The following is a 71,723-nucleotide window of genomic DNA, read 5'->3' as shown; positions in this document are numbered from 1 at the left end:
GAGGCACCCGGCAATGTAAGGCCGCAGGACCCTGAACCATGGTACAGGCTTTTTCCCTGGGAAACAAAACTCACAAGCCACTGTTCTGGGTGTCAGTTTGCAGGACCCACTTGGCACTCTTAAACCAGACCAAGTTGGCACTGGTGTTGCTTAGCGTCTGGGAAACACCTGGCGAGATGCGGAATTCCAGGAGGCACCCGGCAATTTAAGGCCGCAGGACCCTGAACCATTGTACAGGCTTTTTCCCTGGGAAACAAAACTCACAAGCCACTGTTCTGGGTGTCAGTTTTCAGGACCCACTTGACACTCTCAAAGCAGACCAAGTTGGCACTGGTGCCACCTTGCGTCTGGGAGGCATCCTGCGAGAGGCGGAATTCCAGGAGGCACCCGGCAATTTAAGGCCGCAGGACCCTGTACCATTGTACAGGCTTTTTCCCTGGGAAACAAAACTCACAAGCCACTGTTCTGGGTGTCAGTTTGCAGGACCCACTTGGAACTCTTAAATCAGACCAAGTTGGCACTGGTGTTGCTTAGCGTCTGGGAAACACCTGGCGAGATGCGGATCTCCAGGAGGCACCCGGCAATTTAAGGCCGCAGGACCCTGAACCATTGTACAGGCTTTTTCCCTGGGAAACAAAACTCACAAGCCACTGTTCTGGGTGTCTGCTTGCAGAACACACTTGGCACTCTCAAAGCAGACCAAGTTGGCACTGGTGCCACCTTGCGTCTGGGAGGCATCCGGCGAGAGGCGGATCTCCAGGTGGCACCCGGCTATTAAAGGCGGCATTAACATAAACCATTGTACAGGCTTTTTCCCTGGGAAACAAAACTCACAAGCCACTGTTCTGGGTGTCAGTTTGCAGGAGCCACCTGGCACTCGCAAACCAGATGAAGTTGGCACTGGTGCCACCTTGCGTCTGGGAGGCATCCTGCGAGAGGCGCAATTCAAGGAGGCGCCCGGCAATTTAAGGCCGCAGGACCCTGAACCTTTGTACAGGCTTTTTCCCTGGGAAACAAAACTCGCAAGCCACTGTTCTGGGTGTCAGTTTGCAGAACACACTTGGCACTCTCAAACCAGACCAAGTTGGCACTGGTGCCACCTTGCGTCTGGGAGGCATCCTGCGAGAGGCGGAATTCCAGGAGGCACCCGGCAATTTAAGGCCGCAGGACCGAAAACCATTCTACAGGCTTTTTCCCTGGAAAACAAAATTCAAAAGCCACTGTTCTGGGTGTCAGTTTGCAGGACCCACTTGGCACTCTCAAAGCAGACCAAGTTGGCACTGGTGCCACCTTGCGTCTGGGAGGCATCCTGCGAGAGGCAGATCTCCAGGTGGCACCTGGCTGTTAAAGGCGGCATTAACATAAACCATTGTACAGGCTTTTTCCCTGGGAAACAAAACTCACAAGCCACTGTTCTGGGTGTCAGTTTGCAGGATCCACCTGGCACTCTCAAACCAGATCAAGTTGGCACTGGTGCCACCTTGCGTCTTGGAGGCATCCTGCGAGAGGCGCAATTCCAGGAGACACCCGGCAATTTAAGGCCGCAGGACCCTGAACCATTGTACAGGCTTTTTCCCTGGGAAACAAAACTCACAAGCCACTGTTCTGGGTGTCAGTTTTCAGGACCCACTTGGCACTCTTAAACCAGACCAAGTTGGAACTGGTGCCACCTTGTGTCTGGGAGGCATCGTGCGAGTGGCCGAAATCCAGGAGGCACCCGGCAATTTAAGTCCGCAGGACCCTGAACCATTGTACAGGCTTTTTCCCTGGGAAACAAAATTCACAAGCCACTGTTCTGGGTGTCAGTTTGCAGGAGCCACCTGGCACTCTCAAACCAGACCAAGTTGGCACTGGTGCCATTTTGCGTCTTGGAGGCATCCTGCGAGAGGCGCAATTCCAGGAGGCACCCGGCAATTTAAGGCCGCAGGACCCTGAACCATTGTACAGGCTTTTTCCCTGGGAAACAAAACTCACAAGCCACTGTTCTGGGTATCAGTTTGCAGGACCCACTTGGCACTCTTAAACCAGACCAAGTTGGCACTGGTGTTGCTTAGCGTCTGGGAAACACCTGGCGAGATGCGCAATTCCAGGAGGCACCCGGCAATTTAAGGCCGCAGGACACTGAACCATTGTACAGGCTTTTTCCCTGGGAAACAAAACTCACAAGCCACTGTTCTGGGTGTCAGTTTGCAGGAGCCACCTGGCACTCTCAAACCAGACCAAGTTGGCACTGGTGCCATTTTGCGTCTTGGAGGCATCCTGCGAGAGGCGCAATTCCAGGAGGCACCCGGCAATTTAAGGCCGCAGGACCCTGAACCATTGTACAGGCTTTTTCCCTGGGAAACAAAACTCACAAGCCACTGTTCTGGGTGTCTGCTTGCAGAACACACTTGGCACTCTCAAAGCAGACCAAGTTGGCACTGGTGCCACCTTGCATCTGGGAGGCATCCGGCGAGAGGCGGATCTCCAGGTGGCACCCGGCTATTAAAGGCGGCATTAACATAAACCATTGTACAGGCTTTTTCCCTGGGAAACAAAACTCACAAGCCACTGTTCTGGGTGTCAGTTTGCAGGAGCCACCTGGCACTCGCAAACCAGATGAAGTTGGCACTGGTGCCACCTTGCGTCTGGGAGGCATCCTGCGAGAGGCGCAATTCAAGGAGGCACCCGGCAATTTAAGGCCGCAGGACCCTGAACCTTTGTACAGGCTTTTTCCCTGGGAAACAAAACTCGCAAGCCACTGTTCTGGGTGTCAGTTTGCAGAACACACTTGGCACTCTCAAACCAGACCAAGTTGGCACTGGTGCCACCTTGCGTCTGGGAGGCATCCTGCGAGAGGCGGAATTCCAGGAGGCACCCGGCAATTTAAGGCCGCAGGACCGAAAACCATTCTACAGGCTTTTTCCCTGGAAAACAAAATTCAAAAGCCACTGTTCTGGGTGTCAGTTTGCAGGACCCACTTGGCACTCTCAAAGCAGACCAAGTTGGCACTGGTGCCACCTTGCGTCTGGGAGGCATCCTGCGAGAGGCAGATCTCCAGGTGGCACCTGGCTGTTAAAGGCGGCATTAACATAAACCATTGTACAGGCTTTTTCCCTGGGAAACAAAACTCACAAGCCACTGTTCTGGGTGTCAGTTTGCAGGATCCACCTGGCACTCTCAAACCAGATCAAGTTGGCACTGGTGCCACCTTGCGTCTTGGAGGCATCCTGCGAGAGGCGCAATTCCAGGAGACACCCGGCAATTTAAGGCCGCAGGACCCTGAACCATTGTACAGGCTTTTTCCCTGGGAAACAAAACTCACAAGCCACTGTTCTGGGTGTCAGTTTTCAGGACCCACTTGGCACTCTTAAACCAGACCAAGTTGGAACTGGTGCCACCTTGTGTCTGGGAGGCATCGTGCGAGTGGCCGAAATCCAGGAGGCACCCGGCAATTTAAGTCCGCAGGACCCTGAACCATTGTACAGGCTTTTTCCCTGGGAAACAAAATTCACAAGCCACTGTTCTGGGTGTCAGTTTGCAGGAGCCACCTGGCACTCTCAAACCAGACCAAGTTGGCACTGGTGTTGCTTAGCGTCTGGGAAACACCTGGCGAGATGCGCAATTCCAGGAGGCACCCGGCAATTTAAGGCCGCAGGACACTGAACCATTGTACAGGCTTTTTCCCTGGGAAACAAAACTCACAAGCCACTGTTCTGGGTGTCAGTTTGCAGGAGCCACCTGGCACTCTCAAACCAGACCAAGTTGGCACTGGTGCCATTTTGCGTCTTGGAGGCATCCTGCGAGAGGCGCAATTCCAGGAGGCACCCGGCAATTTAAGGCCGCAGGACCCTGAACCATTGTACAGGCTTTTTCCCTGGGAAACAAAACTCACAAGCCACTGTTCTGGGTGTCAGTTTTCAGGACCCACTTGGCACTCTCAAACCAGACCAAGTTGGCACTGGTGCCACCTTGTGTCTGGGAGGCATCCTGCGAGAGGCGCAATTCCAGGAGGCACCCGGCAATTTAAGGCCTCAGGCCCCTGAACCATTGTACAGGCTTTTTCCCTGGGAAACAAAACTCACAAGCCACTGTTCTGGGTGTCAGTTTTCAGGACCCACTTGGCACTCTTAAACCAGACCAAGTTGGAACTGGTGCCACCTTGCGTCTGGGAGGCATCCTGCGAGAGGCGGATCTCCAGGTGGCACCCGGCTATTAAAGGCGGCATTAACATAAACCATTGTACAGGCTTTTTCCCAGGGAAACAAAACTCACAAGCCACTGTTCTGGATGTCAGTTTGCAGGAGCCACCTGGCACTCTCAAACCAGACCAAGTTGGCACTGGTGTCATGTTGCGCCTGGGAGGCATCCTGTGAGAGGCCAAATTCCAGGAGGCACCCGGCAATTTAAGGCCGCAGGACCCTGAACCATTGTACAGGCTTTTTCCCTGGGAAACAAAACTCACAAGCCACTGTTCTGGGTGTCAGTTTTCAGGACCCACTTGGCACTCTCAAACCAGATCAAGTTGGCACTGGTGCCACCTTGCGTCTGGGAGGCATCCTGCGAGAGGCGCAATTCCAGGAGGCACCCGGCAATTTAAGGCCGCAGGACCCTGAACCATTGTACAGGCCTTTTCCCTGGGAAACAAAACTCACAAGCCACTGTTCTGGTTGTCAGTTTTCAGGACCCACTTGCCACTCTCAAACAAGACCAAGTTGGCACTGGTGCCAACTTGCGTCTGGGAGGCATCCTGCGAGAGGCGCAATTCCAGGAGGCACCCGGCAATTTAAGGCCGCAGGACCCTGAACCATTGTACAGGCTTTTTCCCTGGGAAACAAAACTCACAAGCCACTGTTCTGGGTGTCAGTTTTCAGGACCCACTTGGCACTCTTAAACCAGACCAAGTTGGAACTGGTGCCACCTTGCGTCTGGGAGGCATCCTGCGAGTGGCCGAATTCCAGGAGGCACCCGGCAATTTAAGTCTGCAGGCCCCTGAACCATTGTACAGGCTTTTTCCCTGGGAAACAAAATTCACAAGCCACTGTTCTGGGTGTCAGTTTGCAGGAGCCACCCTGCACTCTCAAACCAGACCAAGTTGGCACTGGTGCCATTTTGCGTCTTGGAGGCATCCTGCGAGAGGCGGAATTCCAGGAGGCACCCGGCAATTTAAGGCCGCAGGACCCTGAACCATTGTACAGGCTTTTTCCCTGGGAAACAAAACTCACAAGCCACTGTTCTGGGTGTCAGTTTGCAGGACCCACTTGACACTCTCAAAGCAGACCAAGTTGGCACTGGTGCCACCTTGCGTCTGAGAGGCATCCTGCGAGAGGCGGATCTCCAGGTGGCACCCGGCTATTAAAGGCGGCATTAACATAAACCATTGTACAGGCTTTTTCCCTGGGAAACAAAACTCACAAGCCACTGTTCTGGGTGTCAGTTTGCAGGAGCCACCTGGCACTCTCAAACCAGACCAAGTTGGCACTGGTGCCATTTTGCGTCTTGGAGGCATCCTGCGAGAGGCGCAATTCCAGGAGGCACCCGGCAATTTAAGGCCGCAGGACCCTGAACCATTGTACAGGCTTTTACCCTGGGAAACAAAACTCACAAGCCACTGTTCTTTCTGGGTGTCAGTTTTCAGGACCCACTTGACAATCTCAAAGCAGACCAATTTTGCACTAGTGCCACCTTGCGTCTGGGAGGCATCCTGCGAGAGGCGCAATTCCAGGAGGCACCCGGCAATGTAAGGCCGCAGGACCCTGAACCATGGTACAGGCTTTTTCCCTGGGAAACAAAACTCACAAGCCACTGTTCTGGGTGTCAGTTTGCAGGACCCACTTGGCACTCTTAAACCAGACCAAGTTGGCACTGGTGTTGCTTAGCGTCTGGGAAACACCTGGCGAGATGCGGAATTCCAGGAGGCACCCGGCAATTTAAGGCCGCAGGACCCTGAACCATTGTACAGGCTTTTTCCCTGGGAAACAAAACTCACAAGCCACTGTTCTGGGTGTCAGTTTTCAGGACCCACTTGACACTCTCAAAGCAGACCAAGTTGGCACTGGTGCCACCTTGCGTCTGGGAGGCATCCTGCGAGAGGCGGAATTCCAGGAGGCACCCGGCAATTTAAGGCCGCAGGACCCTGTACCATTGTACAGGCTTTTTCCCTGGGAAACAAAACTCACAAGCCACTGTTCTGGGTGTCAGTTTGCAGGACCCACTTGGAACTCTTAAATCAGACCAAGTTGGCACTGGTGTTGCTTAGCGTCTGGGAAACACCTGGCGAGATGCGGATCTCCAGGAGGCACCCGGCAATTTAAGGCCGCAGGACCCTGAACCATTGTACAGGCTTTTTCCCTGGGAAACAAAACTCACAAGCCACTGTTCTGGGTGTCTGCTTGCAGAACACACTTGGCACTCTCAAAGCAGACCAAGTTGGCACTGGTGCCACCTTGCATCTGGGAGGCATCCGGCGAGAGGCGGATCTCCAGGTGGCACCCGGCTATTAAAGGCGGCATTAACATAAACCATTGTACAGGCTTTTTCCCTGGGAAACAAAACTCACAAGCCACTGTTCTGGGTGTCAGTTTGCAGGAGCCACCTGGCACTCGCAAACCAGATGAAGTTGGCACTGGTGCCACCTTGCGTCTGGGAGGCATCCTGCGAGAGGCGCAATTCAAGGAGGCGCCCGGAAATTTAAGGCCGCAGGACCCTGAACCTTTGTACAGGCTTTTTCCCTGGGAAACAAAACTCGCAAGCCACTGTTCTGGGTGTCAGTTTGCAGAACACACTTGGCACTCTCAAACCAGACCAAGTTGGCACTGGTGCCACCTTGCGTCTGGGAGGCATCCTGCGAGAGGCGGAATTCCAGGAGGCACCCGGCAATTTAAGGCCGCAGGACCGAAAACCATTCTACAGGCTTTTTCCCTGGAAAACAAAATTCAAAAGCCACTGTTCTGGGTGTCAGTTTGCAGGACCCACTTGGCACTCTCAAAGCAGACCAAGTTGGCACTGGTGCCACCTTGCGTCTGGGAGGCATCCTGCGAGAGGCAGATCTCCAGGTGGCACCCGGCTGTTAAAGGCGGCATTAACATAAACCATTGTACAGGCTTTTTCCCTGGGAAACAAAACTCACAAGCCACTGTTCTGGGTGTCAGTTTGCAGGATCCACCTGGCACTCTCAAACCAGATCAAGTTGGCACTGGTGCCACCTTGCGTCTTGGAGGCATCCTGCGAGAGGCGCAATTCCAGGAGACACCCGGCAATTTAAGGCCGCAGGACCCTGAACCATTGTACAGGCTTTTTCCCTGGGAAACAAAACTCACAAGCCACTGTTCTGGGTGTCAGTTTTCAGGACCCACTTGGCACTCTTAAACCAGACCAAGTTGGAACTGGTGCCACCTTGCGTCTGGGAGGTATCGTGCGAGTGGCCGAATTCCAGGAGGCACCCGGCAATTTAAGTCCGCAGGACCCTGAACCATTGTACAGGCTTTTTCCCTGGGAAACAAAATTCACAAGCCACTGTTCTGGGTGTCAGTTTGCAGGAGCCACCTGGCACTCTCAAACCAGACCAAGTTGGCACTGGTGCCATTTTGCGTCTTGGAGGCATCCTGCGAGAGGCGCAATTCCAGGAGGCACCCGGCAATTTAAGGCCGCAGGACCCTGAACCATTGTACAGGCTTTTTCCCTGGGAAACAAAACTCACAAGCCACTGTTCTGGGTGTCAGTTTGCAGGACCCACTTGGCACTCTTAAACCAGACCAAGTTGGCACTGGTGTTGCTTAGCGTCTGGGAAACACCTGGCGAGATGCGCAATTCCAGGAGGCACCCGGCAATTTAAGGCCGCAGGACACTGAACCATTGTACAGGCTTTTTCCCTGGGAAACAAAACTCACAAGCCACTGTTCTGGGTGTCAGTTTGCAGGAGCCACCTGGCACTCTCAAACCAGACCAAGTTGGCACTGGTGCCATTTTGCGTCTTGGAGGCATCCTGCGAGAGGCGCAATTCCAGGAGGCACCCGGCAATTTAAGGCCGCAGGACCCTGAACCATTGTACAGGCTTTTTCCCTGGGAAACAAAACTCACAAGCCACTGTTCTGGGTGTCAGTTTTCAGGACCCACTTGACACTCTCAAAGCAGACCAATTTTGCACTAGTGCCACCTTGCGTCTGGAGGCATCCTGCGAGAGGCGCAATTCCAGGAGGCACCTGGCAATTTAAGGCCGCAGGACCCTGAACCTTTGTACAGGCTTTTTCCCTGGGAAACAAAACTCACAAGCCACTGTTCTGGGTGTCAGTTTGCAGGAGCCACCTGGCACTCGCAAACCAGATGAAGTTGGCACTGGTGCCACCTTGCGTCTGGGAGGCATCCTGCGAGAGGCGCAATTCAAGGAGGCACCCGGCAATTTAAGGTCGCAGGACCCTGAACCTTTGTACAGGCTTATTCCCTGGGAAACAAAACTCGCAAGCCACTGTTCTGGGTGTCAGTTTTCAGGACCCACTCTGTACTCTCAAACCAGACCAAGTTGGCACTGGTGCCACCTTGTGTCTGGGAGGCATCCTGCGAGAGGCGGAATTCCAGGAGGCACCCGGCAATTTAAGGCCTCAGGCCCTGAACCATTGTACAGGCTTTTTCCCTGGGAAACAAAACTCACAAGCCACTGTTCTGGGTGTCAGTTTGCAGGACCCACTTGGCACTCTTAAACCAGACCAAGTTGGAACTGGTGCCACCTTGCGTCTGGGAGGCATCCTGCGAGAGGCCGAATTCCAGGAGGCACCCAGCAATTTAAGGCCGCAGGCCCCTGAACCATTGTACAGGCTTTTTCCCTGGGAAACAAAACTCACGAGCCACTGTTCTGGGTGTCAGTTTGCAGGACCCACCTGGCACTCTCAAACCAGACCAAGTTGGCACTGGTGTCATGTTGCGCCTGGGAGGCATCCTGTGAGAGGCGGATCTCCAGGAGGCACCTGGCAATTTCAGGCCGCAAGACCCTGAACCATTTTACAGTCTTTTTCCCTGGGAAAGAAAACTCACAAGCCACTGTTCTGGGTGTCAGTTTTCAGGACCCACTTGACACTCTCAAAGCAGACCAAGTTGGCACTGGTGCCAACTTGCGTCTGGGAGGCATCCTGCGAGAGGTTCAATTCCAGGAGGCACCCGGCAATTTAAGGCAGCAGGACCCTGAACCATTGTACAGGCTTTTTCCCTGGGAAACAAAACTCACAAGCCACTGTTCTGGGTGTCAGTTTTCAGGACCCACTTGGCACTCTTAAACCAGACCAAGTTGGAACTGGTGCCACCTTGTGTCTGGGAGGCATCCTGCGAGAGGCCAAATTCCAGGAGGCACCCGGCAATTTAAGGCCTCAGGCCCCTGAACCATTGTACAGGCTTTTTCCCTGGGAAACAAAACTCACAAGCCACTGTTCTGGGTGTCAGTTTGCAGGAGCCACCTGGCACTCTCAAACCAGACCAAGTTGGCACTGGTGCCATTTTGCATCTTGGAGGCATCCTGCGAGAGGCGCAATTCCAGGAGGCACCTGGCAATTTAAGGCCGCAGGACCCTGAACCATTGTACAGGCTTTTTCCCTGGGAAACAAACTCACAAGCCACTGTTCTGGGTGTCAGTTTGCAGAACACACTTGGCACTCTCAAACCAGACCAAGTTGGCACTGGTGCCACCTTGCGTCTGGGAGGCATCCTGCGAGAGGCCGAATTCCAGGAGGCACCCGGCAATTTAAGGCCGCAGGACCGAAAACCATTCTACAGGCTTTTTCCCTGGAAAACAAAATTCAAAAGCCACTGTTCTGGGTGTCAGTTTGCAGGACCCACTTGGCACTCTCAAAGCAGACCAAGTTGGCACTGGTGCCACCTTGCGTCTGGGAGGCATCCTGCGAGAGGCAGATCTCCAGGTGGCACCCGGCTATTAAAGGCGGCATTAACATAAACCATTGTACAGGCTTTTTCCCTGGGAAACAAAACTCACAAGCCACTGTTCTGGGTGTCAGTTTGCAGGAGCCACCTGGCACTCTCAAACCAGATCAAGTTGGCACTGGTGCCACCTTGTGTCTGGGAGGCATCCTGCGAGAGGCGCAATTCCAGGAGGCACCCGGCAATTTAAGGCCGCAGGACCCTGAACCATTGTACAGGCTTTTTCCCTGGGAAACAAAACTCACAAGCCACTGTTCTGGGTGTCAGTTTTCAGGACCCACTTGGCACTCTCAAAGCAGACCAAGTTGGAACTGGTGCCACCTTGCGTCTGGGAGGCATCCTGCGAGTGGCCGAATTCCAGGAGGCACCCGGCAATTTAAGTCCGCAGGACCCTGAACCATTGTACAGGCTTTTTCCCTGGGAAACAAAATTCACAAGCCACTGTTCTGGGTGTCAGTTTGCAGGAGCCACCTGGCACTCTCAAACCAGACCAAGTTGGCACTGGTGCCATTTTGCGTCTTGGAGGCATCCTGCAAGAGGCGCAATTCCAGGAGGCACCTGGCAATTTAAGGCCGCAGGACCCTGAACCATTGTACAGGCTTTTTCCCTGGGAAACAAAACTCACAAGCCACTGTTCTGGGTGTCAGTTTTCAGGACCCACTTGGCACTCTTAAACCAGACCAAGTTGGCACTGGTTTTGCTTAGCGTCTGGGAAACATCTGGCGTGATGCGGAATTCCAGGAGGCACCTGGCAATTTAAGGCCGCAGGACCCTGAACCATTGTACAGGCTTTTTCCCTGGGAAACAAAACTCACAAGCCACTGTTCTTTCTGGGTGTCAGTTTGCAGGAGCCACCTGGCACTCTCAAACCAGATCAAGTTGGTACTGGTGCCACCTTGCGTCTTGGAGGCATCCTGCGAGAGGCGCAATTCCAGGAGGCACGCGGCAATTTAAGGCCGCAGGACCCTGAACCATTGTACAGGCTTTTACCCTGGGAAACAAAACTCACAAGCCACTGTTCTGGGTGTCAGTTTTCAGGACCCACTTGACACTCTCAAAGCAGACCAATTTTGCACTAGTTCCACCTTCCGTCTGGGAGGCATCCTGCGAGAGGCGCAATTCCAGGAGGCACCTGGCAATTTAAGGCCGCAGGACCCTGAACCATGGTACAGGCTTTTTCCCTGGGAAACAAAACTCACAAGCCACTGTTCTGGGTGTCAGTTTTCAGGGCCCACTTGGCACACTCAAACCAGACCAAGTTGGCACTGGTGCCACCTTGTGTCTGGGAGGCATCCTGCGAGAGGCGGAATTCCAGGAGGCACCCGGCAATTTAAGGCCTCAGGCCCCTGAACCATTGTACAGGCTTTTTCCCTGGGAAACAAAACTCACAAGCCACTGTTCTGGGTGTCAGTTTTCAGGACCCACTTGGCACTCTTAAACCAGACCAAGTTGGAACTGGTGCCACCTTGAGTCTGGGAGGCATCCTGAGAGTGGCCGAATTCCAGGAGGCACCCGGCAATTTAAGGCCGCAGGACCCTGAACCATTGTACAGGCTTTTTCCCTGGGAAACAAAACTCACAAGCCACTGTTCTGGGTGTCAGTTTTCAGGACCCACTTGGCACTCTTAAACCAGACCAAGTTGGAACTGGTGCCACCTTGCGTCTGGGAGGCATCCTGCGAGAGGCCGAATTCCAGGAGGCACCCGGCAATTTAAGGCCGCAGGACCCTGAACAATTGTACAGGCTTTTTCCCTGGGAAACAAAACTCACAAGCCACTGTTCTGGGTGTCAGTTTGCAGGAGCCAAACGGCACTCTCCAACCAGACCAAGTTGGCACTGGTGTTGATTTGCGTCTGGGAGGCATCCTGTGAGAGGCGGATCTCCAGGAGGCACCCGGCAATTTAAGGCCGCAGGCCCCTGAACCACAGTACAGGCTTTTTCCCTGGGAAACAAAACTCACAAGCCACTGTTCTGGGTGTCAGTTTTCAGGACCCACTTGGCACTCTCAAACCAGACTAAGTTGGCACTGGTTTTGCTTAGCGTCTGGGAAACATCTGGGGTGATGCGGAATTCCAGGAGGCACCCGGCAATTTAAGGCCGCAGGACCCTGAACCATTGTACAGGCTTTTTCCCTGGGAAACAAAACTCACAAGCCACTGTTCTTGGTGTCAGTTTGCAGGAGCCACCTGGCACTCTCAAACCAGATCAAGTTGGCACTGGTGCCACCTTGCGTCTTGGAGGCATCCTGCGAGAGGCGCAATTCAAGGAGGCACCCGGCAATTTAAGGCCGCAGGACCCTGAACCATTGTACAGGCTTTTTCCCTGGGAAACAAAACTCACAAGCCACTGTTCTGGGTGTCAGTTTTCAGGACCCACTTGACACTCGCAAAGCAGAACAATTTTTCACTAGTTCCACCTTGCGTCTGGGAGGCATCCTGCGAGAGGCGCAATTCCAGGAGGCACCTGGCAATTTAAGGCCGCAGGACCCTGAACCATGGTACAGGCTTTTTCCCTGGGAAACAAAACTCACAAGCCACTGTTCTGGGTGTCAGTTTTCAGGACCCACTTGGCACTCTCAAACCAGACCAAGTTGGCACTGGTGCCACCTTGTGTCTGGGAGGCATCCTGCGAGAGGCGCAATTCCAGGAGGCACCCGGCAATTTAAGGCCTCAGGCCCCTGAACCATTGTACAGGCTTTTTCCCTGGGAAACAAAACTCACAAGCCACTGTTCTGGGTGTCAGTTTTCAGGACCCACTTGGCACTCTTAAACCAGACCAAGTTGGAACTGGTGCCACCTTGCGTCTGGGAGGCATCCTGCGAGAGGCGGATCTCCAGGTGGCACCCGGCTATTAAAGGCGGCATTAACATAAACCATTGTACAGGCTTTTTCCCAGGGAAACAAAACTCACAAGCCACTGTTCTGGGTGTCAGTTTGCAGGAGCCACCTGGCACTCTCAAACCAGACCAAGTTGGCACTGGTGTCATGTTGCGCCTGGGAGGCATCCTGTGAGAGGCCAAATTCCAGGAGGCACCCGGCAATTTAAGGCCGCAGGACCCTGAACCATTGTACAGGCTTTTTCCCTGGGAAACAAAACTCACAAGCCACTGTTCTGGGTGTCAGTTTTCAGGACCCACTTGGCACTCTCAAACCAGATCAAGTTGGCACTGGTGCCACCTTGCGTCTGGGAGGCATCCTGCGAGAGGCGCAATTCCAGGAGGCACCCGGCAATTTAAGTCTGCAGGCCCCTGAACCATTGTACAGGCTTTTTCCCTGGGAAACAAAATTCACAAGCCACTGTTCTGGGTGTCAGTTTGCAGGAGCCACCTGGCACTCTCAAACCAGACCAAGTTGGCACTGGTGCCATTTTGCGTCTTGGAGGCATCCTGCGAGAGGCGCAATTCCAGGAGGCACCCGGCAATTTAAGGCCGCAGGACCCTGAACCATTGTACAGGCTTTTTCCCTGGGAAACAAAACTCACAAGCCACTGTTCTGGGTGTCAGTTTGCAGGACCCACTTGACACTCTCAAAGCAGACCAAGTTGGCACTGGTGCCACCTTGCGTCTGAGAGGCATCCTGCGAGAGGCGGATCTCCAGGTGGCACCCGGCTATTAAAGGCGGCATTAACATAAACCATTGTACAGGCTTTTTCCCTGGGAAACAAAACTCACAAGCCACTGTTCTGGGTGTCAGTTTGCAGGAGCCACCTGGCACTCTCAAACCAGACCAAGTTGGCACTGGTGCCATTTTGCGTCTTGGAGGCATCCTGCGAGAGGCGCAATTCCAGGAGGCACCCGGCAATTTAAGGCCGCAGGACCCTGAACCATTGTACAGGCTTTTACCCTGGGAAACAAAACTCACAAGCCACTGTTCTTTCTGGGTGTCAGTTTTCAGGACCCACTTGACAATCTCAAAGCAGACCAATTTTGCACTAGTGCCACCTTGCGTCTGGGAGGCATCCTGCGAGAGGCGCAATTCCAGGAGGCACCCGGCAATGTAAGGCCGCAGGACCCTGAACCATGGTACAGGCTTTTTCCCTGGGAAACAAAACTCACAAGCCACTGTTCTGGGTGTCAGTTTTCAGGACCCACTTGGCACTCTCAAACCAGACCAAGTTGGCACTGGTGTTGCTTAGCGTCTGGGAAACACCTGGCGAGATGCGGAATTCCAGGAGGCACCCGGCAATTTAAGGCCGCAGGACCCTGAACCATTGTACAGGCTTTTTCCCTGGGAAACAAAACTCACAAGCCACTGTTCTGGGTGTCAGTTTTCAGGACCCACTTGACACTCTCAAAGGCGACCAAGTTGGCACTGGTGCCACCTTGCGTCTGGGAGGCATCCTGCGAGAGGCGGAATTCCAGGAGGCACCCGGCAATTTAAGGCCGCAGGACCCTGTACCATTGTACAGGCTTTTTCCCTGGGAAACAAAACTCACAAGCCACTGTTCTGGGTGTCAGTTTGCAGGACCCACTTGGAACTCTTAAATCAGACCAAGTTGGCACTGGTGTTGCTTAGCGTCTGGGAAACACCTGGCGAGATGCGGAATTCCAGGAGGCACCCGGTAATTTAAGGCCGCAGGACCCTGAACCATTGTACAGGCTTTTTCCCTGGGAAACAAAACTCACAAGCCACTGTTCTGGGTGTCTGCTTGCAGAACACACTTGGCACTCTCAAAGCAGACCAAGTTGGCACTGGTGCCACCTTGCATCTGGGAGGCATCCGGCGAGAGGCGGATCTCCAGGTGGCACCCGGCTATTAAAGGCGGCATTAACATAAACCATTGTACAGGCTTTTTCCCTGGGAAACAAAACTCACAAGCCACTGTTCTGGGTGTCAGTTTGCAGGAGCCACCTGGCACTCGCAAACCAGATGAAGTTGGCACTGGTGCCACCTTGCGTCTGGGAGGCATCCTGCGAGAGGCGCAATTCAAGGAGGCACCCGGCAATTTAAGGCCGCAGGACCCTGAACCTTTGTACAGGCTTTTTCCCTGGGAAACAAAACTCGCAAGCCACTGTTCTGGGTGTCAGTTTGCAGAACACACTTGGCACTCTCAAACCAGACCAAGTTGGTACTGGTGCCACCTTGCGTCTGGGAGGCATCCTGCGAGAGGCGGAATTCCAGGAGGCACCCGGCAATTTAAGGCCGCAGGACCGAAAACCATTCTACAGGCTTTTTCCCTGGAAAACAAAATTCAAAAGCCACTGTTCTGGGTGTCAGTTTGCAGGACCCACTTGGCACTCTCAAAGCAGACCAAGTTGGCACTGGTGCCACCTTGCGTCTGGGAGGCATCCTGCGAGAGGCAGATCTCCAGGTGGCACCCGGCTATTAAAGGCGGCATTAACATAAACCATTGTACAGGCTTTTTCCCTGGGAAACAAAACTCACAAGCCACTGTTCTGGGTGTCAGTTTGCAGGATCCACCTGGCACTCTCAAACCAGATCAAGTTGGCACTGGTGCCACCTTGCGTCTTGGAGGCATCCTGCGAGAGGCGCAATTCCAGGAGACACCCGGCAATTTAAGGCCGCAGGACCCTGAACCATTGTACAGGCTTTTTCCCTGGGAAACAAAACTCACAAGCCACTGTTCTGGGTGTCAGTTTTCAGGACCCACTTGGCACTCTTAAACCAGACCAAGTTGGAACTGGTGCCACCTTGCGTCTGGGAGGCATCGTGCGAGTGGCCGAATTCCAGGAGGCACCTGGCAATTTAAGTCCGCAGGACCCTGAACCATTGTACAGGCTTTTTCCCTGGGAAACAAAATTCACAAGCCACTGTTCTGGGTGTCAGTTTGCAGGAGCCACCTGGCACTCTCAAACCAGACCAAGTTGGCACTGGTGCCATTTTGCGTCTTGGAGGCATCCTGCGAGAGGCGCAATTCCAGGAGGCACCCGGCAATTTAAGGCCGCAGGCCCCTGAACCACAGTACAGGCTTTTTCCCTGGGAAACAAAACTCACAAGCCACTGTTCTGGGTGTCAGTTTTCAGGACCCACTTGGCACTCTCAAACCAGACTAAGTTGGCACTGGTTTTGCTTAGCGTCTGGGAAACATCTGGGGTGATGCGGAATTCCAGGAGGCACCCGGCAATTTAAGGCCGCAGGACCCTGAACCATTGTACAGGCTTTTTCCCTGGGAAACAAAACTCACAAGCCACTGTTCTTGGTGTCAGTTTGCAGGAGCCACCTGGCACTCTCAAACCAGATCAAGTTGGCACTGGTGCCACCTTGCGTCTTGGAGGCATCCTGCGAGAGGCGCAATTCAAGGAGGCACCCGGCAATTTAAGGCCGCAGGACCCTGAACCATTGTACAGGCTTTTTCCCTGGGAAACAAAACTCACAAGCCACTGTTCTGGGTGTCAGTTTTCAGGACCCACTTGACACTCGCAAAGCAGACCAATTTTTCACTAGTTCCACCTTGCGTCTGGGAGGCATCCTGCGAGAGGCGCAATTCCAGGAGGCACCTGGCAATTTAAGGCCGCAGGACCCTGAACCATGGTACAGGCTTTTTCCCTGGGAAACAAAACTCACAAGCCACTGTTCTGGGTGTCAGTTTTCAGGACCCACTTGGCACTCTCAAACCAGACCAAGTTGGCACTGGTGCCACCTTGTGTCTGGGAGGCATCCTGCGAGAGGCGCAATTCCAGGAGGCACCCGGCAATTTAAGGCCTCAGGCCCCTGAACCATTGTACAGGCTTTTTCCCTGGGAAACAAAACTCACAAGCCACTGTTCTGGGTGTCAGTTTTCAGGACCCACTTGGCACTCTTAAACCAGACCAAGTTGGAACTGGTGCCACCTTGCGTCTGGGAGGCATCCTGCGAGAGGCGGATCTCCAGGTGGCACCCGGCTATTAAAGGCGGCATTAACATAAACCATTGTACAGGCTTTTTCCCAGGGAAACAAAACTCACAAGCCACTGTTCTGGGTGTCAGTTTGCAGGAGCCACCTGGCACTCTCAAACCAGACCAAGTTGGCACTGGTGTCATGTTGCGCCTGGGAGGCATCCTGTGAGAGGCCAAATTCCAGGAGGCACCCGGCAATTTAAGGCCGCAGGACCCTGAACCATTGTACAGGCTTTTTCCCTGGGAAACAAAACTCACAAGCCACTGTTCTGGGTGTCAGTTTTCAGGACCCACTTGGCACTCTCAAACCAGATCAAGTTTGCACTGGTGCCACCTTGCGTTTGGGAGGCATCCTGCGAGAGGCGCAATTCCAGGAGGCACCCGGCAATTTAAGGCCGCAGGACCCTGAACCATTGTACAGGCTTTTTCCCTGGGAAACAAAACTCACAAGCCACTGTTCTGGTTGTCAGTTTTCAGGACCCACTTGCCACTCTCAAACAAGACCAAGTTGGCACTGGTGCCAACTTGCGTCTGGGAGGCATCCTGCGAGAGGCGCAATTCCAGGAGGCACCCGGCAATTTAAGGCCGCAGGACCCTGAACCATTGTACAGGCTTTTTCCCTGGGAAACAAAACTCACAAGCCACTGTTCTGGGTGTCAGTTTTCAGGACCCACTTGGCACTCTTAAACCAGACCAAGTTGGAACTGGTGCCACCTTGCGTCTGGGAGGCATCCTGCGAGTGGCCGAATTCCAGGAGGCACCCGGCAATTTAAGTCTGCTGGCCCCTGAACCATTGTACAGGCTTTTTCCCTGGGAAACAAAATTCACAAGCCACTGTTCTGGGTGTCAGTTTGCAGGAGCCACCTGGCACTCTCAAACCAGACCAAGTTGGCACTGGTGCCATTTTGCGTCTTGGAGGCATCCTGCGAGAGGCGCAATTCCAGGAGGCACCCGGCAATTTAAGGCCGCAGGACCCTGAACCATTGTACAGGCTTTTTCCCTGGGAAACAAAACTCACAAGCCACTGTTCTGGGTGTCAGTTTGCAGGACCCACTTGACACTCTCAAAGCAGACCAAGTTGGCACTGGTGCCACCTTGCGTCTGAGAGGCATCCTGCGAGAGGCGGATCTCCAGGTGGCACCCGGCTATTAAAGGCGGCATTAACATAAACCATTGTACAGGCTTTTTCCCTGGGAAACAAAACTCACAAGCCACTGTTCTGGGTGTCAGTTTGCAGGAGCCACCTGGCACTCTCAAACCAGACCAAGTTGGCACTGGTGCCATTTTGCGTCTTGGAGGCATCCTGCGAGAGGCGCAATTCCAGGAGGCACCCGGCAATTTAAGGCCGCAGGACCCTGAACCATTGTACAGGCTTTTACCCTGGGAAACAAAACTCACAAGCCACTGTTCTTTCTGGGTGTCAGTTTTCAGGACCCACTTGACAATCTCAAAGCAGACCAATTTTGCACTAGTGCCACCTTGCGTCTGGAAGGCATCCCGCGAGAGGCGCAATTCCAGGAGGCACCCGGCAATGTAAGGCCGCAGGACCCTGAACCATGGTACAGGCGTTTTCCCTGGGAAACAAAACTCACAAGCCACTGTTCTGGGTGTCAGTTTTCAGGACCCACTTGGCACTCTTAAACCAGACCAAGTTGGCACTGGTGTTGCTTAGCGTCTGGGAAACACCTGGCGAGATGCGGAATTCCAGGAGGCACCCGGCAATTTAAGGCCGCAGGACCCTGAACCATTGTACAGGCTTTTTCCCTGGGAAACAAAACTCACAAGCCACTGTTCTGGGTGTCAGTTTTCAGGACCCACTTGACACTCTCAAAGCAGACCAAGTTGGCACTGGTGCCACCTTGCGTCTGGGAGGCATCCTGCGAGAGGCGGAATTCCAGGAGGCACCCGGCAATTTAAGGCCGCAGGACCCTGTACCATTGTACAGGCTTTTTCCCAGGGAAACAAAACTCACAAGCCACTGTTCTGGTTGTCAGTTTTCAGGACCCACTTGGAACTCTTAAATCAGACCAAGTTGGCACTGGTGTTGCTTAGCGTCTGGGAAACACCTGGCGAGATGCGGAATTCCAGGAGGCACCCGGCAATTTAAGGCCGCAGGACCCTGAACCATTGTACAGGCTTTTTCCCTGGGAAACAAAACTCACAAGCCACTGTTCTGGGTGTCTGCTTGCAGAACACACTTGGCACTCTCAAAGCAGACCAAGTTGGCACTGGTGCCACCTTGCATCTGGGAGGCATCCTGCGAGAGGCGGAATTCCAGGAGGCACCCGGCAATTTAAGGCCGCAGGACCGAAAACCATTCTACAGGCTTTTTCCCTGGAAAACAAAATTCAAAAGCCACTGTTCTGGGTGTCAGTTTGCAGGACCCACTTGGCACTCTCAAAGCAGACCAAGTTGGCACTGGTGCCACCTTGCGTCTGGGAGGCATCCTGCGAGAGGCAGATCTCCAGGTGGCACCCGGCTATTAAAGGCGGCATTAACATAAACCATTGTACAGGCTTTTTCCCTGGGAAACAAAACTCACAAGCCACTGTTCTGGGTGTCAGTTTGCAGGATCCACCTGGCACTCTCAAACCAGACCAAGTTGGCACTGGTGCCACCTTGCGTCTTGGAGGCATCCTGCGAGAGGCGCAATTCCAGGAGACACCCGGCAATTTAAGGCCGCAGGACCCTGAACCATTGTACAGGCTTTTTCCCTGGGAAACAAAACTCACAAGCCACTGTTCTGGGTGTCAGTTTTCAGGACCCACTTGGCACTCTTAAACCAGACCAAGTTGGAACTGGTGCCACCTTGCGTCTGGGAGGCATCGTGCGAGTGGCCGAATTCCAGGAGGCACCCGGCAATTTAAGTCCGCAGGACCCTGAACCATTGTACAGGCTTTTTCCCTGGGAAACAAAATTCACAAGCCACTGTTCTGGGTGTCAGTTTGCAGGAGCCACCTGGCACTCTCAAACCAGACCAAGTTGGCACTGGTGCCATTTTGCGTCTTGGAGGCATCCTGCGAGAGGCGCAATTCCAGGAGGCACCCGGCAATTTAAGGCCGCAGGACCCTGAACCATTGTACAGGCTTTTTCCCTGGGAAACAAAACTCACAAGCCACTGTTCTGGGTGTCAGTTTTCAGGACCCACTTGGCACTCTTAAACCAGACCAATTTTGCACTAGTGCCACCTTGCGTCTGGAGGCATCCTGCGAGAGGCGCAATTCCAGGAGGCACCTGGCAATTTAAGGCCGCAGGACCCTGAACCATTTTACAGGCTTTTTCCCTGGGAAACAAAACTCACAAGCCACTGTTCTGAGTGTCAGATTTCAGGACCCACTTGGCACTCTTAAACCAGACCAAGTTGGCACTGGTGCCACCTTGCGTCTGGGAGGCATCCTGCGAGAGGCGGATCTCCAGGTGGCACCCGGCTATTAAAGGCGGCATTAACATAAACCATTGTACAGGCTTTTTCCCTGGGAAACAAAACTCACAAGCCACTGTTCTGGGTGTCAGTTTGCAGGAGCCACCTGACACTCGCAAACCAGATGAAGTTGGCACTGGTGCCACCTTGCGTCTGGGAGGCATCCTGCGAGAGGCGCAATTCAAGGCGGCACCCGGCAATTTAAGGCCGCAGGACCCTGAACCTTTGTACAGGCTTATTCCCTGGGAAACAAAACTCGCAAGACACTGTTCTGGGTGTCAGTTTTCAGGACCCACTTGGTACTCTCAAACCAGACCAATTTTGCACTAGTGCCACCTTGTGTCTGGGAGGCATCCTGCGAGAGGCGCAATTCCAGGAGGCACCCGGCAATTTAAGGCCTCAGGCCCTGAACCATTGTACAGGCTTTTTCCCTGGGAAACAAAACTCACAAGCCACTGTTCTGGGTGTCAGTTTGCAGGACCCACTTGGCACTCTTAAACCAGACCAAGTTGGAACTGGTGCCACCTTGCGTCTGGGAGGCATCCTGCGAGAGGCCGAATTCCAGGAGGCACCCAGCAATTTAAGGCCGCAGGCCCCTGAACCATTGTACAGGCTTTTTCCCTGGGAAACAAAACTCACGAGCCACTGTTCTGGGTGTCAGTTTGCAGGACCCACCTGGCACTCTCAAACCAGACCAAGTTGGCACTGGTGTCATGTTGCGCCTGGGAGGCATCCTGTGAGAGGCGGATCTCCAGGAGGCACCTGGCAATTTCAGGCCGCAAGACCCTGAACCATTTTACAGTCTTTTTCCCTGGGAAAGAAAACTCACAAGCCACTGTTCTGGGTGTCAGTTTTCAGGACCCACTTGACACTCTCAAAGCAGACCAAGTTGGCACTGGTGCCAACTTGCGTCTGGGAGGCATCCTGCGAGAGGTTCAATTCCAGGAGGCACCCAGCAATTTAAGGCCGCAGGACCCTGAACCATTGTACAGGCTTTTTCCCTGGGAAACAAAACTCACAAGCCACTGTTCTGGGTGTCAGTTTTCAGGACCCACTTGGCACTCTTAAACCAGACCAAGTTGGAACTGGTGCCACCTTGTGTCTGGGAGGCATCCTGCGAGAGGCCGAATTCCAGGAGGCACCCGGCAATTTAAGGCCTCAGGCCCCTGAACCATTGTACAGGCTTTTTCCCTGGGAAACAAAACTCACAAGCCACTGTTCTGGGTGTCAGTTTGCAGGAGCCACCTGGCACTCTCAAACCAGACCAAGTTGGCACTGGTGCCATTTTGCATCTTGGAGGCATCCTGCGAGAGGCGCAATTCCAGGAGGCACCCGGCAATTTAAGGCCGCAGGACCCTGAACCATTGTACAGGCTTTTTCCCTGGGAAACAAAACTCACAAGCCACTGTTCTGGGTGTCAGTTTGCAGAACACACTTGGCACTCTCAAACCAGACCAAGTTGGCACTGGTGCCACCTTGCGTCTGGGAGGCATCCTGCGAGAGGCCGAATTCCAGGAGGCACCCGGCAATTTAAGGCCGCAGGACCGAAAACCATTCTACAGGCTTTTTCCCTGGAAAACAAAATTCACAAGCCACTGTTCTGGGTGTCAGTTTTCAGGACCCACTTGGCACTCTTAAACCAGACCAAGTTGGAACTGGTGCCACCTTGCGTCTGGGAGGCATCCTGCGAGAGGCGGATCTCCAGGTGGCACCCGGCTATTAAAGGCGGCATTAACATAAACCATTGTACAGGCTTTTTCCCAGGGAAACAAAACTCACAAGCCACTGTTCTGGGTGTCAGTTTGCAGGAGCCACCTGGCACTCTCAAACCAGACCAAGTTGGCACTGGTGTCATGTTGCGCCTGGGAGGCATCCTGTGAGAGGCCAAATTCCAGGAGGCACCCGGCAATTTAAGGCCGCAGGACCCTGAACCATTGTACAGGCTTTTTCCCTGGGAAACAAAACTCACAAGCCACTGTTCTGGGTGTCAGTTTTCAGGACCCACTTGGCACTCTCAAACCAGATCAAGTTTGCACTGGTGCCACCTTGCGTTTGGGAGGCATCCTGCGAGAGGCGCAATTCCAGGAGGCACCCGGCAATTTAAGGCCGCAGGACCCTGAACCATTGTACAGGCTTTTTCCCTGGGAAACAAAACTCACAAGCCACTGTTCTGGTTGTCAGTTTTCAGGACCCACTTGCCACTCTCAAACAAGACCAAGTTGGCACTGGTGCCAACTTGCGTCTGGGAGGCATCCTGCGAGAGGCGCAATTCCAGGAGGCACCCGGCAATTTAAGGCCGCAGGACCCTGAACCATTGTACAGGCTTTTTCCCTGGGAAACAAAACTCACAAGCCACTGTTCTGGGTGTCAGTTTTCAGGACCCACTTGGCACTCTTAAACCAGACCAAGTTGGAACTGGTGCCACCTTGCGTCTGGGAGGCATCCTGCGAGTGGCCGAATTCCAGGAGGCACCCGGCAATTTAAGTCTGCTGGCCCCTGAACCATTGTACAGGCTTTTTCCCTGGGAAACAAAATTCACAAGCCACTGTTCTGGGTGTCAGTTTGCAGGAGCCACCTGGCACTCTCAAACCAGACCAAGTTGGCACTGGTGCCATTTTGCGTCTTGGAGGCATCCTGCGAGAGGCGCAATTCCAGGAGGCACCCGGCAATTTAAGGCCGCAGGACCCTGAACCATTGTACAGGCTTTTTCCCTGGGAAACAAAACTCACAAGCCACTGTTCTGGGTGTCAGTTTGCAGGACCCACTTGACACTCTCAAAGCAGACCAAGTTGGCACTGGTGCCACCTTGCGTCTGAGAGGCATCCTGCGAGAGGCGGATCTCCAGGTGGCACCCGGCTATTAAAGGCGGCATTAACATAAACCATTGTACAGGCTTTTTCCCTGGGAAACAAAACTCACAAGCCACTGTTCTGGGTGTCAGTTTGCAGGAGCCACCTGGCACTCTCAAACCAGACCAAGTTGGCACTGGTGCCATTTTGCGTCTTGGAGGCATCCTGCGAGAGGCGCAATTCCAGGAGGCACCCGGCAATTTAAGGCCGCAGGACCCTGAACCATTGTACAGGCTTTTACCCTGGGAAACAAAACTCACAAGCCACTGTTCTTTCTGGGTGTCAGTTTTCAGGACCCACTTGACAATCTCAAAGCAGACCAATTTTGCACTAGTGCCACCTTGCGTCTGGAAGGCATCCCGCGAGAGGCGCAATTCCAGGAGGCACCCGGCAATGTAAGGCCGCAGGACCCTGAACCATGGTACAGGCGTTTTCCCTGGGAAACAAAACTCACAAGCCACTGTTCTGGGTGTCAGTTTTCAGGACCCACTTGGCACTCTTAAACCAGACCAAGTTGGCACTGGTGTTGCTTAGCGTCTGGGAAACACCTGGCGAGATGCGGAATTCCAGGAGGCACCCGGCAATTTAAGGCCGCAGGACCCTGAACCATTGTACAGGCTTTTTCCCTGGGAAACAAAACTCACAAGCCACTGTTCTGGGTGTCAGTTTTCAGGACCCACTTGACACTCTCAAAGCAGACCAAGTTGGCACTGGTGCCACCTTGCGTCTGGGAGGCATCCTGCGAGAGGCGGAATTCCAGGAGGCACCCGGCAATTTAAGGCCGCAGGACCCTGTACCATTGTACAGGCTTTTTCCCAGGGAAACAAAACTCACAAGCCACTGTTCTGGTTGTCAGTTTTCAGGACCCACTTGGAACTCTTAAATCAGACCAAGTTGGCACTGGTGTTGCTTAGCGTCTGGGAAACACCTGGCGAGATGCGGAATTCCAGGAGGCACCCGGCAATTTAAGGCCGCAGGACCCTGAACCATTGTACAGGCTTTTTCCCTGGGAAACAAAACTCACAAGCCACTGTTCTGGGTGTCTGCTTGCAGAACACACTTGGCACTCTCAAAGCAGACCAAGTTGGCACTGGTGCCACCTTGCATCTGGGAGGCATCCTGCGAGAGGCGGAATTCCAGGAGGCACCCGGCAATTTAAGGCCGCAGGACCGAAAACCATTCTACAGGCTTTTTCCCTGGAAAACAAAATTCAAAAGCCACTGTTCTGGGTGTCAGTTTGCAGGACCCACTTGGCACTCTCAAAGCAGACCAAGTTGGCACTGGTGCCACCTTGCGTCTGGGAGGCATCCTGCGAGAGGCAGATCTCCAGGTGGCACCCGGCTATTAAAGGCGGCATTAACATAAACCATTGTACAGGCTTTTTCCCTGGGAAACAAAACTCACAAGCCACTGTTCTGGGTGTCAGTTTGCAGGATCCACCTGGCACTCTCAAACCAGATCAAGTTGGCACTGGTGCCACCTTGCGTCTTGGAGGCATCCTGCGAGAGGCGCAATTCCAGGAGACACCCGGCAATTTAAGGCCGCAGGACCCTGAACCATTGTACAGGCTTTTTCCCTGGGAAACAAAACTCACAAGCCACTGTTCTGGGTGTCAGTTTTCAGGACCCACTTGGCACTCTTAAACCAGACCAAGTTGGAACTGGTGCCACCTTGCGTCTGGGAGGCATCGTGCGAGTGGCCGAATTCCAGGAGGCACCCGGCAATTTAAGTCCGCAGGACCCTGAACCATTGTACAGGCTTTTTCCCTGGGAAACAAAATTCACAAGCCACTGTTCTGGGTGTCAGTTTGCAGGAGCCACCTGGCACTCTCAAACCAGACCAAGTTGGCACTGGTGCCATTTTGCGTCTTGGAGGCATCCTGCGAGAGGCGCAATTCCAGGAGGCACCCGGCAATTTAAGGCCGCAGGACCCTGAACCATTGTACAGGCTTTTTCCCTGGGAAACAAAACTCACAAGCCACTGTTCTGGGTGTCAGTTTTCAGGACCCACTTGGCACTCTTAAACCAGACCAATTTTGCACTAGTGCCACCTTGCGTCTGGAGGCATCCTGCGAGAGGCGCAATTCCAGGAGGCACCTGGCAATTTAAGGCCGCAGGACCCTGAACCATTTTACAGGCTTTTTCCCTGGGAAACAAAACTCACAAGCCACTGTTCTGAGTGTCAGATTTCAGGACCCACTTGGCACTCTTAAACCAGACCAAGTTGGCACTGGTGCCACCTTGCGTCTGGGAGGCATCCTGCGAGAGGCGGATCTCCAGGTGGCACCCGGCTATTAAAGGCGGCATTAACATAAACCATTGTACAGGCTTTTTCCCTGGGAAACAAAACTCACAAGCCACTGTTCTGGGTGTCAGTTTGCAGGAGCCACCTGGCACTCGCAAACCAGATGAAGTTGGCACTGGTGCCACCTTGCGTCTGGGAGGCATCCTGCGAGAGGCGCAATTCAAGGAGGCACCGGGCAATTTAAGGCCGCAGGACCCTGAACCTTTGTACAGGCTTATTCCCTGGGAAACAAAACTCGCAAGACACTGTTCTGGGTGTCAGTTTTCAGGACCCACTTGGTACTCTCAAACCAGACCAATTTTGCACTAGTGCCACCTTGTGTCTGGGAGGCATCCTGCGAGAGGCGCAATTCCAGGAGGCACCCGGCAATTTAAGGCCTCAGGCCCTGAACCATTGTACAGGCTTTTTCCCTGGGAAACAAAACTCACAAGCCACTGTTCTGGGTGTCAGTTTGCAGGACCCACTTGGCACTCTTAAACCAGACCAAGTTGGAACTGGTGCCACCTTGCGTCTGGGAGGCATCCTGCGAGAGGCCGAATTCCAGGAGGCACCCAGCAATTTAAGGCCGCAGGCCCCTGAACCATTGTACAGGCTTTTTCCCTGGGAAACAAAACTCACGAGCCACTGTTCTGGGTGTCAGTTTGCAGGACCCACCTGGCACTCTCAAACCAGACCAAGTTGGCACTGGTGTCATGTTGCGCCTGGGAGGCATCCTGTGAGAGGCGGATCTCCAGGAGGCACCTGGCAATTTCAGGCCGCAAGACCCTGAACCATTTTACAGTCTTTTTCCCTGGGAAAGAAAACTCACAAGCCACTGTTCTGGGTGTCAGTTTTCAGGACCCACTTGACACTCTCAAAGCAGACCAAGTTGGCACTGGTGCCAACTTGCGTCTGGGAGGCATCCTGCGAGAGGTTCAATTCCAGGAGGCACCCAGCAATTTAAGGCCGCAGGACCCTGAACCATTGTACAGGCTTTTTCCCTGGGAAACAAAACTCACAAGCCACTGTTCTGGGTGTCAGTTTTCAGGACCCACTTGGCACTCTTAAACCAGACCAAGTTGGAACTGGTGCCACCTTGTGTCTGGGAGGCATCCTGCGAGAGGCCGAATTCCAGGAGGCACCCGGCAATTTAAGGCCTCAGGCCCCTGAACCATTGTACAGGCTTTTTCCCTGGGAAACAAAACTCACAAGCCACTGTTCTGGGTGTCAGTTTGCAGGAGCCACCTGGCACTCTCAAACCAGACCAAGTTGGCACTGGTGCCATTTTGCATCTTGGAGGCATCCTGCGAGAGGCGCAATTCCAGGAGGCACCCGGCAATTTAAGGCCGCAGGACCCTGAACCATTGTACAGGCTTTTTCCCTGGGAAACAAAACTCACAAGCCACTGTTCTGGGTGTCAGTTTGCAGAACACACTTGGCACTCTCAAACCAGACCAAGTTGGCACTGGTGCCACCTTGCGTCTGGGAGGCATCCTGCGAGAGGCCGAATTCCAGGAGGCACCCGGCAATTTAAGGCCGCAGGACCGAAAACCATTCTACAGGCTTTTTCCCTGGAAAACAAAATTCAAAAGCCACTGTTCTGGGTGTCAGTTTGCAGGACCCACTTGGCACTCTCAAAGCAGACCAAGTTGGCACTGGTGCCACCTTGCGTCTGGGAGGCATCCTGCGAGAGGCAGATCTCCAGGTGGCACCCGGCTATTAAAGGCGGCATTAACATAAACCATTGTACAGGCTTTTTCCCTGGGAAACAAAACTCACAAGCCACTGTTCTGGGTGTCAGTTTGCAGGAGCCACCTGGCACTCTCAAACCAGATCAAGTTGGCACTGGTGCCACCTTGTGTCTGGGAGGCATCCTGCGAGAGGCGCAATTCCAGGAGGCACCCGGCAATTTAAGTCCGCAGGACCCTGAACCATTGTACAGGCTTTTTCCCTGGGAAACAAAACTCACAAGCCACTGTTCTGGGTGTCAGTTTTCAGGACCCACTTGGCACTCTCAAAGCAGACCAAGTTGGAACTGGTGCCACCTTGCGTCTGGGAGGCATCCTGCGAGTGGCCGAATTCCAGGAGGCACCCGGCAATTTAAGTCCGCAGGACCCTGAACCATTGTACAGGCTTTTTCCCTGGGAAACAAAACTCACAAGCCACTGTTCTGGGTGTCAGTTTGCAGGAGCCACCTGGCACTCTCAAACCAGACCAAGTTGGCACTGGTGCCATTTTGCGTCTTGGAGGCATCCTGCAAGAGGCGCAATTCCAGGAGGCACCTGGCAATTTAAGGCCGCAGGACCCTGAACCATTGTACAGGCTTTTTCCCTGGGAAACAAAACTCACAAGCCACTGTTCTGGGTGTCAGTTTACAGGACCCACTTGGCACTCTTAAACCAGACCAAGTTGGCACTGGTGTTGCTTAGCGTCTGGGAAACACCTGGCGAGATGCGGAATTCCAGGAGGCACCCGGCAATTTAAGGCCGCAGGACCCTGAACCATTGTACAGGTTTTTTCCCTGGGAAAGAAAACTCACAAGCCACTGTTCTGGGTGTCAGTTTGCAGGAGCCACCTGGCACTCTCAAACCAGACCAAGTTGGCACTGGTGCCATTTTGCGTCTTGGAGGCATCCTGCGAGAGGTGCAATTCCAGGAGGCACCCGGCAATTTAAGGCCGCAGGACCCTGAACCATTGAACAGGCTTTTTCCCTGGGAAACAAAACTCACAAGCCACTGTTCTGGGTGTCAGTTTGCAGGACCCACTTGACACTCTCAAAGCAGACCAATTTTGCACTAGTGCCACCTTGCGTCTGGAGGCATCCTGCGAGAGGCGCAATTCCAGGAGGCACCTGGCAATTTAAGGCCGCAGGACCCTGAACCATTTTACAGGCTTTTTCCCTGGGAAACAAAACTCACAAGCCACTGTTCTGGGTGTCAGTTTTCAGGACCCACTTGGCACTCTTAAACCAGACCAAGTTGGCACTGGTGCCACCTTGCGTCTGGGAGGCATCCTGCGAGAGGCCGAATTCCAGGAGGCACCCAGCAATTTAAGGCCTCAGGCCCCTGAACCATTGTACAGGCTTTTTCCCTGGAAAACAAAACTCACAAGCCACTGTTCTGGGTGTCAGTTTTCAGGACCCACTTGGCACTCTTAAACCAGACCAAGTTGGAACTGGTGCCACCTTGTGTCTGGGAGGCATCCTGCGAGAGGCCGAATTCCAGGAGTCACCCGGCAATTTAAGGCCTCAGGCCCCTGAACCATGGTACAGGCTTTTTCCCTGGGAAACAAAACTCACAAGCCACTGTTCTGGGTGTCAGTTTTCAGGACCCACTTGGCACTCTCAAACCAGACCAAGTTGGCACTGGTGCCATTTTGCGTCTTGGAGGCATCCTGCGAGAGGCGCAATTCCAGGAGGCACCCGGCAATTTAAGGCCGCAGGCCCCTGAACCATTGTACAGGCTTTTTCCCTGGGAAACAAAACTCACAAGCCACTGTTCTGGGTGTCAGTTTTCAGGACCCACTTGACACTCTCAATGCAGACCAAGTTGGCACTGGTGTTGCTTAGCGTCTGGGAAACACCTGGCGAGATGCGGAATTCCAGGAGGCAGCCGGCAATTTAAGGCCGCAGGACCCTGAACCATTGTACAGGCTTTTTCCCTGGGAAACAAAACTCACAAGCCACTGTTCTGGGTGTCAGTTTGCAGGAGCCACCTGGCACTCTCAAACCAGACAAAGTTGGCACTGGTGCCATTTTGCGTCTTGGAGGCATCCTGCGAGAGGCGCAATTCCAGGAGGCACCCGGCAATTTAAGGCCGCAGGCCCCTGAACCATTGTACAGGCTTTTTCCCTGGGAAACAAAACTCACAAGCCACTGTTCTGGGTGTCAGTTTTCAGGACCCACTTGGCACTCTTAAACCAGACCAAGTTGGCACTGGTGTTGCTTAGCGTCTGGGAAACACCTGGCGAGATGCGGAATTCCAGGAGGCAGCCGGCAATTTAAGGCCGCAGGACCCTGAACCATTGTACAGGCTTTTTCCCTGGGAAACAAAACTCACAAGCCACTGTTCTCGGTGTCAGTTTGCAGGAGCCACCTGGCACTCTCAAACCAGACAAAGTTGGCACTGGTGCCATTTTGCGTCTTGGAGGCATCCTGCGAGAGGCGCAATTCCAGGAGGCACCCGGCAATTTAAGGCCGCAGGACCCTGAACCATTGTACAGGCTTTTTCCCTGGGAAACAAAACTCACAAGCCACTGTTCTGGGTGTCAGTTTGCAGGAGCCACCTGGCACTCTCAAACCAGATCAAGTTGGCACTGGTGCCACCTTGCGTCTTGGATGCATCCTGCGAGAGGCGCAATTCAAGGAGGCACCCGGCAATTTAAGGCCGCAGGACCCTGAACCATTGTACAGGCTTTTTCCCTGGGAAACAAAACTCACAAGCCACTGTTCTGGGTGTCAGTTTTCAGGACCCACTTGACACTCTCAAAGCAGACCAATTTTGCACTAGTGCCACCTTGCGTCTGGGAGGCATCCTGCGAGAGGCGCAATTCCAGGAGGCACCTGGCAATTTAAGGCCGCAGGACCCTGAACCATTTTACAGGCTTTTTCCCTGGGAAACAAAACTCACAAGCCACTGTTCTGGGTGTCAGTTTTCAGGACCCACTTGGCACTCTTAAACCAGACCAAGTTGGCACTGGTGCCACCTTGCGTCTGGGAGGCATCCTGCGAGAGGCCGAATTCCAGGAGGCACCCAGCAATTTAAGGCCTCAGGCCCCTGAACCATTGTACAGGCTTTTTCCCTGGAAAACAAAACTCACAAGCCACTGTTCTGGGTGTCAGTTTTCAGGACCCACTTGGCACTCTTAAACCAGACCAAGTTGGAACTGGTGCCACCTTGTGTCTGGGAGGCATCCTGCGAGAGGCCGAATTCCAGGAGTCACCCGGCAATTTAAGGCCTCAGGCCCCTGAACCATGGTACAGGCTTTTTCCCTGGGAAACAAAACTCACAAGCCACTGTTCTGGGTGTCAGTTTTCAGGACCCACTTGGCACTCTCCAACCAGACCAAGTTGGCACTGGTGCCATTTTGCGTCTTGGAGGCATCCTGCGAGAGGCGCAATTCCAGGAGGCACCCGGCAATTTAAGGCCGCAGGACCCTGAACCATTGTACAGGCTTTTTCCCTGGGAAACAAAACTCACAAGCCACTGTTCTGGGTGTCAGTTTTCAGGACCCACTTGGCACTCTTAAACCAGACCAAGTTGGCACTGGTGTTGCTTAGCGTCTGGGAAACACCTGGCGAGATGCGGAATTCCAGGAGGCACCCGGCAATTTAAGGCCGCAGGACCCTGAACCATTGTACAGGCTTTTTCCCTGGGAAACAAAACTCACAAGCCACTGTTCTGGGTGTCAGTTTGCAGGAGCCACCTGGCACTCTCAAACCAGACCAAGTTGGCACTGGTGCCATTTTGCGTCTTGGAGGCATCCTGCGAGAGGCGCAATTCCAGGAGGCACCCGGCAATTTAAGGCCGCAGGACCCTGAACCATTGTACAGGCTTTTTCCCTGGGAAACAAAACTCACAAGCCACTGTTCTGGGTGTCAGTTTGCAGGAGCCACCTGGCACTCTCAAACCAGATCAAGTTGGCACTGGTGCCACCTTGCGTCTTGGAGGCATCCTGCGAGAGGCGCAATTCAAGGAGGCACCCGGCAATTTAAGGCCGCAGGACCCTGAACCATTGTACAGGCTTTTTCCCTGGGAAACAAAACTCACAAGCCACTGTTCTGGGTGTCAGTTTTCAGGACCCACTTGACACTCCCAAAGCAGACCAATTTTGCACTAGTGCCACCTTGCGGCTGGGAGGCATCCTGCGAGAGGCGCAATTCCAGGAGGCACCTGGCAATTTAAGGCCGCAGGAACCTGAACCATTTTACAGGCTTTTTCCCTGGGAAACAAAACTCACAAGCCACTGTTTTGGGTGTCAGTTTGCAGGACCCACTTGGCACTCTTAAACCAGACCAAGTTGGCACTGGTGCCACCTTGCGTCTGGGAGGCATCCTGCGAGAGGCCGAATTCCAGGAGGCACCCAGCAATTTAAGGCCTCAGGCCCCTGAACCATTGTACAGGCTTTTTCCCTGGGAAACAAAACTCACAAGCCACTGTTCTGGGTGTCAGTTTTCAGGACCCACTTGGCACTCTTAAACCAGACCAAGTTGGAACTGGTGCCACCTTGCGTCTGGGAGGCATCCTGCGAGTGGCCGAATTCCAGGAGGCACCCGGCAATTTAAGGCTGCAGGCCCCTGAACCATTGTACAGGCTTTTTCCCTGGGAAACAAAATTCACAAGCCACTGTTCTGGGTGTCACTTTGCAGGAGCCACCTGGCACTCTCAAACCAGATCAAGTTGGCACTGGTGCCATTTTGCGTCTTGGAGGCATCCTGCGAGAGGCGCAATTCCAGGAGGCACCCGGCAATTTAAGGCCGCAGGACCCTGAACCATTGTACAGGCTTTTTCCCTGGGAAACAAAACTCACAAGCCACTGTTCTGGGTGTCAGTTTGCAGGACCCACTTGGCACTCTTAAACCAGACCAAGTTGGCACTGGTGTTGCTTAGCGTCTGGGAAACACCTGGCGAGATGCGGAATTCCAGGAGGCACCCGGCAATTTAAGGCCGCAGGACCCTGAACCATTGTACAGGCTTTTTCCCTGGGAAACAAAACTCACAAGCCACTGTTCTGGGTGTCAGTTTGCAGGAGCCACCTGGCACTCTCAAACCAGACCAAGTTGGCACTGGTGCCATTTTGCGTCTTGGAGGCATCCTGCGAGAGGCGCAATTCCAGGAGGCACCGGGAAACTTAAGGCCGCAGGACCCTGAACCATTGTACAGGCTTTTTCCCTGGGAAACAAAACTCACAAGCCACTGTTCTGGGTGTCAGTTTTCAGGACCCACTTGATACTCTCAAAGCAGACCAAGTTGGCACTGGTGCCACCTTGCGTCTGGGAGGCATCCTGCGAGAGGCGCAATTCCAGGAGGCACCCGGCAATTTAAGGCCGCAGGACCCTGAACCATTGTACAGGCTTTTTCCCTGGGAAACAAAACTCACAAGCCACTGTTCTGGGTGTCAGTTTTCAGGACCCACTTGGCACTCTTAAACCAGACCAAGTTGGCACTGGTGCCACCTTGCGTCTGGGAGGCATCCTGCGAGAGGCGGAATTCCAGGAGTCACCCGGCAATTTAAGGCCGCAGGACCGAAAACCATTCTACAGGCTTTTTCCCTGGAAAACAAATTCAAAAGCCACTGTTCTGGGTGTCAGTTTGCAGGACCCACTTGGCACTCTCAAACAAGACCAAGTTGGCACTGGTGCCACCTTGCGTCTGGGAGGCATCTTGCAAGACGCCGAATTCCAGGAGGCACCCGGCAATTTAAGGCCGCAGGACCCTGAACCATTGTACAGGCTTTTTCCCTGGGAAACAAAACTCACAAGCCACTGTTCTGGGTGTCAGTTTGCAGGACCCACTTGGCACTCTTAAACCAGACCAAGTTGGCACTGGTGTTGCTTAGCGTCTGGGAAACACCTGGCGAGATGTGGAATTCCAGGAGGCACCCGGCAATTTAAGGCCGCAGGCCCCTGAACCATTGTACAGGCTTTTTCCCTGGGAAACAAAACTCACAAGCCACTGTTCTGGGTGTCAGTTGCAGAACACACTTGGCACTCTCAAACCAGACCAAGTTGGCACTGGTGCCACCTTGCGTCTGGGAGGCATCCTGCGAGAGGCGGAATTCCAGGAGGCACCCGGCAATTTAAGGCCGCAGGACCCTGAACAATTGTACAGGCTTTTTCCCTGGGAAACAAAATTCAGAAGCCACTGTTCTGGGTGTCAGTTTTCAGGACCCACTTGACACTCTCAAAGCAGACCAAGTTGGCACTGGTGCCACCTTGCGTCTGGGAGGCATCCTGCGAGAGGCGGATCTCCAGGTGGCACCCGGCTATTAAAGGCAGCATTAACATAAACCATTGTACAGGCTTTTTCCCTGGGAAACAAAACTCACAAGCCACTGTTCTGGGTGTCAGTTTGCAGGAGCCACCTGGCACTCTCAAACCAGATCAAGTTGGCACTGGTGCCACCTTGCGTCTTGGAGGCATCCTGCGAGAGGCGCAATTCCAGGAGGCACCCGGCAATTTAAGGCCGCAGGACCCTGAACCATTGTACAGGCTTTTTCCCTGGGAAACAAAACTCACAAGCCACTGTTCTGGGTGTCAGTTTTCAGGACCCACTTGACACTCTCAAAGCAGACCAATTTTGCACTAGTGCCACCTTGCGTCTGGGAGGCATCCTGCGAGAGGCGCAATTCCAGGAGGCACCTGGCAATTTAAGGCCGCAGGACCCTGAACCATTTTACAGGCTTTTTCCCTGGGAAACAAAACTCACAAGCCACTGTTCTGGGTGTCAGTTTTCAGGACCCACTTGGCACTCTTAAACCAAACCAAGTTGGCACTGGTGCCACCTTGCGTCTGGGAGGCATCCTGCGAGAGGCGGAATTCCAGGAGGCACCCGGCAATTTAAGGCCTCAGGCCCCTGAACCATTGTACAGGCTTTTTCCCTGGGAAACAAAACTCACAAGCCACTGTTCTGGGTGTCAGTTTTCAGGACCCACTTGGCACTCTTAAACCAGACCAAGTTGGAACTGGTGCCACCTTGCGTCTGGGAGGCATCCTGCGAGTGGCCGAATTCCAGGAGGCACCCGGCAATTTAAGTCCGCAGGACCCTGAACCATTGTACAGGCTTTTTCCCTGGGAAACAAAATTCACAAGCCACTGTTCTGGGTGTCAGTTTGCAGGAGCCACCTGGCACTCTCAAACCAGACCAAGTTGGCACTGGTGCCATTTTGCGTCTTGGAGGCATCCTGCGAGAGGCGCAATTCCAGGAGGCACCCGGCAATTTAAGGCCGCAGGACCCTGAACCATTGTACAGGCTTTTTCCCTGGGAAACAAAACTCACAAGCCACTGTTCTGGGTGTCAGTTTGCAGGAGCCACCTGGCACTCTCAAACCAGATCAAGTTGGCACTGGTGCCATTTTGCGTCTTGGAGGCATCCTGCGAGAGGCGCAATTCCAGGAGGCACCCGGCAATTTAAGGCCGCAGGACCCTGAACCATTGTACAGGCTTTTTCCCTGGGAAACAAAACTCACAAGCCACTGTTCTGGGTGTCAGTTTGCAGGACCCACTTGGCACTCTTAAACCAGACCAAGTTGGCACTGGTGTTGCTTAGCGTCTGGGAAACACCTGGCGAGATGCGGAATTCCAGGAGGCACCCGGCAATTTAAGGCCGCAGGACCCTGAACCATTGTACAGGCTTTTTCCCTGGGAAACAAAACTCACAAGCCACTGTTCTGGGTGTCAGTTTGCAGGAGCCACCTGGCACTCTCAAACCAGACCAAGTTGGCACTGGTGCCATTTTGCGTCTTGGAGGCATCCTGCAAGAGGCGCAATTCCAGGAGGCACCTGGCAATTTAAGGCCGCAGGACCCTGAACCATTGTACAGGCTTTTTCCCTGGGAAACAAAACTCACAAGCCACTGTTCTGGGTGTCAGTTTACAGGACCCACTTGGCACTCTTAAACCAGACCAAGTTGGCACTGGTGTTGCTTAGCGTCTGGGAAACACCTGGCGAGATGCGGAATTCCAGGAGGCACCCGGCAATTTAAGGCCGCAGGACCCTGAACCATTGTACAGGCTTTTTCCCTGGGAAAGAAAACTCACAAGCCACTGTTCTGGGTGTCAGTTTGCAGGAGCCACCTGGCACTCTCAAACCAGACCAAGTTGGCACTGGTGCCATTTTGCGTCTTGGAGGCATCCTGCGAGAGGCGCAATTCCAGGAGGCACCCGGCAATTTAAGGCCGCAGGACCCTGAACCATTGAACAGGCTTTTTCCCTGGGAAACAAAACTCACAAGCCACTGTTCTGGGTGTCAGTTTGCAGGACCCACTTGACACTCTCAAAGCAGACCAATTTTGCACTAGTGCCACCTTGCGTCTGGAGGCATCCTGCGAGAGGCGCAATTCCAGGAGGCACCTGGCAATTTAAGGCCGCAGGACCCTGAACCATTTTACAGGCTTTTTCCCTGGGAAACAAAACTCACAAGCCACTGTTCTGGGTGTCAGTTTTCAGGACCCACTTGGCACTCTTAAACCAGACCAAGTTGGCACTGGTGCCACCTTGCGTCTGGGAGGCATCCTGCGAGAGGCCGAATTCCAGGAGGCACCCAGCAATTTAAGGCCTCAGGCCCCTGAACCATTGTACAGGCTTTTTCCCTGGAAAACAAAACTCACAAGCCACTGTTCTGGGTGTCAGTTTTCAGGACCCACTTGGCACTCTTAAACCAGACCAAGTTGGAACTGGTGCCACCTTGTGTCTGGGAGGCATCCTGCGAGAGGCCGAATTCCAGGAGTCACCCGGCAATTTAAGGCCTCAGGCCCCTGAACCATGGTACAGGCTTTTTCCCTGGGAAACAAAACTCACAAGCCACTGTTCTGGGTGTCAGTTTTCAGGACCCACTTGGCACTCTCAAACCAGACCAAGTTGGCACTGGTGCCATTTTGCGTCTTGGAGGCATCCTGCGAGAGGCCCAATTCCAGGAGGCACCCGGCAATTTAAGGCCGCAGGCCCCTGAACCATTGTACAGGCTTTTTCCCTGGGAAACAAAACTCACAAGCCACTGTTCTGGGTGTCAGTTTTCAGGACCCACTTGACACTCTCAATGCAGACCAAGTTGGCACTGGTGTTGCTTAGCGTCTGGGAAACACCTGGCGAGATGCGGAATTCCAGGAGGCAGCCGGCAATTTAAGGCCGCAGGACCCTGAACCATTGTACAGGCTTTTTCCCTGGGAAACAAAACTCACAAGCCACTGTTCTGGGTGTCAGTTTGCAGGAGCCACCTGGCACTCTCAAACCAGACAAAGTTGGCACTGATGCCATTTTGCGTCTTGGAGGCATCCTGCGAGAGGCGCAATTCCAGGAGGCACCCGGCAATTTAAGGCCGCAGGCCCCTGAACCATTGTACAGGCTTTTTCCCTGGGAAACAAAACTCACAAGCCACTGTTCTGGGTGTCAGTTTTCAGGACCCACTTGGCACTCTTAAACCAGACCAAGTTGGCACTGGTGTTGCTTAGCGTCTGGGAAACACCTGGCGAGATGCGGAATTCCAGGAGGCAGCCGGCAATTTAAGGCCGCAGGACCCTGAACCATTGTACAGGCTTTTTCCCTGGGAAACAAAACTCACAAGCCACTGTTCTCGGTGTCAGTTTGCAGGAGCCACCTGGCACTCTCAAACCAGACAAAGTTGGCACTGGTGCCATTTTGCGTCTTGGAGGCATCCTGCGAGAGGCGCAATTCCAGGAGGCACCCGGCAATTTAAGGCCGCAGGACCCTGAACCATTGTACAGGCTTTTTCCCTGGGAAACAAAACTCACAAGCCACTGTTCTGGGTGTCAGTTTGCAGGAGCCACCTGGCACTCTCAAACCAGATCAAGTTGGCACTGGTGCCACCTTGCGTCTTGGATGCATCCTGCGAGAGGCGCAATTCAAGGAGGCACCCGGCAATTTAAGGCCGCAGGACCCTGAACCATTGTACAGGCTTTTTCCCTGGGAAACAAAACTCACAAGCCACTGTTCTGGGTGTCAGTTTTCAGGACCCACTTGACACTCTCAAAGCAGACCAATTTTGCACTAGTGCCACCTTGCGTCTGGGAGGCATCCTGCGAGAGGCGCAATTCCAGGAGGCACCTGGCAATTTAAGGCCGCAGGACCCTGAACCATTTTACAGGCTTTTTCCCTGGGAAACAAAACTCACAAGCCACTGTTCTGGGTGTCAGTTTTCAGGACCCACTTGGCACTCTTAAACCAGACCAAGTTGGCACTGGTGCCACCTTGCGTCTGGGAGGCATCCTGCGAGAGGCCGAATTCCAGGAGGCACCCAGCAATTTAAGGCCTCAGGCCCCTGAACCATTGTACAGGCTTTTTCCCTGGAAAACAAAACTCACAAGGCACTGTTCTGGGTGTCAGTTTTCAGGACCCACTTGGCACTCTTAAACCAGACCAAGTTGGAACTGGTGCCACCTTGTGTCTGGGAGGCATCCTGCGAGAGGCCGAATTCCAGGAGTCACCCGGCAATTTAAGGCCTCAGGCCCCTGAACCATGGTACAGGCTTTTTCCCTGGGAAACAAAACTCACAAGCCACTGTTCTGGGTGTCAGTTTTCAGGACCCACTTGGCACTCTCCAACCAGACCAAGTTGGCACTGGTGCCATTTTGCGTCTTGGAGGCATCCTGCGAGAGGCGCAATTCCAGGAGGCACCCGGCAATTTAAGGCCGCAGGACCCTGAACCATTGTACAGGCTTTTTCCCTGGGAAACAAAACTCACAAGCCACTGTTCTGGGTGTCAGTTTTCAGGACCCACTTGGCACTCTTAAACCAGACCAAGTTGGCACTGGTGTTGCTTAGCGTCTGGGAAACACCTGGCGAGATGCGGAATTCCAGGAGGCACCCGGCAATTTAAGGCCGCAGGACCCTGAACCATTGTACAGGCTTTTTCCCTGGGAAACAAAACTCACAAGCCACTGTTCTGGGTGTCAGTTTGCAGGAGCCACCTGGCACTCTCAAACCAGACCAAGTTGGCACTGGTGCCATTTTGCGTCTTGGAGGCATCCTGCGAGAGGCGCAATTCCAGGAGGCACCCGGCAATTTAAGGCCGCAGGACCCTGAACCATTGTACAGGCTTTTTCCCTGGGAAACAAAACTCACAAGCCACTGTTCTGGGTGTCAGTTTGCAGGAGCCACCTGGCACTCTCAAGCCAGATCAAGTTGGCACTGGTGCCACCTTGCGTCTTGGAGGCATCCTGCGAGAGGCGCAATTCAAGGAGGCACCCGGCAATTTAAGGCCGCAGGACCCTGAACCATTGTACAGGCTTTTTCCCTGGGAAACAAAACTCACAAGCCACTGTTCTGGGTGTCAGTTTTCAGGACCCACTTGACACTCCCAAAGCAGACCAATTTTGCACTAGTGCCACCTTGCGTCTGGGAGGCATCCTGCGAGAGGCGCAATTCCAGGAGGCACCTGGCAATTTAAGGCCGCAGGAACCTGAACCATTTTACAGGCTTTTTCCCTGGGAAACAAAACTCACAAGCCACTGTTTTGGGTGTCAGTTTGCAGGACCCACTTGGCACTCTTAAACCAGACCAAGTTGGCACTGGTGCCACCTTGCGTCTGGGAGGCATCCTGCGAGAGGCCGAATTCCAGGAGGCACCCAGCAATTTAAGGCCTCAGGCCCCTGAACCATTGTACAGGCTTTTTCCCTGGGAAACAAAACTCACAAGCCACTGTTCTGGGTGTCAGTTTTCAGGACCCACTTGGCACTCTTAAACCAGACCAAGTTGGAACTGGTGCCACCTTGCGTCTGGGAGGCATCCTGCGAGTGGCCGAATTCCAGGAGGCACCCGGCAATTTAAGGCCGCAGGCCCCTGAACCATTGTACAGGCTTTTTCCCTGGGAAACAAAATTCACAAGCCACTGTTCTGGGTGTCACTTTGCAGGAGCCACCTGGCACTCTCAAACCAGATCAAGTTGGCACTGGTGCCATTTTGCGTCTTGGAGGCATCCTGCGAGAGGCGCAATTCCAGGAGGCACCCGGCAATTTAAGGCCGCAGGACCCTGAACCATTGTACAGGCTTTTTCCCTGGGAAACAAAACTCACAAGCCACTGTTCTGGGTGTCAGTTTGCAGGACCCACTTGGCACTCTTAAACCAGACCAAGTTGGCACTGGTGTTGCTTAGCGTCTGGGAAACACCTGGCGAGATGCGGAATTCCAGGAGGCACCCGGCAATTTAAGGCCGCAGGACCCTGAACCATTGTACAGGCTTTTTCCCTGGGAAACAAAACTCACAAGCCACTGTTCTGGGTGTCAGTTTGCAGGAGCCACCTGGCACTCTCAAACCAGACCAAGTTGGCACTGGTGCCATTTTGCGTCTTGGAGGCATCCTGCGAGAGGCGCAATTCCAGGAGGCACCGGGCAACTTAAGGCCGCAGGACCCTGAACCATTGTACAGGCTTTTTCCCTGGGAAACAAAACTCACAAGCCACTGTTCTGGGTGTCAGTTTTCAGGACCCACTTGATACTCTCAAAGCAGACCAAGTTGGCACTGGTGCCACCTTGCGTCTGGGAGGCATCCTGCGAGAGGCGGAATTCCAGGAGTCACCCGGCAATTTAAGGCCGCAGGACCGAAAACCATTCTACAGGCTTTTTCCCTGGAAAACAAATTCAAAAGCCACTGTTCTGGGTGTCAGTTTGCAGGACCCACTTGGCACTCTCAAACAAGACCAAGTTGGCACTGGTGCCACCTTGCGTCTGGGAGGCATCTTGCAAGACGCCGAATTCCAGGAGGCACCCGGCAATTTAAGGCCGCAGGACCCTGAACCATTGTACAGGCTTTTTCCCTGGGAAACAAAACTCACAAGCCACTGTTCTGGGTGTCAGTTTGCAGGACCCACTTGGCACTCTTAAACCAGACCAAGTTGGCACTGGTGTTGCTTAGCGTCTGGGAAACACCTGGCGAGATGCGGAATTCCAGGAGGCACCCGGCAATTTAAGGCCGCAGGCCCCTGAACCATTGTACAGGCTTTTTCCCTGGGAAACAAAACTCACAAGCCACTGTTCTGGGTGTCAGTTGCAGAACACACTTGGCACTCTCAAACCAGACCAAGTTGGCACTGGTGCCACCTTGCGTCTGGGAGGCATCCTGCGAGAGGCGGAATTCCAGGAGGCACCCGGCAATTTAAGGCCGCAGGACCCTGAACAATTGTACAGGCTTTTTCCCTGGGAAACAAAATTCAGAAGCCACTGTTCTGGGTGTCAGTTTTCAGGACCCACTTGACACTCTCAAAGCAGACCAAGTTGGCACTGGTGCCACCTTGCGTCTGGGAGGCATCCTGCGAGAGGCGGATCTCCAGGTGGCACCCGGCTATTAAAGGCAGCATTAACATAAACCATTGTACAGGCTTTTTCCCTGGGAAACAAAACTCACAAGCCACTGTTCTGGGTGTCAGTTTGCAGGAGCCACCTGGCACTCTCAAACCAGATCAAGTTGGCACTGGTGCCACCTTGCGTCTTGGAGGCATCCTGCGAGAGGCGCAATTCCAGGAGGCACCCGGCAATTTAAGGCCGCAGGACCCTGAACCATTGTACAGGCTTTTTCCCTGGGAAACAAAACTCACAAGCCACTGTTCTGGGTGTCAGTTTTCAGGACCCACTTGGCACTCTTAAACCAAACCAAGTTGGCACTGGTGCCACCTTGCGTCTGGGAGGCATCCTGCGAGAGGCCGAATTCCAGGAGGCACCCGGCAATTTAAGGCCTCAGGCCCCTGAACCATTGTACAGGCTTTTTCCCTGGGAAACAAAACTCACAAGCCACTGTTCTGGGTGTCAGTTTTCAGGACCCACTTGGCACTCTTAAACCAGACCAAGTTGGAACTGGTGCCACCTTGCGTCTGGGAGGCATCGTGCGAGTGGCCGAATTCCAGGAGGCACCCGGCAATTTAAGTCCGCAGGACCCTGAACCATTGTACAGGCTTTTTCCCTGGGAAACAAAATTCACAAGCCACTGTTCTGGGTGTCAGTTTGCAGGAGCCACCTGGCACTCTCAAACCAGACCAAGTTGGCACTGGTGCCATTTTGCGTCTTGGAGGCATCCTGCGAGAGGCGCAATTCCAGGAGGCACCCGGCAATTTAAGGCCGCAGGACCCTGAACCATTGTACAGGCTTTTTCCCTGGGAAACAAAACTCACAAGCCACTGTTCTGGGTGTCAGTTTGCAGGAGCCACCTGGCACTCTCAAACCAGATCAAGTTGGCACTGGTGCCATTTTGCGTCTTGGAGGCATCCTGCGAGAGGCGCAATTCCAGGAGGCACCCGGCAATTTAAGGCCGCAGGACCCTGAACCATTGTACAGGCTTTTTCCCTGGGAAACAAAACTCACAAGCCACTGTTCTGGGTGTCAGTTTGCAGGACCCACTTGGCACTCTTAAACCAGACCAAGTTGGCACTGGTGTTGCTTAGCGTCTGGGAAACACCTGGCGAGATGCGGAATTCCAGGAGGCACCCGGCAATTTAAGGCCGCAGGACCCTGAACCATTGTACAGGCTTTTTCCCTGGTAAACAAAACTCAAAAGCCACTGTTCTGGGTGTCAGTTTGCAGGAGCCACCTGGCACTCTCAAACCAGACCAAGTTGGCACTGGTGCCATTTTGCGTCTTGGAGGCATCCTGCGAGAGGCGCAATTCCAGGAGGCACCGGGCAACTTAAGGCCGCAGGACCCTGAACCATTGTACAGGCTTTTTCCCTGGGAAACAAAACTCACAAGCCACTGTTCTGGGTGTCAGTTTTCAGGACCCACTTGATACTCTCAAAGCAGACCAAGTTTGCACTGGTGCCACCTTGCGTCTGGGAGCCATCCTGCGAGAGGCGCAATTCCAGTAGGCACCCGGCAATTTAAGGCCGCAGGACCCTGAACCATTGTACAGGCTTTTTCCCTGGGAAACAAAACTCACAAGCCACTGTTCTGGGTGTCAGTTTTCAGGACCCACTTGGCACTCTTAAACCAGACCAAGTTGGCACTGGTGCCACATTGCGTCTGGGAGGCATCCTGCGAGAGGCGGAATTCCAGGAGTCACCCGGCAATTTAAGGCCGCAGGACCGAAAACCATTCTACAGGCTTTTTCCCTGGAAAACAAATTCAAAAGCCACTGTTCTGGGTGTCAGTTTGCAGGACCCACTTGGCACTCTCAAACAAGACCAAGTTGGCACTGGTGCCACCTTGCGTCTGGGAGGCATCTTGCAAGACGCCGAATTCCAGGAGGCACCCGGCAATTTAAGGCCGCAGGACCCTGAACCATTGTACAGGCTTTTTCCCTGGGAAACAAAACTCACAAGCCACTGTTCTGGGTGTCAGTTTGCAGGACCCACTTGGCACTCTTAAACCAGACCAAGTTGGCACTGGTGTTGCTTAGCGTCTGGGAAACACCTGGCGAGATGCGGAATTCCAGGAGGCACCCGGCAATTTAAGGCCGCAGGCCCCTGAACCATTGTACAGGCTTTTTCCCTGGGAAACAAAACTCACAAGCCACTGTTCTGGGTGTCAGTTGCAGAACACACTTGGCACTCTCAAACCAGACCAAGTTGGCACTGGTGCCACCTTGCGTCTGGGAGGCATCCTGCGAGAGGCGGAATTCCAGGAGGCACCCGGCAATTTAAGGCCGCAGGACCCTGAACAATTGTACAGGCTTTTTCCCTGGGAAACAAAATTCAGAAGCCACTGTTCTGGGTGTCAGTTTTCAGGACCCACTTGACACTCTCAAAGCAGACCAAGTTGGCACTGGTGCCACCTTGCGTCTGGGAGGCATCCTGCGAGAGGCCGAATTCCAGGAGGCACCCGGCAATTTAAGGCCTCAGGCCCCTGAACCATTGTACAGGCTTTTTCCCTGGGAAACAAAACTCACAAGCCACTGTTCTGGGTGTCAGTTTTCAGGACCCACTTGGCACTCTTAAACCAGACCAAGTTGGAACTGGTGCCACCTTGCGTCTGGGAGGCATCCTGCGAGTGGCCGAATTCCAGGAGGCACCCGGCAATTTAAGTCCGCAGGACCCTGAACCATTGTACAGGCTTTTTCCCTGGGAAACAAAATTCACAAGCCACTGTTCTGGGTGTCAGTTTGCAGGAGCCACCTGGCACTCTCAAACCAGACCAAGTTGGCACTGGTGCCATTTTGCGTCTTGGAGGCATCCTGCGAGAGGCGCAATTCCAGGAGGCACCCGGCAATTTAAGGCCTCAGGACCCTGAACCATTGTACAGGCTTTTTCCCTGGGAAACAAAACTCACAAGCCACTGTTCTGGGTGTCAGTTTTCAGGACCCACTTGGCACTCTCAAACCAGACCAAGTTGGCACTGGTGCCACCTTGCGTCTGGGAGGCATCCTGCGAGAGGCCGAATTCCAGGAGGCACCCAGCAATTTAAGGCCTCAGGCCCCTGAACCATTGTACAGGCTTTTTCCCTGGGAAACAAAACTCACAAGCCACTGTTCTGGGTGTCAGTTTTCAGGACCCACTTGGCACACTTAAACCAGACCAAGTTGGAACTGGTGCCACCTTGCGTCTGGGAGGCATCCTGCGAGTGGCCGAATTCCAGGAGGCACCCGGCAATTTAAGTCCGCAGGACCCTGAACCATTGTACAGGCTTTTTCCCTGGGAAACAAAATTCACAAGCCACTGTTCTGGGTGTCAGTTTGCAGGAGCCACCTGGCACTCTCAAACCAGACCAAGTTGGCACTGGTGCCATTTTGCGTCTTGGAGGCATCCTGCGAGAGGCGCAATTCCAGGAGGCACCCGGCAATTTAAGGCCGCAGGCCCCTGAACCACAGTACAGGCTTTTTCCCTGGGAAACAAAACTCACAAGCCACTGTTCTGGGTGTCAGTTTGCAGGAGCCACCTGGCACTCTCAAACCAGACCAAGTTGGCACTGGTGCCATTTTGCGTCTTGGAGGCATCCTGCGAGAGGCGCAATTCCAGGAGGCACCCGGCAATTTAAGGCCGCAGGACCCTGAACCATTGTACAGGCTTTTTCCCTGGGAAACAAAATTCACAAGCCACTGTTCTGGGTGTCAGTTTTCAGGACCCACTTGACACTCTCAAAGCAGACCAAGTTGGCACTGGTGCCACCTTGCGTCTGGGAGGCATCCTGCGAGAGGCGGAATTCCAGGAGGCACCCGGCAATTTAAGGCCGCAGGACCCTGAACCATTGTACAGGCTTTTTCCCTGGGAAACAAAACTCACAAGCCACTGTTCTGGGTGTCAGTTTTCAGGACCCACTTGACACTCTCAATGCAGACCAAGTTGGCACTGGTGCCACCTTGCGTCTGGGAGGCATCCTGCGAGAGGCGGATATCCAGGAGGCACCCGGCAATTTAAGGCCGCAGGACCCTGAACAATTGTACAGGCTTTTTCCCTGGGAAACAAAATTCAGAAGCCACTGTTCTGGGTGTCAGTTTTCAGGACCCACTTGAAACTCTCAAAGCAGACCAAGTTGGCACTGGTGCCACCTTGCGTCTGGGAGGCATCCTGCGAGAGGCGGATCTCCAGGTGGCACCCGGCTATTAAAGGCGGCATTAACATAAACCATTGTACAGGCTTTTTCCCTGGGAAACAAAACTCACAAGCCACTGTTCTGGGTGTCAGTTTGCAGAACACACTTGGCACTCTCAAACCAGACCAAGTTGGCACAGGTGCCACCTTGCGTCTGGGAGGCATCCTGCGAGAGGCGCAATTCAAGGAGGCACCCGGCAATTTAAGGCCGCAGGACCCTGAACCATTGTACAGGCTTTTTCCCTGGGAAACAAAACTCACAAGCCACTGTTCTGGGTGTCAGTTTTCAGGACCCACTTGGCATTCTCAAAGCAGACAAAGTTGGCACTGGTTCCAACTTGCGTCTGGGAGGCATCCTGCGAGAGGCGCAATTCCAGGAGGCACCCGGCAATTTAAGGCCTCAGGCCCCTGAACCATTGTACAGGCTTTTTCCCTGGGAAACAAAACTCACAAGCCACTGTTCTGGGTGTCAGTTTTCAGGGCCCACTTGGCACACTCAAACCAGACCAAGTGTGCACCGGTGCCATTTTGCGTCTTGGAGGCATCCTGCGAGTTGCCGAATTCCAGGAGGCACCCGGCAATTTAAGCCCGCAGGACCCTGAACCATTTTACTGGCTTTTTCCCTGGGAAACAAAATTCACAAGCCACTGTTCTGGGTGTCAGTTTGCAGGAGCCACCTGGCACTCTCAAACCAGACCAAGTTGGCACTGGTGCCACCTTGCGTCTGGGAGGCATCCTGCGAGAGGCGGATCTCCAGGTGGCACCCGGCTATTAAAGGCGGCATTAACATAAACCATTGTACAGGCTTTTTCCCTGGGAAACAAAACTCACAAGCCACTGTTCTGGGTGTCAGTTTGCAGGAGCCACCTGGCACTCTCAAACCAGATCAAGTTGGCACTGGTGCCACCTTGCGTCTTGGAGGCATCCTGCGAGAGGCGCAATTCAAGGAGGCACCCGGCAATTTAAGGCCGCAGGACCCTGAACCATTGTACAGGCTTTTTCCCTGGGAAACAAAACTCACAAGCCACTGTTCTGGGTGTCAGTTTGCAGGACCCACTTGGCACTCTTAAACCAGACCAAGTTGGCACTGGTGTTGCTTAGCGCCTGGGAAACACCTGGCGAGATGCGGAATTCCAGGAGGCACCCGGCAATTTAAGGCCGCAGGACCCTGAACCATTGTACAGGCTTTTTCCCTGGGAAACAAAACTCACAAGCCACTGTTCTGGGTGTCAGTTTGCAGGAGCCACCTGGCACTCTCAAACCACACCAAGTTGGCACTGGTGCCATTTTGCGTCTTGGAGGCATCCTGCGAGAGGCGCAATTCCAGGAGGCACCCGGCAATTTAAGGCCGCAGGACCCTGAACCATTGTACAGGCTTTTTCCCTGGGAAACAAAACTCACAAGCCACTGTTCTGGGTGTCAGTTTTCAGGACCCACTTGACACTCTCAAAGCAAACCAAGTTGGCACTGGTGCCACCTTGCGTCTGGGAGGCATCCTGCGAGAGGCGGAATTCCAGGAGTCACCCGGCAATTTAAGGCCGCAGGACCGAAAACCATTCTACAGGCTTTTTCCCTGGAAAACAAAATTCAAAAGCCACTGTTCTGGGTGTAAGTTTGCAGGACCCACTTGGCACTCTCAAACAAGACCAAGTTGGCACTGGTGCCACCTTGCGTCTGGGAGGCATCTTGCAAGACGCCGAATTCCAGGAGGCACCCGGCAATTTAAGGCCGCAGGAACCTGAACCATTGTACAGGCTTTTTCCCTGGGAAACAAAACTCACAAGCCACTGTTCTGGGTGTCAGTTTGCAGGACCCACTTGGCACTCTTAAACCAGACCAAGTTGGCACTGGTGTTGCTTAGCGTCTGGGAAACACCTGGCGAGATGCGGAATTCCAGGAGGCACCCGGCAATTTAAGGCCGCAGGACCCTGAACCATTGTACAGGCTTTTTCCCTGGGAAACAAAACTCACAAGCCACTGTTCTGGGTGTCAGTTTGCAGGAGCCACCTGGCACTCTCAAACCAGACCAAGTTGGCACTGGTGCCATTTTGCGTCTTGGAGGCATCCTGCGAGAGGCGCAATTCCAGGAGGCACCCGGCAATTTAAGGCCGCAGGACCCTGAACCATTGTACAGGCTTTTTCCCTGGGAAACAAAACTCACAAGCCACTGTTCTGGGTGTCAGTTTTCAGGACCCACTTGGCACTCTCAAACCAGACCAAGTTGGCACTGGTGCCATTTTGCGTCTTGGAGGCATCCTGCGAGAGGCGCAATTCCAGGTGGCACCCGGCAATTTAAGGCCGCAGGACCCTGAACCATTGTACAGGCTTTTTCCCTGGGAAACAAAACTCACAAGCCACTGTTCTGGGTGTCAGTTTTCAGGACCCACTTGGCACTCTTAAACCAGACCAAGTTGGCACTGGTGCCACCTTGCGTCTGGGAGGCATCCTGCGAGAGGCCGAATTCCAGGAGGCACCGAGCAATTTAAGGCCTCAGGCCCCTGAACCATTGTACAGGCTTTTTCCCTGGGAAACAAAACTCACAAGCCACTGTTCTGGGTGTCAGTTTTCAGGACCCACTTGGCACTCTTAAACCAGACCAAGTGTGCACTGGTGCCATTTTGCGTCTTGGAGGCATCCTGCGAGTGGCCGAATTCCAGGAGGCACCCGGCAATTTAAGCCCGGAGGACCCTGAACCATTGTACAGGCTTTTTCCCTGGGAAACAAAACTCACGAGCCACTGTTCTGGGTGTCAGTTTGCAGGAGCCACCTGGCACTCTCTAACCAGACCAAGTTGGCACTGGTGCCATTTTGCGTCTTGGAGGCATCCTGCGAGAGGCGCAATTCCAGGAGGCACCCGGCAATTTAAGGCCTCAGGACCCTGAACCATTGTACAGGCTTTTTCCCTGGGAAACAAAACTCACAAGCCACTGTTCTGGGTGTCAGTTTGCAGGACCCACTTGGCACTCTTAAACCAGACCAAGTTGGCACTGGTGTTGCTTAGCGTCTGGGAAACACCTGGCGAGATGCGGAATTCCAGGAGGCACCCGGCAATTTAAGGCCGCAGGACCCTGAACCATTGTACAGGCTTTTTCCCTGGGAAACAAAACTCACAAGCCACTGTTCTGGGTGTCAGTTTGCAGGAGCCACCTGGCACTCTCAAACCACACCAAGTTGGCACTGGTGCCATTTTGCGTCTTGGAGGCATCCTGCGAGAGGCGCAATTCCAGGAGGCACCCGGCAATTTAAGGCCGCAGGACCCTGAACCATTGTACAGGCTTTTTCCCTGGGAAACAAAACTCACAAGCCACTGTTCTGGGTGTCAGTTTTCAGGACCCACTTGACACTCTCAAAGCAGACCAAGTTGGCACTGGTGCCACCTTGCGTCTGGGAGGCATCCTGCGAGAGGCGGAATTCCAGGAGTCACCCGGCAATTTAAGGCCGCAGGACCGAAAACCATTCTACAGGCTTTTTCCCTGGAAAACAAAATTCAAAAGCCACTGTTCTGGGTGTAAGTTTGCAGGACCCACTTGGCACTCTCAAACAAGACCAAGTTGGCACTGGTGCCACCTTGCGTCTGGGAGGCATCTTGCAAGACGCCGAATTCCAGGAGGCACCCGGCAATTTAAGGCCGCAGGAACCTGAACCATTGTACAGGCTTTTTCCCTAGGAAACAAAACTCACAAGCCACTGTTCTGGGTGTCAGTTTGCAGGACCCACTTGGCACTCTTAAACCAGACCAAGTTGGCACTGGTGTTGCTTAGCGTCTGGGAAACACCTGGCGAGATGCGGAATTCCAGGAGGCACCCGGCAATTTAAGGCCGCAGGACCCTGAACCATTGTACAGGCTTTTTCCCTGGGAAACAAAACTCACAAGCCACTGTTCTGGGTGTCAGTTTTCAGGACCCACTTGACACTCTCAAAGCAGACCAATTTTGCACTAGTGCCACCTTGCGTCTGGGAGGCATCCTGTGAGAGGCGGATCTCCAGGAGGCACCCGGCAATTTAAGGCCGCAAGACCCTGAACCATTTTACAGTCTTTTTCCCTGGGAAAGAAAACTCACAAGCCACTGTTCTGGGTGTCAGTTTTCAGGACCCACTTGGCACTCTCAAACCAGACCAAGTTGGCACTGGTGCCATTTTGCGTCTTGGAGGCATCCTGCGAGAGGCGCAATTCCAGGTGGCACCCGGCAATTTAAGGCCGCAGGACCCTGAACCATTGTACAGGCTTTTTCCCTGGGAAACAAAACTCACAAGCCACTGTTCTGGGTGTCAGTTTTCAGGACCCACTTGGCACTCTCAAAGCAGACCAAGTTGGCACTGGTGCCAACTTGCGTCTGGGAGGCATCCTGCGAGAGGCGCAATTCCAGGAGGCACCCGGCAATTTAAGGCCTCAGGCCCCTGAACCATTGTACAGGCTTTTTCCCTGGGAAACAAAACTCACAAGCCACTGTTCTGGGTGTCAGTTTTCAGGACCCACTTGGCAGCCTTAAACCAGACCAAGTTGGAACTGGTGCCACCTTGCGTCTGGGAGGCATCCTGCGAGAGGCCGAATTCCAGGAGGCACCCGGCAATTTAAGGCCTCAGGCCCCTGAACCATTGTACAGGCTTTTTCCCTGGGAAACAAAACTCACAAGCCACTGTTCTGGGTGTCAGTTTGCAGGAGCCACCTGGCACTCTCAAACCAGACCAAGTTGGCACTGGTGCCATTTTGCGTCTTGGAGGCATCCTGCGAGAGGCGCAATTCCAGGAGGCACCCGGCAATTTAAGGCCGCAGGACCCTGAACCATTGTACAGGCTTTTTCCCTGGGAAACAAAACTCACAAGCCACTGTTCTGGGTGTCAGTTTGCAGAACACACTTGGCACTCTCAAACCAGACCAAGTTGGCACTGGTGCCACCTTGCATCTGGGAGGCATCCTGCGAGAGGCGGAATTCCAGGAGTCACCCGGCAATTTAAGGCCGCAGGACCCTGAACAATTGTACAGGCTTTTTCCCTGGAAAACAAAACTAACAAACCACTGTTCTGGGTGTCAGTTTGCAGGACCCACTTGGCACTCTCCACGCAGACCAAGTTGGCACTGGTGCCATTTTGCGTCTGGGAGGCATCTTGCAAGACGCCGAATTCCAGGAGGCACCCGGCAATTTAAGGCCGCAGGAACCTGAACCATTGTACAGGCTTTTTCCCTGGGAAACAAAACTCACAAGCCACTGTTCTGGGTGTCAGTTTTCAGGACCCACTTGGCACTCTTAAACCAGACCAAGTTGGCACTGGTGTTGCTTAGCGTCTGGGAAACACCTGGCGAGATGCGGAATTCCAGGAGGCACCCGGCAATTTAAGGCCGCAGGACCCTGAACCATTGTACAGGCTTTTTCCCTGGGAAACAAAACTCACAAGCCACTGTTCTGGGTGTCAGTTTGCAGAACACACTTGGCACTCTCAAACCAGACCAAGTTGGCACTGGTGCCACCTTGCGTCTGGGAGGCATCCTGCGAGAGGCGGAATTCCAGGAGGCACCCGGCAATTTAAGGCCGCAGGACCCTGAACAATTGTACAGGCTTTTTCCCTGGGAAACAAAACTCACAAGCCACTGTTCTGGGTGTCAGTTTTCAGGACCCACTTGGCACTCTCAAAGCAGACCAAGTTGGCACTGGTGCCACCTTGCGTCTGGGAGGCATCCTGCGAGAGGCGGATCTCCAGGTGGCACCCGGCTTTTAAAGGCGGCATTAACATAAACCATTGTACAGGCTTTTTCCCTGGGAAACAAAACTCACAAGCCACTGTTCTGGGTGTCAGTTTGCAGGAGCCACCTGGCACTCTCAAACCAGATCAAGTTGGCACTGGTGCCATTTTGTGTCTGGGAGGCATCCTGCGAGAGGCGGAATTCCAGGAGGCACCCGGCAATTTAAGGCCGCAGGACCCTGAACCATTGTACAGGCTTTTTCCCTGGGAAACAAAACTCACAAGCCACTGTTCCGGGTGTCAGTTTTCAGGACCCACTTGGCACTCTTAAACCAGACCAAGTTGGAACTGGTGCCACCTTGCGTCTGGGAGGCATCCTGCGAGAGGCCGAATTCCAGGAGGCACCCAGCAATTTAAGGCCTCAGGCCCCTGAACCATTGTACAGGCTTTTTCCCTGGGAAACAAAACTCATGAGCCACTGTTCTGGGTGTCAGTTTGCAGGACCCACTCGACACTCTCAAAGCAGACCAAGTTGGCACTGGTGCCAACTTGTGTCTGGGAGGCATCCTGCGAGAGGCGCAATTCCAGGAGGCACCCGGCAATTTAAGGCCGCAGGACCCTGAACCATTGTACAGGCTTTTTCCCTGGGAAACAAAACTCACAAGCCACTGTTCTGGGTGTCAGTTTTCAGGACCCACTTGGCACTCTTAAACCAGAACAAGTTGGAACTGGTGCCACCTTGTGTCTGGGAGGCATCCTGTGAGAGGCCGAATTCCAGGAGGCACCCAGCAATTTAAGGCCGCAGGCCCCTGAACCATTGTACAGGCTTTTTCCCTGGGAAACAAAACTCACAAGCCACTGTTCTGGGTGTCAGTTTTCAGGACCCACTTGGCACTCTTAAACCAGACCAAGTGTGCACTGGTGCCACCTTGTGTCTAGGAGGCATCATGCGAGAGGCGGAATTCCAGGAGGCACTTGGCAATATAAGGCCTCAGGCCCCTGAACCATTGTACAGGCTTTTTCCCTGGGAAACAAAATTCACAAGCCACTGTTCTGGGTGTCAGTTTGCAGGAGCCACCTGGCACTCTCAAACAAGACCAAGTTGGCACTGGTGCCATTTTGCATCTTGGAGGCATCCTGCGAGAGGCGCAATTCCAGGAGGCACCCGGCAATTTAAGGCCGCAGGACCCTGAACCATTGTACAGGCTTTTTCCCTGGGAAACAAAACTCACAAGCCACTGTTCTGGGTGTCAGTTTGCAGGACCCACTTGGCACTCTTAAACCAGACCAAGTTGGCACTGGTGCTGCTTAGCGTCTGGGAAACACCTGGCGAGATGCGGAATTCCAGGAGGCACCCAGCAATTTAAGGCCGCAGGACCCTGAACCATTGTACAGGCTTTTTCCCTGGGAAACAAAACTCACAAGCCACTGTTCTGGGTGTCAGTTTGCAGGAGCCACCTGGCACTCTTAAACCAGACCAAGTTGGCACTGGTGCCATTTTGCGTCTTGGAGGCATCCTGCGAGAGGCGGAATTCCAGGAGGCACCCGGCAATTTAAGGGCGCAGGACCCTGAACCATTGTACAGGCTTTTTCCCTGGGAAACAAAACTCACAAGCCACTGTTCTGGGTGTCAGTTTTCAGGACCCACTTGACACTCTCAAAGCAGAACAAGTTTGCACTGGTGCCACCTTGCGTCTGGGAGGCATCCTGCGAGAGGCGGAATTCCAGGAGGCACCCGGCAATTTAAGGCCGCAGGACCCTGAACCATTATACAGGCTTTTTCCCTGGGAAACAAAACTCACAAGCCACTGTTCTGGGTGTCAGTTTTCAGGACCCACTTGGCACTCTCAAACCAGACCAAGTTGGCACTGGTGCCACCTTGCGTCTGGGAGGCATCCTGCGAGAGGCGGAATTCCAGGAGTCACCTGGCAATTTAAGGCCGCAGGACCGAAAACCATTCTACAGGCTTTTTCCCTGGAAAACAAAATTCAAAAGCCACTGTTCTGGGTGTCAGTTTTCAGGACCCACTTGGCACTCTCAAACAAGACCAAGTTGGCACTGGTGCCACCTTTCGTCTGAGAGGCATCTTGCAAGACGCCGAATTCCAGGAGGCACCCGGCAATTAAAGGCCGCAGGAACCTGAACCATTGTACAGGCTATTTCCCTGGGAAACAAAACCCTCAAGCCACTGTTCTGCGTGTCAGTTTGCAGGACCCACTTGGCACTCTTAAACCAGACCAAGTTGGAACTGGTGCCACCTTGCGTCTGGGAGGCATCCTGCGAGAGGCCGAATTCCAGGAGGCACCCGGCAATTTAAGGCCTCAGGCCCCTGAACCATTGTACAGGCTTTTTCCCTGGGAAACAAAACTCACAAGCCACTGTTCTGGGTGTCAGTTTGCAGGAGCCACCTGGCACTCTCAAACAAGACCAAGTTGGCACTGGTGCCATTTTGCGTCTTGGAGGCATCCTGCGAGAGGCGCAATTCCAGGAGGCACCCGGCAATTTAAGGCCGCAGGACCCTGAACCATTGTACAGGCTTTTTCCCTGGGAAACAAAACTCACAAGCCACTGTTCTGGGTGTCAGTTTGCAGAACACACTTGGCACTCTCAAACCAGACCAAGTTGGCACTGGTGCCACCTTGCATCTGGGAGGCATCCTGCGAGAGGCGGAATTCCAGGAGTCACCCGGCAATTTAAGGCCGCAGGACCCTGAACAATTGTACAGGCTTTTTCCCTGGAAAACAAAACTAACAAACCACTGTTCTGGGTGTCAGTTTTCAGCACCCACTTGACACTCTCCACGCAGACCAAGTTGGCACTGGTGCCATTTTGCGTCTGGGAGGCATCCTGCGAGAGGCGGATCTCCAGGTGGCACCCGGCTATTAAAGGCGGCATTAACATAAACCATTTTACAGGCTTTTTCCCTGGGAAACAAAACTCACAAGCCACTGTTCTGGGTGTCAGTTTGCAGGAGCCACATGGCACTCTCAAAACAGATCAAGTTGGCACTGGTGCCACCTTGCGTCTTGGAGGCATCCTGCGAGAGGCGCAATTTTAGGAGGCACCCGGCTATTTAAGGCCGCAGGACCCTGAACCATTGTACAGGCTTTTTCCCTGGGAAACAAAACTCACAAGCCACTGTTCTGGGTGTCAGTTTTCAGGACCCACTTGGCACTCTTAAACCAGAACAAGTTGGAACTGGTGCCACCTTGCGTCTGGGAGGCATCCTGCGAGAGGCGCAATTCCAGGAGGCACCTGGCAATTTAAGGCCGCAGGACCCTGCACCATGGTACAGGCTTTTTCCCTGGGAAACAAAATTCACAAGCCACTGTTCTGGGTGTCAGTTTTCAGGACCCACTTGGTACTCTCAAACCAGACCAAGTTGGCACTGGTGCCACCTTGTGTCTAGGAGGCATCCTGCGAGAGGCCGAATTCCAGGAGGCACCCGGCAATTTAAGGCCTCAGGCCCCTGAACCATTGTACAGGCTTTTTCCCTGGGAAACAAAACTCACAAGCCACTGTTCTGGGTGTCAGTTTTCAGGACCCACTTGGCACTCTTAAACCAGACCAAGTTGGAACTGGTGCCACGTTGCGTCTGGGAGGCATCCTGCGAGAGGCCGAATTCCAGGAGGCACCCAGCAATTTAAGGCCTCAGGCCCCTGAACCATTGTACAGGCTTTTTCCCTGGGAAACAAAACTCACAAGCCACTGTTCTGGGTGTCAGTTTTCAGGACCCACTTGACACTCTCAAACCAGACCAAGTTGGCACTGGTGCCACCTTGTGTCTGGGAGGCATCCTGCGAGAGGTGGAATTCCAGGAGGCACCCGGCAATTTAAGGCCGCAGGATCCTGAACCATTGTACAGGCTTTTTCCCTGGGAAACAAAACTCACAAGCCACTGTTCTGGGTGTCAGTTTTCAGGACCCACTTGCCACTCTTAAACCAGACCAAGTTGGAACTGGTGTCATGTTGCATCTGGGAGGCATCCTGCGAGAGGCGGAATTCCAGGAGTCACCCGGCAATATAAGGCCGCAGGACCGAAAACCATTCTACAGGCTTTTTCCCTGGAAAACAAAATTCAAAAGCCACTGTTCTGGGTGTCAGTTTGCAGGACCCACTTGGCACTCTCAAACAAGACCAAGTTGGCACTGGTGCCACCTTGCGTCTGGGAGGCATCTGGCAAGACGCCGAATTCCAGGAGGCACCCGGCAATTTAAGGCCGCAGGAACCTGAACCATTGTACAGGCTTTTTCCCTGGGAAACAAAACTCACAAGCCACTGTTCTGGGTGTCAGTTTGCAGGACCCACTTGGCACTCTTAAACCAGACCAAGTTGGCACTGGTGTTGCTTAGCGTCTGGGAAACACCTGGCGAGATGCGGAATTCCAGTAGGCACCCGGCAATTTAAGGCCGCAGGACCCTGAACCATTGTACAGGCTTTTTCCCTGGGAAACAAAACTCACAAGCCACTGTTCTGGGTGTCAGTTTGCAGAACACACTTGGCACTCTCAAACCAGACCAAGTTGGCACTGGTGCCACCTTGCGTCTGGGAGGCATCCTGCGAGAGGCGGAATTCCAGGAGGCACCCGGCAATTTAAGGCCGCAGGACCCTGAACAATTGTACAGGCTTTTTCCCTGGGAAACAAAACTCACAAGCCACTGTTCTGGGTGTCAGTTTTCAGGACCCACTTGTCACTCTCAAACCAGACCAAGTTGGCACTGGTGCCACCTTGCGTCTGGGAGGCATCCTGCGAGAGGCGGATCTCCAGGTGGCACCCGGCTTTTAAAGGCGGCATTAACATAAACCATTGTACAGGCTTTTTCCCTGGGAAACAAAACTCACAAGCCACTGTTCTGGGTGTCAGTTTGCAGGAGCCACCTGGCACTCTCAAACCAGATCAAGTTGGCACTGGTGCCATATTGTGTCTGGGAGGCATCCTGCGAGAGGCGGAATTCCAGGAGGCACCCGGCAATTTAAGGCCGCAGGACCCTGAACCATTGTACAGGCTTTTTCCCTGGGAAACAAAACTCACAAGCCACTGTTCCGGGTGTCAGTTTTCAGGACCCACTTGGCACTCTTAAACCAGACCAAGTTGGAACTGGTGCCACCTTGCGTCTGGGAGGCATCCTGCGAGAGGCCGAATTCCAGGAGGCACCCAGCAATTTAAGGCCTCAGGCCCCTGAACCATTGTACAGGCTTTTTCCCTGGGAAACAAAACTCACAAGCCACTGTTCTGGGTGTCAGTTTGCAGGACCCACTCGACACTCTCAAAGCAGACCAAGTTGGCACTGGTGCCAACTTGTGTCTGGGAGGCATCCTGCGAGAGGCGCAATTCCAGGAGGCACCCGGCAATTTAAGGCCGCAGGACCCTGAACCATTGTACAGGCTTTTTCCCTGGGAAACAAAACTCACAAGCCACTGTTCTGGGTGTCAGTTTTCAGGACCCACTTGGCACTCTTAAACCAGAACAAGTTGGAACTGGTGCCACCTTGTGTCTGGGAGGCATCCTGTGAGAGGCCGAATTCCAGGAGGCACCCAGCAATTTAAGGCCGCAGGCCCCTGAACCATTGTACAGGCTTTTTCCCTGGGAAACAAAACTCACAAGCCACTGTTCTGGGTGTCAGTTTTCAGGACCCACTTGGCACTCTTAAACCAGACCAAGTGTGCACTGGTGCCATTTTGCGTCTTGGAGGCATCCTGCGAGTGGCCGAATTCCAGGAGGCACCCGGCAATATAAGGCCTCAGGCCCCTGTACCATTGTACAGGCTTTTTCCCTGGGAAACAAAATTCACAAGCCACTGTTCTGGGTGTCAGTTTGCAGGAGCCACCTGGCACTCTCAAACCAGACCAAGTTGGCACTGGTGCCATTTTGCATCTTGGAGGCATCCTGCGAGAGGCGCAATTCCAGGAGGCACCCGGCAATTTAAGGCCGCAGGACCCTGAACCATTGTACAGGCTTTTTCCCTGGGAAACAAAACTCACAAGCCACTGTTCTGGGTGTCAGTTTGCAGGACCAACTTGGCACTCTTAAACCAGACCAAGTTGGCACTGGTGCTGCTTAGCGTCTGGGAAACACCTGGCGAGATGCGGAATTCCAGGAGGCACCCAGCAATTTAAGGCCGCAGGACCCTGAACCATTGTACAGGCTTTTTCCCTGGGAAACAAAACTCACAAGCCACTGTTCTGGGTGTCAGTTTGCAGGAGCCACCTGGCACTCTTAAACCAGACCAAGTTGGCACTGGTGCCATTTTGCGTCTTGGAGGCATCCTGCGAGAGGCGGAATTCCAGGAGGCACCCGGCAATTTAAGGGCGCAGGACCCTGAACCATTGTACAGGCTTTTTCCCTGGGAAACAAAACTCACAAGCCACTGTTCTGGGTGTCAGTTTTCAGGACCCACTTGACACTCTCAAAGCAGAACAAGTTTGCACTGGTGCCACCTTGCGTCTGGGAGGCATCCTGCGAGAGGCGGAATTCCAGGAGGCACCCGGCAATTTAAGGCCGCAGGACCCTGAACCATTGTACAGGCTTTTTCCCTGGGAAACAAAACTCACAAGCCACTGTTCTGGGTGTCAGTTTTCAGGACCCACTTGGCACTCTCAAACCAGACCAAGTTGGCACTGGTGCCACCTTGCGTCTGGGAGGCATCCTGCGAGAGGCGGAATTCCAGGAGTCACCTGGCAATTTAAGGCCGCAGGACCGAAAACCATTCTACAGGCTTTTTCCCTGGAAAACAAAATTCAAAAGCCACTGTTCTGGGTGTCAGTTTTCAGGACCCACTTGGCACTCTCAAACAAGACCAAGTTGGCACTGGTGCCACCTTTCGTCTGGGAGGCATCTTGCAAGACGCCGATTTCCAGGAGGCACCCGGCAATTAAAGGCCGCAGGAACCTGAACCATTTTACAGGCTTTTTCCCTGGGAAACAAAACCCTCAAGCCACTGTTCTGCGTGTCAGTTTGCAGGACCCACTTGGCACTCTTAAACCAGACCAAGTTGGCACTGGTGTTGCTTAGCGTCTGGGAAACACCTGGCGAGATGCGGAATTCCAGGAGGCACCCGGCAATTTAAGGCCGCAGGCCCCTGAACCATTGTACAGGCTTTTTCCCTGGGAAACAAAACTCACAAGCCACTGTTCTGGGTGTCAGTTTGCAGAACACACTTGGCACTCTCAAACCAGACCAAGTTGGCACTGGTGCCACCTTGCGTCTGGGAGGCATCCTGCGAGAGGCCGAATTCCAGGAGGCACCCGGCAATTTAAGGCCGCAGGACCCTGAACAATTGTACAGGCTTTTTCCCTGGGAAACAAAATTCAGAAGCCACTGTTCTGGGTGTCAGTTTGCAGGACCCACTTGGCACTCTTAAACCAGACCAAGTTGGCACTGGTGTTGCTTAGCGTCTGGGAAACACCTGGCGAGATGCGGAATTCCAGGAGGCACCCGGCAATTTAAGGCCGCAGGCCCCTGAACCATTGTACAGGCTTTTTCCCTGGGAAACAAAACTCACAAGCCACTGTTCTGGGTGTCAGTTTGCAGGAGCCACCTGGCACTCTCAAACCAGATCAAGTTGGCACTGGTGCCATATTGTGTCTGGGAGGCATCCTACGAGAGGCGGAATTCCAGGAGGCACCCGGCAATTTAAGGCCGCAGGACCCTGAACCATTGTACAGGCTTTTTCCCTGGGAAACAAAACTCACAAGCCACTGTTCCGGGTGTCAGTTTTCAGGACCCACTTGGCACTCTTAAACCAGACCAAGTTGGAACTGGTGCCACCTTGCGTCTGGGAGGCATCCTGCGAGAGGCCGAATTCCAGGAGGCACCCAGCAATTTAAGGCCTCAGGCCCCTGAACCATTGTACAGGCTTTTTCCCTGGGAAACAAAACTCACGAGCCACTGTTCTGGGTGTCAGTTTGCAGGACCCACTCGACACTCTCAAAGCAGACCAAGTTGGCACTGGTGCCAACTTGTGTCTGGGAGGCATCCTGCGAGAGGCGCAATTCCAGGAGGCACCCGGCAATTTAAGGCCGCAGGACCCTGAACCATTGTACAGGCTTTTTCCCTGGGAAACAAAACTCACAAGCCACTGTTCTGGGTGTCAGTTTTCAGGACCCACTTGGCACTCTTAAACCAGAACAAGTTGGAACTGGTGCCACCTTGTGTCTGGGAGGCATCCTGTGAGAGGCCGAATTCCAGGAGGCACCCAGCAATTTAAGGCCGCAGGCCCCTGAACCATTGTACAGGCTTTTTCCCTGGGAAACAAAACTCACAAGCCACTGTTCTGGGTGTCAGTTTGCAGGAGCCACCTGGCACTCTCAAACCAGACCAAGTTGGCACTGGTGCCATTTTGCATCTTGGAGGCATCCTGCGAGAGGCGCAATTCCAGGAGGCACCCGGCAATTTAAGGCCGCAGGACCCTGAACCATTGTACAGGCTTTTTCCCTGGGAAACAAAACTCACAAGCCACTGTTCTGGGTGTCAGTTTGCAGGACCCACTTGGCACTCTTAAACCAGACCAAGTTGGCACTGGTGCTGCTTAGCGTCTGAGAAACACCTGGCGAGATGCGGAATTCCAGGAGGCACCCAGCAATTTAAGGCCGCAGGACCCTGAACCATTGTACAGGCTTTTTCCCTGGGAAACAAAACTCACAAGCCACTGTTCTGGGTGTCAGTTTGCAGGACCCACTTGGCACTCATAAACCAGACCAAGTTGGCACTGGTGCTGCTTAGCGTCTGGGAAACACCTGGCGAGATGCGGAATTCCAGGAGGCACCCAGCAATTTAAGGCCGCAGGACCCTGAACCATTGTACAGGCTTTTTCCCTGGGAAACAAAACTCACAAGCCACTGTTCTGGGTGTCAGTTTGCAGGACCCACTTGGCACTCTTAAACCAGACCAAGTTGGCACTGGTGCTGCTTAGCGTCTGGGAAACACCTGGCGAGATGCGGAATTCCAGGAGGCACCCAGCAATTTAAGGCCGCAGGACCCTGAACCATTGTACAGGCTTTTTCCCTGGGAAACAAAACTCACAAGCCACTGTTCTGGGTGTCAGTTTGCAGGAGCCACCTGGCACTCTTAAACCAGACCAAGTTGGCACTGGTGCCATTTTGCGTCTTGGAGGCATCCTGCGAGAGGCGGAATTCCAGGAGGCACCCGGCAATTTAAGGGCGCAGGAGCCTGAACCATTGTACAGGCTTTTTCCCTGGGAAACAAAACTCACAAGCCACTGTTCTGGGTGTCAGTTTTCAGGACCCACTTGACACTCTCAAAGCAGAACAAGTTTGCACTGGTGCCACCTTGCGTCTGGGAGGCATCCTGCGAGAGGCGGAATTCCAGGAGGCACCCGGCAATTTAAGGCCGCAGGACCCTGAACCATTGTACAGGCTTTTTCCCTGGGAAACAAAACTCACAAGCCACTGTTCTGGGTGTCAGTTTTCAGGACCCACTTGGCACTCTCAAACCAGACCAAGTTGGCACTGGTGCCACCTTGCGTCTGGGAGGCATCCTGCGAGAGGCGGAATTCCAGGAGTCACCTGGCAATTTAAGGCCGCAGGACCGAAAACCATTCTACAGGCTTTTTCCCTGGAAAACAAAATTCAAAAGCCACTGTTCTGGGTGTCAGTTTGCAGGACCCACTTGGCACTCTCAAACAAGACCAAGTTGGCACTGGTGCCACCTTTCGTCTGGGAGGCATCTTGCAAGACGCCGAATTCCAGGAGGCACCCGGAAATTAAAGGCCGCAGGAACCTGAACCATTGTACAGGCTTTTTCCCTGGGAAACAAAACTCACAAGCCACTGTTCTGGGTGTCAGTTTTCAGGACCCACTTGGCACTCTTAAACCAGACCAAGTTGGCACTGGTGTTGCTTAGCGTCTGGGAAACACCTGGCGAGATGCGGAATTCCAGGAGGCACCCGGCAATTTAAGGCCGCAGGACCCTGAACCATTGTACAGGCTTTTTCCCTGGGAAACAAAACTCACAAGCCACTGTTCTGGGTGTCAGTTTGCAGAACACACTTGGCACTCTCAAACCAGACCAAGTTGGCACTGGTGCCACCTTGCGTCTGGGAGGCATCCTGCGAGAGGCCGAATTCCAGGAGGCACCCGGCAATTTAAGGCCGCAGGACCCTGAACAATTGTACAGGCTTTTTCCCTGGGAAACAAAATTCAGAAGCCACTGTTCTGGGTGTCAGTTTTCAGGACCCACTTGACACTCTCAAAGCAGACCAAGTTGGCACTGGTGCCACCTTGCGTCTGGGAGGCATCCTGCGAGAGGCGGATCTCCAGGTGGCACCCGGCTATTAAAGGCGGCATTAACATAAACCATTGTACAGGCTTTTTCCCTGGGAAACAAAACTCACAAGCCACTGTTCTGGGTGTCAGTTTGCAGGAGCCACCTGGCACTCTCAAACCAGATCAAGTTGGCACTGGTGACACCTTGCGTCTTGGAGGCATCCTGCGAGAGGCGCAATTCAAGGAGGCACCCGGCAATTTAAGGCCGCAGGACCCTGAACCATTGTACAGGCTTTTTCCCTGGGAAACAAAACTCACAAGCCACTGTTCTGGGTGTCAGTTTTCAGGACCCACTTGACACTCTCAAAGCAGACCAATTTTGCACTAGTGCCACCTTGCGTCTGGGAGGCATCCTGCGAGAGGCGCAATTCCAGGAGGCACCTGGCAATTTAAGGCCGCAGGACCCTGAACCATGGTACAGGCTTTTTCCCTGGGAAACAAAATTCACAAGCCACTGTTCTGGGTGTCAGTTTTCAGGACCCACTTGGCACTCTCAAACCAGACCAAGTTGGCACTGGTGCCACCTTGTGTCTAGGAGGCATCGTGCGAGAGGCGGAATTCCAGGAGGCACCCGGCAATTTAAGGCCTCAGGACCCTGAACCATTGTACAGGCTTTTTCCCTGGGAAACAAAACTCACAAGCCACTGTTCTGGGTGTCAGTTTTCAGGACCCACTTGGCACTCTTAAACCAGACCAAGTTGGAACTGGTGCCACCTTGCGTCTGGGAGGCATCCTGCGAGAGGCCGAATTCCAGGAGGCACCCAGCAATTTAAGGCCTCAGGCCCCTGAACCATTGTACAGGCTTTTTCCCTGGGAAACAAAACTCACGAGCCACTGTTCTGGGTGTCAGTTTGCAGGAGCCACCTGGCACTCTCAAACCAGACCAAGTTGGCACTGGTGTCATGTTGCGTCTGGGAGGCATCCTGTGAGAGGCGGATCTCCAGGAGGGATCTGGCAATTTAAGGCCGCAGGACCCTGAACCATTGTACAGGCTTTTTGCCTGGGAAAGAAAACTCACAAGCCACTGTTCTGGGTGTCAGTTTTCAGGACCCACTTGGCACTCTCAAACCAGACCAAGTTGGCACTGGTGCCACCTTGCGTCTAGGAGGCATCCTGCGAGAGGCGCAATTCCAGGAGGCACTCGGCAATTTAAGGCCGCAGGACCCTGAACCATTGTACAGGCTTTTTCCCTGGGAAACAAAACTCACAAGCCACTGTTCTGGCTGTCAGTTTTCAGGACCCACTTGGCACTCTTAAACCAGACCAAGTTGGCACTGGTGCCACCTTTTGTCTGAGAGGCATCCTGCGAGAGGCCGAATTCCAGGAGGCACCCGGCAATTTAAGTCCGCAGGACCCTGAACCATTGTACAGGCTTTTTCCCTGGGAAACAAAACTCACAAGCCACTGTTCTGGGTGTCAGTTTGCAGGAGCCACCTGGCACTCTCAAACCAGACCAAGTTGGCACTGGTGCCATTTTGCGTCTTGGAGGCATCCTGCGAGAGGCGCAATTCCAGGAGGCACCCGGCAATTTAAGGCCGCAGGACCCTGAACCATTGTACAGGCTTTTTCCCTGGGAAACAAAACTCACAAGCCACTGTTCTGGGTGTCAGTTTGCAGGACCCACTTGGCACTCTTAAACCAGACCAAGTTGGCACTGGTGTTGCTTAGCGTCTGGGAAACACCTGGCGAGATGCGGAATTCCAGGAGGCACCCGGCAATTTAAGGCCGCAGGACCCTGAACCATTGTACAGGCTTTTTCCCTGGGAAACAAAATTCAAAAGCCACTGTTCTGGGTGTCAGTTTGCAGGAGCCACCTGGCACTCTCAAACAAGACCAAGTTGGCACTGGTGCCACCTTGCGTCTGGGAGGCATCCTGCGAGAGGCGGATCTCCAGCTGGCACCCGGCTATTAAAGGCGGCATTAACATAAACCATTGTACAGGCTTTTTCCCTGGGAAACAAAACTCACAAGCCACTGTTCTGGGTGTCAGTTTGCAGGAGCCACCTGGCACTCTCAAACCAGATCAAGTTGGCACTGGTGCCACCCTGCGTCTTGGAGGCATCCTGCGTGAGGCGCAATTCAAGGAGGCACCCGGCAATTTAAGGCCGCAGGACCCTGAACCATTGTACAGGCTTTTTCCCTGGGAAACAAAACTCACAAGCCACTGTTCTGGGTGTCAGTTTTCAGGACCCACTTGACACTCTCAAAGCAGACCAATTTTGCACTAGTGCCACCTTGCGTCTGGGAGGCATCCTGCGAGAGGCGCAATTCCAGGAGGCACCTGGCAATTTAAGGCCGCAGGACCCTGAACCATGGTACAGGCTTTTTCCCTGGGAAACAAAATTCACAAGCCACTGTTCTGGGTGTCAGTTTTCAGGACCCACTTGGCACTCTCAAACCAGACCAAGTTGGCACTGGTGCCACCTTGTGTCTAGGAGGCATCCTGCGAGAGGCGGAATTCCAGGAGGCACCCGGCAATTTAAGGCCTCAGGCCCCTGAACCATTGTACAGGCTTTTTCCCTGGGAAACAAAACTCACAAGCCACTGTTCTGGGTGTCAGTTTTCAGGACCCACTTGGCACTCTTAAACCAGACCAAGTTGGAACTGGTGCCACCTTGCGTCTGGGAGGCATCCTGGAGAGGCCGAATTCCAGGAGGCACCCAGCAATTTAAGGCCTCAGGCTCCTGAACCATTGTACAGGCTTTTTCCCTGGGAAACAAAACTCACGAGCCACTGTTCTGGGTGTCAGTTTGCAGGAGCCACCTGGCACTCTCAAACCAGACCAAGTTGGCACTGGTGTCATGTTGCGTCTGGGAGGCATCCTGTGAGAGGCGGATCTCCAGGAGGCACCTGGCAATTTAAGGCCGCAGGACCCTGAACCATTTTACAGTCTTTTTGCCTGGGAAAGAAAACTCACAAGCCACTGTTCTGGGTGTCAGTTTTCAGGACCCACTTGGCACTCTCAAACCAGACCAATTTTGCACTAGTGCCACCTTGCGTCTGGGAGGCATCCTGCGAGAGGCGCAATTCCAGGAGGCACCTGGCAATTTAAGGCCGCAGGACCCTGAACCATGGTACAGGCTTTTTCCCTGGGAAACAAAATTCACAAGCCACTGTTCTGGGTGTCAGTTTTCAGGACCCACTTGGCACTCTCAAACCAGACCAAGTTGGCACTGGTGCCACCTTGTGTCTAGGAGGCATCCTGCGAGAGGCGGAATTCCAGGAGGCACCCGGCAATTTAAGGCCTCAGGCCCCTGAACCATTGTACAGGCTTTTTCCCTGGGAAACAAAACTCACAAGCCACTGTTCTGGGTGTCAGTTTTCAGGACCCACTTGGCACTCTTAAACCAGACCAAGTTGGAACTGGTGCCACCTTGCGTCTGGGAGGCATCCTGCGAGAGGCCGAATTCCAGGAGGCACCCAGCAATTTAAGGCCTCAGGCCCCTGAACCATTGTACAGGCTTTTTCCCTGGGAAACAAAACTCACGAGCCACTGTTCTGGGTGTCAGTTTGCAGGAGCCACCTGGCACTCTCAAACCAGACCAAGTTGGCACTGGTGTCATGTTGCGTCTGGGAGGCATCCTGTGAGAGGCGGATCTCCAGGAGGCACCTGGCAATTTAAGGCCGCAGGACCCTGAACCATTTTACAGTCTTTTTGCCTGGGAAAGAAAACTCACAAGCCACTGTTCTGGGTGTCAGTTTTCAGGACCCACTTGGCACTCTCAAACCAGACCAAGTTGGCACTGGTGCCACCTTGCGTCTAGGAGGCATCCTGCGAGAGGCGCAATTCCAGGAGGCACCCGGCAATTTAAGGCCGCAGGACCCTGAACCATTGTACAGTCTTTTTGCCTGGGAAAGAAAACTCACAAGCCACTGTTCTGGGTGTCAGTTTTCAGGACCCACTTGGCACTCTCAAACCAGACCAAGTTGGCACTGGTGCCACCTTGCGTCTAGGAGGCATCCTGCGAGAGGCGCAATTCCAGGAGGCACCCGGCAATTTAAGGCCGCAGGACCCTGAACCATTGTACAGGCTTTTTCCCTGGGAAACAAAACTCACCAGACACTGTTCTGGGTGTCAGTTTTCAGGACCCACTTGGCACTCTTAAACCAGACCAAGTTGGCACTGGTGCCACCTTTTGTCTGGGAGGCATCCTGCGAGAGGCCGAATTCCAGGAGGCACCCGGCAATTTAAGTCCGCAGGACCCTGAACCATTGTACAGGCTTTTTCCCTGGGAAACAAAACTCACAAGCCACTGTTCTGGGTGTCAGTTTGCAGGAGCCACCTGGCACTCTCAAACCAGACCAAGTTGGCACTGGTGCCATTTTGCGTCTTGGAGGCATCCTGCGAGAGGCGCAATTCCAGGAGGCACCCGGCAATTTAAGGCCGCAGGACCCTGAACCATTGTACAGGCTTTTTCCCTGGGAAACAAAACTCACAAGCCACTGTTCTGGGTGTCAGTTTGCAGGACCCACTTGGCACTCTTAAACCAGACCAAGTTGGCACTGATGTTGCTTAGCGTCTGGGAAACACCTGGCGAGATGCGGAATTCCAGGAGGCACCCGGCAATTTAAGGCCGCAGGACCCTGAACCATTGTACAGGCTTTTTCCCTGGGAAACAAAACTCACAAGCCACTGTTCTGGGTGTCAGTTTTCAGGACCCACTTGGCACTCTCAAACCAGACCAAGTTGGCACTGGTGCCACCTTGCGTCTGGGAGGCATCCTGCGAGAGGCGGAATTCCAGGAGGCACCCGGCAATTTAAGGCCTCAGGCCCCTGAACCATTGTACAGGCTTTTTCCCTGAAAAACAAAACTCACGAGCCACTGTTCTGGGTGTCAGTTTGCAGGAGCCACCTGGCACTCTCAAACCAGACCAAGTTGGCACTGGTGTCATGTTGCGTCTGGGAGGCATCCTGTGAGAGGCGGATCTCCAGGAGGCACCTGGCAATTTAAGGCCGCAGGACCCTGAACCATTTTACAGTCTTTTTGCCTGGGAAAGAAAACTCACAAGCCACTGTTCTGGGTGTCAGTTTTCAGGACCCACTTGGCACTCTCAAACCAGACCAAGTTGGCACTGGTGCCACCTTGCGTCTAGGAGGCATCCTGCGAGAGGCGCAATTCCAGGAGGCACTCGGCAATTTAAGGCCGCAGGACCCTGAACCATTGTACAGGCTTTTTCCCTGGGAAACAAAACTCACAAGCCACTGTTCTGGCTGTCAGTTTTCAGGACCCACTTGGCACTCTTAAACCAGACCAAGTTGGCACTGGTGCCACCTTTTGTCTGAGAGGCATCCTGCGAGAGGCCGAATTCCAGGAGGCACCCGGCAATTTAAGTCCGCAGGACCCTGAACCATTGTACAGGCTTTTTCCCTGGGAAACAAAACTCACAAGCCACTGTTCTGGGTGTCAGTTTGCAGGAGCCACCTGGCACTCTCAAACCAGACCAAGTTGGCACTGGTGCCATTTTGCGTCTTGGAGGCATCCTGCGAGAGGCGCAATTCCAGGAGGCACCCGGCAATTTAAGGCCGCAGGACCCTGAACCATTGTACAGGCTTTTTCCCTGGGAAACAAAACTCACAAGCCACTGTTCTGGGTGTCAGTTTGCAGGACCCACTTGGCACTCTTAAACCAGACCAAGTTGGCACTGGTGTTGCTTAGCGTCTGGGAAACACCTGGCGAGATGCGGAATTCCAGGAGGCACCCGGCAATTTAAGGCCGCAGGACCCTGAACCATTGTACAGGCTTTTTCCCTGGGAAACAAAATTCAAAAGCCACTGTTCTGGGTGTCAGTTTGCAGGAGCCACCTGGCACTCTCAAACCAGACCAAGTTGGCACTGGTGCCACCTTGCGTCTGGGAGGCATCCTGCGAGAGGCGGATCTCCAGGTGGCACCCGGCTATTAAAGGCGGCATTAACATAAACCATTGTACAGGCTTTTTCCCTGGGAAACAAAACTCACAAGCCACTGTTCTGGGTGTCAGTTTGCAGGAGCCACCTGGCACTCTCAAACCAGATCAAGTTGGCACTGGTGCCACCCTGCGTCTTGGAGGCATCCTGCGTGAGGCGCAATTCAAGGAGGCACCCGGCAATTTAAGGCCGCAGGACCCTGAACCATTGTACAGGCTTTTTCCCTGGGAAACAAAACTCACAAGCCACTGTTCTGGGTGTCAGTTTTCAGGACCCACTTGACACTCTCAAAGCAGACCAATTTTGCACTAGTGCCACCTTGCGTCTGGGAGGCATCCTGCGAGAGGCGCAATTCCAGGAGGCACCTGGCAATTTAAGGCCGCAGGACCCTGAACCATGGTACAGGCTTTTTCCCTGGGAAACAAAATTCACAAGCCACTGTTCTGGGTGTCAGTTTTCAGGACCCACTTGGCACTCTCAAACCAGACCAAGTTGGCACTGGTGCCACCTTGTGTCTAGGAGGCATCCTGCGAGAGGCGGAATTCCAGGAGGCACCCGGCAATTTAAGGCCTCAGGCCCCTGAACCATTGTACAGGCTTTTTCCCTGGGAAACAAAACTCACAAGCCACTGTTCTGGGTGTCAGTTTTCAGGACCCACTTGGCACTCTTAAACCAGACCAAGTTGGAACTGGTGCCACCTTGCGTCTGGGAGGCATCCTGGAGAGGCCGAATTCCAGGAGGCACCCAGCAATTTAAGGCCTCAGGCTCCTGAACCATTGTACAGGCTTTTTCCCTGGGAAACAAAACTCACGAGCCACTGTTCTGGGTGTCAGTTTGCAGGAGCCACCTGGCACTCTCAAACCAGACCAAGTTGGCACTGGTGTCATGTTGCGTCTGGGAGGCATCCTGTGAGAGGCGGATCTCCAGGAGGCACCTGGCAATTTAAGGCCGCAGGACCCTGAACCATTTTACAGTCTTTTTGCCTGGGAAAGAAAACTCACAAGCCACTGTTCTGGGTGTCAGTTTTCAGGACCCACTTGGCACTCTCAAACCAGACCAATTTTGCACTAGTGCCACCTTGCGTCTGGGAGGCATCCTGCGAGAGGCGCAATTCCAGGAGGCACCTGGCAATTTAAGGCCGCAGGACCCTGAACCATGGTACAGGCTTTTTCCCTGGGAAACAAAATTCACAAGCCACTGTTCTGGGTGTCAGTTTTCAGGACCCACTTGGCACTCTCAAACCAGACCAAGTTGGCACTGGTGCCACCTTGTGTCTAGGAGGCATCCTGCGAGAGGCGGAATTCCAGGAGGCACCCGGCAATTTAAGGCCTCAGGCCCCTGAACCATTGTACAGGCTTTTACCCTGGGAAACAAAACTCACAAGCCACTGTTCTGGGTGTCAGTTTTCAGGACCCACTTGGCACTCTTAAACCAGACCAAGTTGGAACTGGTGCCACCTTGCGTCTGGGAGGCATCCTGCGAGAGGCCGAATTCCAGGAGGCACCCAGCAATTTAAGGCCTCAGGCCCCTGAACCATTGTACAGGCTTTTTCCCTGGGAAACAAAACTCACGAGCCACTGTTCTGGGTGTCAGTTTGCAGGAGCCACCTGGCACTCTCAAACCAGACCAAGTTGGCACTGGTGTCATGTTGCGTCTGGGAGGCATCCTGTGAGAGGCGGATCTCCAGGAGGCACCTGGCAATTTAAGGCCGCAGGACCCTGAACCATTTTACAGTCTTTTTGCCTGGGAAAGAAAACTCACAAGCCACTGTTCTGGGTGTCAGTTTTCAGGACCCACTTGGCACTCTCAAACCAGACCAAGTTGGCACTGGTGCCACCTTGCGTCTAGGAGGCATCCTGCGAGAGGCGCAATTCCAGGAGGCACCCGGCAATTTAAGGCCGCAGGACCCTGAACCATTGTACAGTCTTTTTGCCTGGGAAAGAAAACTCACAAGCCACTGTTCTGGGTGTCAGTTTTCAGGACCCACTTGGCACTCTCAAACCAGACCAAGTTGGCACTGGTGCCACCTTGCGTCTAGGAGGCATCCTGCGAGAGGCGCAATTCCAGGAGGCACCCGGCAATTTAAGGCCGCAGGACCCTGAACCATTGTACAGGCTTTTTCCCTGGGAAACAAAACTCACCAGACACTGTTCTGGGTGTCAGTTTTCAGGACCCACTTGGCACTCTTAAACCAGACCAAGTTGGCACTGGTGCCACCTTTTGTCTGGGAGGCATCCTGCGAGAGGCCGAATTCCAGGAGGCACCCGGCAATTTAAGTCCGCAGGACCCTGAACCATTGTACAGGCTTTTTCCCTGGGAAACAAAACTCACAAGCCACTGTTCTGGGTGTCAGTTTGCAGGAGCCACCTGGCACTCTCAAACCAGACCAAGTTGGCACTGGTGCCATTTTGCGTCTTGGAGGCATCCTGCGAGAGGCGGATCTCCAGGTGGCACCCGGCTATTAAAGGCGGCATTAACATAAACCATTGTACAGGCTTTTTCCCTGGGAAACAAAACTCACAAGCCACTGTTCTGGGTGTCAGTTTGCAGGAGCCACCTGGCACTCTCAAACCAGATCAAGTTGGCACTGGTGCCACCTTGCGTCTTGGAGGCATCCTGCGAGAGGCGCAATTCAAGGAGGCACCCGGCAATTTAAGGCCGCAGGACCCTGAACCATTGTACAGGCTTTTTCCCTGGGAAACAAAACTCACAAGCCACTGTTCTGGGTGTCAGTTTTCAGGACCCACTTGACACTCTCAAAGCAGACCAATTTTGCACTAGTGCCACCTTGCGTCTGGGAGGCATCCTGCGAGAGGCGCAATTCCAGGAGGCACCTGGCAATTTAAGGTCGCAGGACCCTGAACCAGTTTACAGGCTTTTTCCCTGGGAAACAAAATTCACAAGCCACTGTTCTGGGTGTCAGTTTTCAGGACCCACTTGGCACTCTTAAACCAGACCAAGTTGGCACTGGTGCCACCTTGCGTCTGGGAGGCATCCTGCGAGAGGCCGAATTCCAGGAGGCACCCAGCAATTTAAGGCCTCAGGCCCCTGAACCATTGTACAGGCTTTTTCCCTGGGAAACAAAACTCACAAGCCACTGTTCTGGGTGTCAGTTTGCAGGACCCACTTGGCACTCTTAAACCAGACCAAGTGTGCACTGGTGCCATTTTGCGTCTTGGAGGCATCCTGCGAGTGGCCGAATTCCAGGAGGCACCCGGCAATTTAAGCCCGGAGGACCCTGAACCATTGTACAGGCTTTTTCCCTGGGAAACAAAACTCACAAGCCACTGTTCTGGGTGTCAGTTTTCAGGACCCACTTGACACTCTCAAAGCAGACCAAGTTGGCACTGGTGCCACCTTGCGTCTGGGAGGCATCCTGCGAGAGGCGGATCACCAGGTGGCACCCGGCTATTAAAGGCGGCATTAACATAAACCATTGTACAGGCTTTTTCCCTGGGAAACAAAACTCACAAACCACTGTTCTGGGTGTCAGTTTGCAGGAGCCACCTGGCACTCTCAAACCAGACCAAGTTGGCACTGGTGCCACCTTGCGTCTTGGAGGCATCCTGCGAGAGGCGCAATTCAAGGAGGCACCCGGCAATTTAAGGCCGCAGGACCCTGAACCATTGTACAGGCTTTTTCCCTGGGAAACAAAACTCACAAGCCACTGTTCTGGGTGTCAGTTTTCAGGACCCACTTGACACTCTCAAAGCAGACCATGTTGGCACTGGTGCCACCTTGCGTCTGGGAGGCATCCTGCGAGAGGCGCAATTCCAGGAGGCACCTGGCAATTTAAGGCCGCAGGACCCTGAACCATGGTACAGGCTTTTTCCCTGGGAAACAAAACTCACAAGCCACTGTTCTGGGTGTCAGTTTTCAGGACCCACTTGGCACTCCCAAACCAGACCAAGTTGGAACTGGTGCCACCTTGCGTTTGGGAGGCATCCTGCGAGTGGCCGAATTCCAGGAGGCACCCGGCAATTTAAGGCCGCAGGGCCCTGAACCATTGTACAGGCTTTTTACCTGGGAAACAAAACTCACGAGCCACTGTTCTGGGTGTCAGTTTGCAGGAGCCACCTGGCACTCTCAAACCAGACCAAGTTGGCACTGGTGTCATGTTGCGCCTGGGAGGCATCCTGTGAGAGGCGGATCTCCAGGAGGCACCCAGCAATTTAAGGCCGCAGGACCCTGAACAATTTTACAGTCTTTTTCTCTGGGAAAGAAAACTCACAAGCCACTGTTCTGGGTGTCAGTTTTCAGGACCCACTTGACACTCTCAAACCAGACCAAGTTGGCACTGGTGCCACCTTGCGTCTGGGAGGCATCCTGCGAGAGGCGCAATTCCAGGTGGCACCCGGCAATTTAAGGCCGCAGGACCCTGAACCATTGTACAGGCTTTTTCCCTGGGAAACAAAACTCACAAGCCACTGTTCTGGGTGTCAGTTTTCAGGACCCACTTGACACTCTCAAACCAGACCAAGTTGGCACTGGTGCCACCTTGCGTCTGGGAGGCATCCTGCGAGAGGCGCAATTCCAGGAGGCACACGGCAATTTAAGGCCGCAGGACCCTGAACCATTGTACAGGCTTTTTCCCTGGGAAACAAAACTCACAAGCCACTGTTCTGGGTGTCAGTTTTCAGGACCCACTTGGCAGCCTTAAACCAGACCAAGTTGGAACTGGTGCCACCTTGTGTCTGGGAGGCATCCTGCGAGAGGCCGAATTCCAGGAGGCACCCGGCAATTTAAGGCCTCAGGCCCCTGAACCATTGTACAGGCTTTTTCCCTGGGAAACAAAACTCACAAGCCACTGTTCTGGGTGTCAGTTTGCAGGACCCACTTGGCACTCTTAAACCAGACCAAGTTGGCACTGGTGTTGCTTAGCATCTGGGAAACACCTGGCGAGATGCGGAATTCCAGGAGGCACCCGGCAATTTAAGGCCGCAGGCCCCTGAACCATTGTACAGGCTTTTTCCCTGGGAAACAATATTCAGAAGCCACTGTTCTGGGTGTCAGTTTTCAGGACCCACTTGACACTCTCAAACCAGACCAAGTTGGCACTGGTGCCACCTTGCGTCTGGGAGGCATCCTGCGAGAGGCGGATCTCCAGGTGGCACCCGGCTATTAAATGCGGCATTAACATAAACCATTGTACAGGCTTTTTCCCTGGGAAACAAAACTCACAAGCCACTGTTCTGGGTGTCAGTTTGCAGGAGCCACCTGGCACACTCAAACCAGATCAAGTTGGCACTGGTGCCACCTTGCGTCTTGGAGGCATCCTGCGAGAGGCGCAATTCAAGGAGGCACCCGGCAATTTAAGGCCGCAGGACCCTGAACCATTGTACAGGCTTTTTCCCCGGGAAACAAAACTCACAAGCCACTGTTCTGGG

Source organism: Fringilla coelebs (genome assembly GCF_963513975.1).
Source record: "Fringilla coelebs genome assembly, chromosome: 23".
Taxonomy (NCBI): domain Eukaryota; kingdom Metazoa; phylum Chordata; class Aves; order Passeriformes; family Fringillidae; genus Fringilla; species Fringilla coelebs.
Note: the sequence above shows the minus strand (reverse complement) of the source record.